This window comes from Ricinus communis, chromosome 5 (genome assembly GCF_019578655.1).
Source record: "Ricinus communis isolate WT05 ecotype wild-type chromosome 5, ASM1957865v1, whole genome shotgun sequence".
NCBI classification, from domain to species: Eukaryota; Viridiplantae; Streptophyta; class Magnoliopsida; order Malpighiales; family Euphorbiaceae; genus Ricinus; species Ricinus communis.
Window position 1 is genome coordinate 30,653,658 of NC_063260.1, and position 65,126 is coordinate 30,718,783.

The window sequence follows — 65,126 nt, forward strand, 5'->3', positions numbered from 1 at the left end:
GTGGTATTGGTTATCCATTTATCATTGATAAATATGGGCTGATTACATAGTATCTTTTAACTGGGTATTCACATGTATCAGGATGGGGCTATTTCATTTTTTTATTAAAGGGGTAATTATATTTCTAACTAGTCTCCTCTTCTCATAAGAACTTGTCTTTTATATGATACTTGTAATTCATTTCTGATTACACTTTTTAAAAAAAGAAAAAAAGAAAAAAGAAAAAACAACTTGTGCATGACACAAATAATTTATGCTTCTTGTTTGATTCAAAATTTAGCATCTTGCCCACTTGCTAGTTTCATGTAGAATCTTATATAAAAGTCATTATCTGCCAGCGCAAGCCAAAAAGAAAAAAGAAAAAAAAAACTTGAATTAGGGTAAAAGATAAAACAAAAACCCCACTCTTCAATACATTACTAGAGCTAACCTACTTCAATATTCAATACACAGTCGTAGTCAGTTGAAGAAGACCAAACAAGCAAATAGAGTTACCAGTCAAATTAATTAATCTCAAGCAAGATCAAGGAAGCTGCTCCTAAAGGGGAAATTTAAGAAATATGGTCCACTTCATAAATGAGCATAGTGTTAAGGTCTTCTACACGGGCCTCCTCTCCTATACCTTTGCTTAATTCTTTTCTGTATTGTCAATTTGAAGTATATATCAACAACCCATGTTGTATAATTTCTTGAATTCAGTTATTGGTCACATTTCCTCAAAAATCTAGTGATGAGCCAGAATTGGCCATTATTTTCATTTCCTTTTAGACGCCCTACATTTAGGTTTCATAAATCTAATCTAGTCACGGTTATCCCTCTAAACTCTACTCATTCAATTGCGCAATTGGATAATGAAAATGGGTGATTTGTAATTTAAATACTCTGATGATTATTCAGGCAATAGCTTATTCGTCAATAGATCATAGGAATAATATCGACATAATTATACTCCTTAGAATACGAGTAAGGTGCATTCAGTCACAGCATGTAACTGAATCTCAAGCCATGGTATATCTTGTTGCATGATGGGATTTGGGTTGGATATCAAAAAGGGTTTTCTTTTTTTCGAAAAAAGAAATTGAGATTTGGGTTCTTGAATTAGCAATCCTAGTTGCTAGAACCCAACCATCACTGACTCTACTGTTTGGGAATTTTGTGTACTATTAATTAAATAAGCTGTATGATTCGACTGAATGATACATATCTCAGCTGCTATAAGTAAACTGCTATGCTCAAAAACAAAATAATGGTCCTTACTCTAATACCTACATCTTAAGCATTAATAGAAGGTCAAAAATAAGAAAGCGAAAAAATGGTTTACAGTTATTGTCGTGCCAAAAACATTGAAACAAAGAATCCAATTCAGATATTGATTGGCTACATCAAGAAGTTAAAGCTATAAGTAAAATAAATATGAATAATGTTTAGCTTTTTGGGTTTTAATCCTTACATTGAACATCTAAGAAATAATATATTGGTTAAGAATAAACAAGAAAAAAAAGAGAAAAAAACGACCTTTAAGGTGGAGTTGTAGAAAAAACTAAGAAGTCATTGCTGTTGCTTGTTTTCCTCCGAAACAGGAAAAAAGCAAATTAATTCACACCACAAATGACTCATCTGTTTGAACATGCATGTAGCTCTTATCCTGCGAAGAAAGTGACACCCTTTTTAAATAAATATAAACCACAATTGTATATAATCCCATGGAACATTTAAATAATGACACCCATTTGCATGTTTTTTTATAACTTATAATACTCATATTTAAAAAGAAAAAAGAAGAAACTTCAAATCAATCATCATAAAACGGTCTGATTTAATTTATTTTTTTATATTGTTTAAAGGAAATAATGGAAGTCACAAATATTGTGTGCGTCCAACGGCTTTAAAATTAAAACTGAGAGTGTATTGGGGAAGAATTTCAAAATTAATTAGTTGAGATAGGCCAACTAGCTGAAGCTGCAAATTGAGACGTAATCCCATGTGTAGAAACAACAAAAAAAGCTTTCTTCGTTCTTATGCGTGATTGTGAAATGAAAAAGATCTCACGTGTTGTTGATTTTATTGGATTCAAAGGATCGATCCACTATCTTTAATTGGTGCATAATTATATAATTGTTACTTTTTTATAAGAAAGAAAGGAAAAGAAAAAACAAAACATGTCCAGGAAATTAAGAAAGACATGCACACACCGCAAAGCCATAAAATCAATTTCAAGTATGACAGCTGAGATCATGTGAAGGGTTAAGTCATCTTATTCGTGGTGCATTCTCCTCTTGGAATTGGAGGTTTGGACAACTATAAAATTATACATTCATCTGTCATCTTCTTTTCCAAGCTCTTGATTAGCTATATAGATAAGATATATTTAATATTTCTGACCAATATGACCACGTAACAATTTAAAAGGATCTGGACTTTCCCATTGAGGATCTCACAGAATATTACTGAAGACTTATTTGCTACTGTGTATCAATGGCTATTTATTAATTTTTTTTCAAATATAACTGTTGAAACATGAAGGTCAACCTTAATATTGGTTAGAAAACAAGTTAATTGAGGCACCTAGAAAATTGATTATCAACGTTTACCCGATTTTGAGTATATACAAATGTAGACAATATACTAGGAACTTCAATTGAATTATTTATAATGCAAGTAGTTATAATTGTTATAATATGTCATCAAATAAATAAATAAATAATTATGAATCATTCAGTCTGACTACAATTTGATTGAAGACGTGAGAAATAAAATTAAATAATATAGGTCAACCAGGAATATCAATAATGATTACTAAAGAAAACATCCATAAGGGTTGTTTTTATTTTCTCTGTATTCAAAAGAAGAAGGACAGAGAATGCTTGAATATTCAAAGGCTTAGTTGGGTGGGGGGGGGGGGGGGGGGTCCTTGTCCTGCGTCCTATAATCAGCCATGGTTTAGGCTAAGAAGAACGGGGACAGACTGACAGTCAACTCTTATCTTTTGCATGTATGTATATTTGTTATTGATTGACTTAGAAGGGTTCATATATAAATATACACATGGAGGTTTCTCTGGTATTAAAATTTATCAACAAACACGGTCTTGCCGTTGTAATTAACTAGTATGTCTTTCTACGTAGTTTCTAATGAATAAGAAAGAGAAGAAGGAAGGTAAATATCACCGCTATATATATATATCGATGGAAGCTTATCTTATCTGTGGTTTGACCCTGGCAGCATCAGCTTCATTAACTGTTATGATCTGTAAATAAATTCTTTTTCTTAGAGGGAAAGGGACGTTTCCAAAGTCTACAGACAATGGGGAAGTGGCCGCCAAGGAGTGGGGAAATGGGAGCCTCCAATGGCTGTGGATCAGTGTGGACAAAACCTCTCTCTCTCTCTATTAGATCTTTTAATGGCATTCATCACCATTTTTCTTGATATGGTCCGTATGGAGAAACCGGATTTTGAGTATGTTCATTAATTCCTTATAATATTAATAACCCACAAGTTTATCCATAACATTAAGATTTGCATTCACCGCCCCTTCATTGTGCATGGCAGCTGGAATGCTGCTTGCATTTATTGTAATTTCCATTGCCATCAATTCCTATTAATCTCTTTTCAAATTAATTAAATTAATTACCCATTTGGTTCCAAATCAAAAATAAAGATAAAAATAATTATATTTTATTATATATTATTTAACACTATATACAATAATCAAATTTATTTACTATCAGCACTAATATTAATACTGAATTTATAATTACTATATAATTACATATAAAAACTAGTATTTATATAAATGACAAGTGATCATTTCACTTATATAATTATTTGTAATTGATTTAATTTAATTTTTATAATAAATTTTGTTCATTCATTAAAAGAAAAGGAGGAATAAATAATTCTTATTTATAGATAATTAAATTATAGTTTCACGGTAGTCTTTAATAAATTTAATATTAGTAATAGAATTACTTATTTTTTTCTCAACTACTAAATGTATTAATAGATATTTTAATAAATATAATCTATTTATAATATTAGTTTTTATAATAAAATTATAAAATATATTTTAAAATTTTAAAATAATTAGATAAATTTATTAAAAAAATAGGTCGATAATTAGGCCATTTGTCATAGGATATTTATATAATTAGACTTTTAAAAAAATCTTAAAACTTGAATATAGTTTTTGAAATAATAATTTTTATTTCCTTAAATAAGAAGGACGCAAGCAAGAATTCCATAATTTTGAAAACGTGTACATAAATAAAAATCAATACGTAAGTATGACGACACGAAGTAAAAGCAAGTGGCAGTGATGAACTACAGTAGACGCGTTTTCAAAGTATAAAAAGGAGAAAACTACAGTAGACGCAGTGTACAATCAGCAAAAGCGTAATGTATGAATGTGGCGAATCAGACTTCGTGCATACACGTGTGAACAATGCCAAATGGTATCCCCAATTCAATTAACCAAATGGCGAGGGGGACCCATCCAATCTGTTTTAGGTAATCAAGGATAGCGCTACACTTTTTTGGGTGATCTAATGTGCGATTGGGATGCATTTTGGAAAAGAAAATACTTTTGTTTATGAAAAGAAAACAGAGTTATATCATTTCACAATATGTGGAGAAATGAAATGGATTTTACCAGCCAACCAATTTTCAAGGTCCAAACTAAAGATGATTTAGGTTAATTTGTTAGGTTGTTGCAAATTTTCAAGTAAGAAAGTACAATGCATATGACCCTTTTCACACGTATGTTAAACAGATGGGAGTTGTGGGTCTTTGGTTCTTTTGGACGAACATGCATTGCTACACTAGCCGAGTCTTGCTCTCGGTTTGAACACGGATTCCAGAGTGGCTCGGTTCGTTCACTTGACTAAAATGGTTCACTTCCCAATCATGACAACTGCACAGGAGTCGAATACTAAAAGAGAAAACCCAAATACGGTTACTTGGGTACCATAAGAATTATTGATTTGTATCAATAATTAATTGAATGGCATCATAAATTAGTTTTCAAAATGTACTCTTCTTTTTTGAAATTTCACCAAATATATTGAGATCAAGACACCTTTTTGAAGTTATAAAAAAAAAAAAAAACTTAAACATTGGTAATTGGTAAATGAGAGGTATATTATTGTTAGTGTTATTATTGACATTAAAAAAGAAAGTGGATAAAAGAATAAAAATGAAAAATGGGTATCTTTAAAAGATTATTTAAAAAAAATCCAAATAATTTCGATTTAGAATGTTTAAGCTAGTAATAGGGACCTTTTATTTTTTATTTTTTATTTTTTTTACTTGTAAGTGGGGCTTTATCAATAGAATATCATATATAATATTACATAACTGGAAGTTTTATATGTTCAAATGATTTATTTTTTTCAAAAGAAATAAAGAAAAAGGAAAAAAGGGGCCCAACAAATATGGAAGTGAAGTTAAATTGATTTTATTCTATCTAGAATATTACCCATTTTTTTGTTTGTTAATATCTCTTTTGCTTTTGAGTTGATTCACTTTCTTTTGCCTTGCTTTTTGTCAACAAGAAGGTTCCTTGAAATGTTTGTTCTTTGCTTTTGCTAAAGCAATAAAAATACCATATCCAAGTAGATAATAAAAGGGTAGTGTCAGTCATTTTATCATCTTCCACCTGTGCATTTCTTTCAGGAATTGAAAAGTTAAAAATTAAACCATTATTATGATTAGACTTCAAACTCCTAAAATGGAGAACATCTAAAAAATGAATAAATGAATTTGAGATATTGTTAAAGTATAAAAGTAACAAAATTACTAAATTGGTTTATAGTCATTTTATTTAAAAAGCTGGTCAGTAATACTTTTAAAAATCTGTGTATATGAAATTAGACCATTAAATTAAAAGCATTAATGTGTGCTGACATGTGAGCTGGAGACAAAATTTTAGGGCTCACATGTTGCAACAGAGAGTTAGGAAGACATGTTAAGAACTTGCTTCATGAGAATGTTTTCTTTTCTCCTATAACAGTTTTAATCTTCATCCATTTTTTCCTTTCTTCCATGGCGGAAAAGAAAAAAGAGAAGGAGGAATCAGTCATTTGCTCTCCTTGTAATTATCAAATCGATGGTAATTTAAAATTTAATTAAGGAAACTAAACATGTGATTTAATAGTAAGATCAAGGCGTGGGGTAAAACTAAAGAATAATAATTATGTTACTGTAAATTCCTAAACAGTCTTGATTTGGAATTAAGTGGCTCTAATTTCCTCGTTTGGTTCTTCAAACATGCTTTAATTATCAACCAGATAAGCCCGCGGTTTATTTAAGAAAAACAATATTATAAATAAGATTCTTTGCAAATGACCCATCTATTAGATTAGCGTACTAAATTTGCTACTTTATTCTTGGTTTTTCTCTCAAATTGCATCATTAAAAAGTGTCTTTCTTCATCTTCTTCTTCTTAAAATGAAAATAATGGAAATTACATTTTTATATTTTTACAGTTTAATGAATTATTACGTGTTGGATAATTATAAATTTAAGCTCTAAGTGAAAGTTGATATGGGTTTCATACAGCCATTATTCTGAAGTTGATAGGCGGGGCTGTTCATATGATTAAAATGGCTAATTTTAGGCATGGCGTGGATTAGAGAAACAAAATAGAGCATAAGACTTTCAATTGTCATATAAAAAATAAAAACTCTATTGTTTGTAGATTTTGCAATGGATGATGGGTAGGGATGCCTACGGTTTAGGCATTTCGGGTATCTGATTCGATCCATCTCCAATTTGATAAAACAAATTAATATAAATGTATGAATTAGAGTTGAATTTAAATTAATATTATCTCAATTATATTATAAAATTCAAAGTAAACACATCAAATGGACATCCGTGCTGTTAACTAATAAGAACTTTGTAATTATCGATATATACGCTAATAGAAGTTCTTAATTTACTTACACATGGCTTAATCGAATTTCTTAGTTTAATAAACTAAAATGGTTAGATGTGCAGAATTTAACTTAATCAATATTATTTTAGGTATTATAAATTTTGATTCCTAATCACAATTATGAAAATGGGAAATTAGCAAAAGTAGTATATATTAGAGAATCTAGTACGAGTATTAGACTAGTTAGTTTATTTAATCCAACAATTATATCATTTTAGCATGCCAAAATCCTAAAAACACAGTTTACCATTAATTTTTTATTTTGATTTTTATATTAGAGAATCTAATGTGTTGTTGCAAAATCAATGAGAACAATGACATATGAACTTCTGTCTCCTTGATATTGTCATAATATAGAGCACGACAAAAACTCACATTCTCGTAAAAAAGAAAAGGAAAATCTTATATATATATAAATTCGAACTTTTCAGTTAGGTAAAAAATGGTTAAATTATTCAAGGTTGTGACATTTTTTTTATAGTACAGATTTGGTTCAATATTTAAATCATAAGGGGAGAATTTTTACCCGTACCTCCGATTGTCTACACATAAGCAAATTACATGAATGGACCGTCAAATAAATATTTACTAAAAATTCGGAAGTTCTTGCAATCCAGCTCAAATAAATAAATAGGAATTAAAAAAAAAATAGAAAAATAGAAAAAAGCGAATTCAGTTGAGAGTCTATTTTCAGCGTTCATCGCCGTCCTGCTAGTTTAGGAAAAATTTGATACAGGGACATAAGAAGCTGTTTTGGAAACTATAATAACTATAAATTGAAGACAATAACGCCCCTCGCGTTTGACATCAACTACAAAATTGCCATTCTTAATGAAAAATGCATAAATAATGGTTTAATTCTCACTATTTATAAATAATAAAATAATTTCGATAAAAAAGGTGCATGCCAATGCCATTATCTTGGGATCACATGGTATAAAAACTTTTAATGTAAAGTGCTTGAAAATCACGTTATTTGGTATAACTAGAAGCATAGCATAGCAAGACTGGACGTTCCCACAACATTATCCAAACATCGATAAGGTTTTTATAAATTAGGTGAAAAGGCAAATTGTTGTCTACTCAGCCAGGATGAGTATTATCTAACGTGTAATTATACTCTTCTTCACAATTTCCTAATTAAGACAACTATTAATGTAATTCGGTATTAAATAAAAAAATTTCAAGTGAAATGGTGCTTAATTTTTCTTTCTAATTATGTTACAAACTATGAAAATTCTTGGAAATACATGTCCCCCACAGACACCACTTGATGAGTATTAAAACTTAGAATTTGTAGGACCATCTAACGGTTGATAGCTGAGGAGACTTTAGAACTAAGTGAATTTTACTCTAAAAATATGTTTTTTTTTTTAATATTACATATTAAATAAATTGATTTTACAATAAGATATTAATTATGACAGCTCAACTTTTCTTTTTCCTTTTCCCACATGATTATTGTTCAAGAAAATGAAAGATGAGAGAATTTCCCTCTATATATAGACGAGCCATGCTTCCCCAAAATCTCTATCTTATGTCTTCGTCTTCCTCTTCACTTTTAAAACTGCATTCTTTGTTTTCATTCTCTGTTTAAGCTTCTTGTTCTATTTCTGTTTCTCTGCAAGGAAGTGTACGTAGCATATAACTAAGAGCCAAAAAAGAAAAAAAAATGCCTGCAGTAGGAGGTATACCGCCCTCTGGTGGCAACAGGAAAGTGTACCCGGGAAACCTTACTCTTTATGTTACTGTAACATGTGTCGTTGCAGCCATGGGTGGCTTGATCTTTGGTTACGATATTGGGATTTCTGGTGATTTTCTACTCCTTACAGATCAAGTTTCATATTCTTTTCTCTTTTTGTTACATCATAGTGATACTGCAGTATATAGGTTATGAGTTCTCGAGTTAATAAAAAGAAAAAGGACTTTTCTTTTTCTTTTTTTCTTTTGCTCCTTTGATCTTTCTGTTCAATAATATTGAGTCAATAAGTGGTTTTTTTTTTCCCTTTTTTTCTGATAGGTGGAGTTACGTCCATGGATTCATTCTTGAAGAAGTTCTTTCCTTCAGTTTACCGGAAGAAGAAAGCGGATGAATCGTCAAACCAGTACTGTCAATATGATAGTCAGACACTGACTATGTTCACATCTTCACTGTACTTGGCTGCTTTAATTGCTTCTCTTGTAGCATCTACTATTACGAGAAAATTTGGTAGGAAACTCTCTATGCTTTTTGGCGGTGTACTCTTTTGTGCTGGAGCTATCATCAATGGTGCGGCTAAAGCAGTCTGGATGTTGATTCTTGGTAGAATTTTGCTTGGTTTTGGTATTGGGTTTGCCAATCAGGTATGTTATCCTGTCCTTATGGTTCTTTGTCGGCTGGTTTTTCTGCTTGTTATGTTTTTTATTTATTTGATTGGATCTAGAAATTGGTGTGTTTTGGGATTCTATTTCGGGGTTTCTTTAAGAAGTATTGTCTAGAAAGAAAAAGAAAAGATGCAAGTTTGTGTCTTTATTCCTTTTGTTTATGGGTTTTGCCTATTTAATGATTTTCTCTTTTTTTTTTTTTTTAAAAAAAAAAATCTGGTTTTAAAGAATTTAACTTCTCTTTTTTTTCCCTATATTCTGGAATTCAGCATTTTTACTCCAGATCTGTTCTGCGTATAGACCAGAGTGGGTCTTCTCACAAAATGACAAAAGATGAACTTTTGATACAAACTTGTTTCTGATCCAGATATTAGGCTTTTCTTACTTTATCCCTTTTGATTTTTCTGAACCCAGAAACATCAATGTGTTTGGTTACTGAGAAAAGCCAGGAAAAGGAAAAAAAAGATAGCTTTAGTAGTCAAAGTTATTTTTAAAATAATCTGAAATCAGACAAAAGCATAGGTTTGTTTTTCTGTTTTTTTTTTTCCAAAGTCTTGATTAGCCTTTTTTTTTCTCCTATGCGTGACGTCTCTGGGGCTATTTTTTCAGCAAAAGCTTACTTCTTGATGCTATAGGCATTGAATAAAAATTAATTTGCTTGGCAGAATCTTTTAATGTAAATTTATTGCGAAAGAAAACTACTTGCCTTTATGTTTTTTCTTGATTTGGTTTTTCTTGGATTAATTAAAAACAACAATTGATTTTAACCCAACAAACAGAAGCAACTGGACAAGAACATGTGGTCCCCCAAGAAAAGATTGCTTCATTTGATTCCAATTAGTTGGTGATTAGTAAATTTTAATTATCTAAATTTTATTTGTAATTACAGTCTGTGCCGCTCTACCTCTCTGAGATGGCTCCATACAAATACAGAGGAGCACTGAACATTGGTTTCCAGTTATCAATTACAATTGGTATCCTTGTAGCCAATGTATTGAATTACTTCTTTGCCAAGATTAAGGGTGGTTGGGGTTGGAGGCTGAGTCTTGGTGGTGCTATGGTCCCTGCCCTCATCATTACAGTTGGATCATTAGTCCTTCCAGATACACCAAACTCCATGATTGAACGGGGCCAGCACGAAGAAGCCAGAGCACATCTAAAGAGAGTTCGCGGTGTAGAAGATGTTGATGAGGAGTTTACTGACCTTGTTCATGCTAGTGAAGATTCAAAGAAAGTTGAACATCCTTGGAGGAATTTGTTACAGAGGAAATACAGGCCTCATCTCTCAATGGCCATTGCAATTCCGTTCTTTCAGCAACTCACCGGCATTAATGTGATCATGTTCTATGCTCCTGTTTTGTTCGATACTATTGGATTCGGTAGTGATGCTGCACTCATGTCTGCTGTGATCACTGGTCTTGTTAATGTTTTTGCAACAATGGTCTCAATTTATGGTGTTGATAAGTGGGGAAGGAGGTTCCTTTTCCTTGAGGGTGGAGTTCAAATGTTGATTTGCCAGGTATATACCGAGTTTCCCTAGAGTTAGCAATGCAGGCCGATAGGGCGAATGTTTTTTACTTGGTTCTAATTTCTTCCTTTTTTTCCTGTAATGTGCAGGCAATTGTTGCAGCCTGCATTGGTGCTAAGTTTGGAGTAGATGGAGCTCCCGGTGACTTGCCACAATGGTATGCAGTCGTTGTGGTGCTTTTCATTTGCATTTACGTATCTGGATTCGCCTGGTCTTGGGGTCCCCTGGGATGGCTGGTGCCAAGTGAAATCTTCCCACTGGAAATTCGGTCTGCTGCACAAAGTGTGAATGTTTCTGTCAACATGTTCTTTACATTTGTAGTAGCTCAAGTATTCCTGATAATGCTTTGTCATTTGAAGTTTGGGCTATTCATCTTCTTTGCATTCTTTGTGTTGATAATGTCCATCTTCGTGTACTACTTCTTGCCTGAGACAAAAGGCATCCCAATTGAAGAGATGGGCCAAGTATGGAAGCAACACTGGTACTGGTCAAGATATGTTGTGGATGAAGATTATCCTAATGGAGGGCTTGAAATGGGCAAGGAAGGCCGAATTCCAAAGAATGTGTAACTAAGCTTGGTGGATTTATTTTAGCTTATATTTTGAACCCTTTTCCCTTTTCTTCTTACCTTTTGGGATTAGCAGCAGTACATACTAATGATTTCAATATCAAAAATTATGTGGAAATTTTTATGCAATGAAATTTCAAAGTATAGTTGGGATTATGGAAGTGATTGTGTTATGTGAATTCCACATGGAAGCTAATGATTTTACTACAAGAAGTAAATATTATCAATTGAACTTTTATTGACTTTGGCTTCACTTTTGTCTTTTTATGTTCATGAATCCTGAAAAATACAGCATCTTATTTATGCAGTTTGATAATTGGCTCTAGTAATTCATCCATTACCTTTCCTAATTCCAACTCTTTTGTGGCTTATTCTCAGAGACATAATCATTGCCATTTTTCCATTAGTACTCCACTTGACAAAACAAAGTAGAAAACTTAACTTGTCTTAAATTTCTTCATTTCTTTTTTCTTTTTTCCCTTTCATTTACTTGAGAAGTAAAAATCATAAAGGTGAAACAAGAAATCCTCATTGAACAAGTAGTAATAAATGCATATAATCCTATGATGTGAATAGGGTTAATTACAAACTAATTAAAAAAGAGAGTGAAAGCAGTATACTCATGCTACATAGATTAGTGCTTTCTTTTGCAAGCTATGCACATATTTTAGCTAAGAAATTTGTCTTCTTCTTCTCTTTCTTAGTTTTAAGGAAATTGTCTTTATCAATTCCTTATTACATTATGAGAAAATTTGGGCATACTTTGTTTTCCATTTCTCAATTGCTTGTCAATGCCAAGAAAAAAGGGAAAAAGAAAGAAACAATTTGCCGCCCATTTCTTAAATAAAATGAATCCACATTCACACACGCAATGGATGGAATCACATTTTCTTCCTTACCGATGTATTAACTTTAATATTTTGATTTACGTGGTTAAACAGAAACAAGAAACCTTTTCTTTCCAATATGTTGAAACTATAGCTTAATTTAATAGTTAGAATATTTTAAATATATTCCATTATTTTTGTTTCTTTTTATCAAGATCGAACCTAAATTTATACTTTCATTACCACTTGAAAAGAAACTCTTACACTTTACTAACAACACCATTTAACAATAAAGTGATTAAATTAGACTGGCTAATCACACTGAAATCTAATTGTTGTTTTTTCTTTTTTGGTGTTGCTGCAATTGTTCTTGATAAAAATGATCTGCTCGATATAATTTTTAAGCTAATGTGGCTAATATTCTTTGACCAATTTATCAATTCAGATTAGTTTAATTAATAATTAAGTTAATTGGAACTGTTATATGATCAGCTTAAATAGTCATTTTAAAGTATATGATTTAGCAACATCAACTTAATTTTGATTAAGACAATGAATAGATAAATAGATCAAAATTATACCTAAATGATCAAATCAGACTATTTTTGTTAAAAAATAAATAAATAGACCAAACATCAACTTAATTTAGATTTTTGGGCATCATTAGCCAAATTAAATTTGATAATGCTATATTTGGTTAAAATCTATAAAGAAAGACATGAAAAAAAAAAAGGTAAAATGAGAATAATAAAACTAAAAAAATTATTTTGGTGTTAATAGAATGTATTGACTTACTAAAGTAGAATTTATTTAGAAATTCAATCCATTTTATTAAAATTTAGTTTAGCTTAACCAATTTCACATAAATTATGTAGAATTTTAAATTAATTTCCACTTAATTCAAAGCACATAAACTCTAAATTTATAAATGAATTTTTATGATTTTTTGAGTTCTAATCAAACACAACGTAAATAACAATCGTATCTATCTCTTATTACGAACGAGTATAAGAATATGAATCTAAATTTTTTAACAAGAATCTGAACCTAATTACTAGCAATGATTCTTATTCTCAAACTAAAAGGAAAAAAGAAAAGGAAAAAAGCACAATTGTAGCAAGAGTCACAGGGTGATATCAATGAGAAATGGATATAAGAAAGGTGGCATTTCACTGGAAAACCGAATACAGCTATCAAATGACCGGATCAAAGATCGCCAAAATTCAGAAAACCTGGAATACAAGTGGAGAATCAAGCTTCACATGCTTTTTCAGCAACAATCTTTTCTCTATCCACAATAATGACATTGGAGCATCTTGCGGTGACAATCTTTAAGGGTGAATATAATCAATGATAATCTTTTCCAAGAAAAAGGAAAGGGAAAAAGGGGGGATCTCTTGCAGTCAATTTGGTCACGGCCAAGCACTGAAACAAAAAGGAGAATCGCATGACTAATCTTTAATGGTTTTGGCTCACCTCTTGCCTTTATTATTATGTTATGGATATGTTTTCGGATAGGGTTGACATGGATAATTTTCTCTTATTGGGTTTCTTAAGAGATAAAATTGAAGCAACATTTCGGAGAACCATATGATATGCCATAGTAACTTTGTTTATGCTGTTGGTTTGCTTTTCTTCATGTGTTCCTCAAGTATGTTCGGCATTGGATGCCCCTCATAACCAACTACCTTTATTTTTATTTTTTATTTTTTTTTTACCCTCCTTTTGGTTTATTTATTTATTTATTTTTTCATTATAACAGGTAGAGAATAAAGTGTTGATCTTGTATAAATGGATTCCCACATGTTACTGTCCAATATATTTGTGTCATTCCATTGAATTTGGTAGATTTCCAAGCATACACTTTATAATATTTGCCATTTCTTAATTCAATTCTTGTAATTTTCAAAAAAGAAAAAAAAAAGGAAAAGAGAAGGAACTTTTGGCTTTAAAAATTAATTAATTTCAAAAGAGAGAACAAAATAATTATCTTCTGAGGAGCAAAGCCATCATCAGGGCAATCTTGGTTTTGATCCTGGTGCTTAATCCTAGCTCCAACAGAATTAGGGCCCAATTCCTTGTGAAGTACTTAAAAGAATGGGCCACGCATTGAGCCCTGTTGCAGCTTTTTCTTGATCGTTTCATATATATATTTCGAGTATAATTTTTAGAGCTACAAGTAATCCGACTAAAATTTAATAGGATATAATTATGGAATTTTTACAAAAGAGTTATATAAAATTTGATTGATTGGTCTGTTCTAAGTTCTTTTAATTAGTTTTATTCTTAAGTTAACCTATTTTTCTTTCATCTAACTATTTCATGCAAAAATTGAAGATATCTATTCTTTCTGTGCAGCAAACCCTCATCATGGATAGATAGAGCCGTCAAGAATGTCTAAATAGTGGCCTTTGCATGGAATCATATGCCATAGTAATTACTCATAGATTCCAAATTCTTTTGTTAACGTTACACATTGGATTTCAATTGCAAAATCAGAAAATGGAAAATTGTATTTATAAAATTGTTTGATATACATATATACACAGACGTATAAGTACGATAAGCATCATGAAGTGAATCAGCTCTGCATAATCTAATCTCTAGAATATGCCGCTTTTGAGGACAAACATAAATAATAAAATGCAACTAGCTCTGCGCCCAGCAATTGAAATACATCACTCTCTGAAAGGACTCCTCCGCCTGTTTTCTCTTGCTTTCTCCATCACCACCATCATTGCAGCTAAACAAGTGGGTTTTGTTACTGGCATCAGAACACTGATGGGTGGATTTCCATTTAGAACCATGATGATCTGGGTTAGCAGCCGTCATACTCCTAGCTGCTGCTGCCTTGCATACTCTACTTAGATAACTCATTTTTCTAACTTTTGCTTCTCAGTGCGGTATGTTCCTTTAGCTTGTTTCTTGGAGAATAGGGAATTAGGATCGTGCCTATAAATAGAGGACTAACTGGATAACACGAGCTAGTGGTTTTGGAAAAATACAGTGGAAAGAGTTCTAAAATCCACTAGTTGAGGAACCATGGTTTCTGGCTTTTCCATTGGCGAGATTTTGTATGCATTGATGACCAATGAATACTAATGACGTCCAAAAATGATTTATTGGCAATCTAACAAGAAAGACCCCAGACCTATCAATAACAGTAATGCTTAAGTCAGCTCAAGATGTAAACAGCATTGCTTAAGTCAGAGAAAGGTGCAAATTTGTTTTGTACTGTCTGTAGGTAAATGCAACAATCATTATCCTTAATCTTGTTTTAAATAAGCAAAAACTATGCTTATACATCTAAATCTTGCAATGTGGTGGAACAATTTATGCATATAATTATGGCATAGTTCAGAAAAGGCAGGCCTCCACAGGGACCACAGAAACGAGGAGACAAGCAGCAGCCAGAAAAAGCAAAGATTGCTTGGGAACAGCTCAGAGCTTATCAATGCAGTCGAGTTAAGAGCCAACAGGTTAATCTGCCATTCCCCTATCCTGTCCAGATTGTTAAACCAGGCTGACAATATTGATGTAATCATGGGCCAAGGAGCTTCTAAGTCTTTAGAGCCATTAATAGTTGGGTCGATAACATGAGAGTCAAATAAGCAATGAATTGTGCAGTACGGTCATTATAGTTCAGCTTTATAAGAGGCACACTGGCGTATTATAGGTTCAATAGAAGAAAGATTAGCATCACTCCATTGAAAGAAGAATGGAATATATCAACCAGCAAGGCGGACTTCAAATACTTAATTATCTATAAGACGCAAAATACATAATTTAATTTTTTTATTTATTTATGAGAACAATGGATCATGGACTATTTGTCAAGAAATCGTCACCCTCTTTTTTACGCGTCCTAAAAATAAAAAAATTAACTAATATAGAAAAAAGATTTAAATTCAAAACCTCTCATTTCCAGTTAAATATTTATTTTAATATATATCACATCTCTCTCTCTCTCTCTCTCTCTCTCTCTCTCTCTATATATATATATATATATATATATATATATATATATTTTTTTTTTTTTTGACATTTGTACTCATTTATACTATAAATAATTAAATACAAATAAACATTTTTTTTTAAAAAGAAAAGAAAAGAAAAAGAAATTAAAAAAAGTATCACGAACATTAAATTAATAATTTAGGGTGAAACTGCTCATTAAGTCGAACGAGATGTGACGTGCAATTGCTCCAAAGCTTATTCTCCAGAGTGATAATTGCATGGCATTAAGACCCAAAAAGACAGGTTTTATTTGGGAAACAGAGAAGGGAAAGAAAAAAAAATAATGAAAACAAAATGACAATTATCTACAGGAAAGGTTTTAGTAATTTTACTCAACTCAAATCACAGAAAATTCACCTCACATTTTCTTCTTCTCTTTTTTTTTTTTTTTTTTTTTTACACAAACATGTTGGAGTTTTCCTACACGATACTCTCTGAATATAACATCCTTCACCTTACATGAAAAGATTGGATGAATATACTGAATGGTGGAATTAATATAAAATTTTCTCCATAGAATTGGCACCTTGAAGACGATAAACTACTGCTCTATACAGAGTCTACTCCCTCAACCTGCTGTCGAGCAAGATATCTTTCCCTTCGCTCCTTCTATACACAAGAAATACGCAATCATAAACAAACCATATAACTGAAAAAAATAAAAATAAAAAAAGGATATAAAAGAAACTTGCATAGAATACCCAGATAATGACCCACCCATTCATCTATCACAAGTCCTTCCCCAATAATTCTTGGACCTGCATCTTCTGGAGGCTTTTTACGTGCCTCAACCGCGGCATCCGCATCAGCCAATTGGCGCTTCAGTTTCTCCAGAGCCTATACAAATTAGGATGCACATCCACATAAATGAATATTCTATTAGCACTATTAGCATCTAAGCATAAAAATCCATGGAAAAAGATGCATAGAAACACACAGCAGATAGACGGGATGCAAAAGTGCAGATGCTGACTTTTTATGATTAAGGCATATACTGGTACTTACAGGACTAGGACGCTCTGGATCTAGAAAAACAACTCGCAGTATTTGCTCCATTGCTATTTGATCCTTTTGCTCCTCAAACTACAAAGAAAAAGCATCCAATTGCGTGAGCCATATACAATGAGCTCAAATTTCAAAAAGAGAGAATATGTAGAATACAATAAAAAGAGCCCCTTTACAGTATAGTTACAGTTTTGATTAAAACAAAACTACAACATAGTTTCAGATGCACACTTGACAGGAAGTTATGTAATAATTGTGAAGGATTTCTGGAGTGTGAACCCAACAAAGGAAGCCAAGCAACTATAAAATGTAAAATTAAAAGAATACAATTATTACACAATCACAAAAACACTTCACATGCAAAAGAAGTTTAATATATAAGTATGCAATAATGGCATGTAGTCACAACTAAGCAACAACTTCACTCAAAGTATCAACTAAAAGAACTGTCTTACGCACCAGCTCAGGTACATAATCCATCATTCCATTGACCTTTAGACTCATGATTTTAAATTTAACCTTGCTCTTCTGCTCAACTGGTTTCTCATTGTTTTCTGGGTGCTCAACAAACTTGAATACTGCCATCCAAAGAAAACATTAAAAATTATTGGATAACAGAAAATTATCAGTCCAAACACAATAACATGAAAAAGAATATTATATCTCAATTACCAGTGGCTATGATACTTTCTCCAGGGGCAAGAATAGCCCCTGGAGGACGCATGAAACAGCTTTTTGGTGCAGTTGTTTGAAACTAAAGCAAGAAAAACAAGCAACTTATTAGAAGATTCAGTCATTTACTTAATGGATGATGAACTACAAATCAAATTAAAGAAAAGATTGAAACTGTTCTGCCATGATGCATGATAATGAAACAATTGCATCAAAGAGCAAGAACTGTTTAGCTCTAAGTTCCCAAAGAGTAGCATATGCAATCCAGAAAGCCTACATGTGTTGTCACCATGCAGAATAAAAATATCTAATCGTGAACAGCCTGCACCTTAAAAGCTACGTGGGACTTGCTAGTATTTTTTATTTTGATGGCACTCCTGACCTGCTTGCCGGGTTCATCTAGAAAAGAGATAAAGCAAACAAAACAGAGATTAATCATCATGTAACAATTAGAAGTTCCCTTGAGCAATTGGAAGTATAACAAATTAATATTAGAAAGAAGATAAGAAAAGATATAGTTACTAAAAGAAAATATATATGATGTATATCACTTACTTTTGTCCTAATGAATTCTTTTAATGGTATTCCTTGGTATCAATACCCCTTTGATACAACTCAGAAAGCCATCAGTCAAACCTAAAAGACCAACTCGGTCACAGCCTGCTACTCTTAGCAATGGGGTGGGGGTATTCATGCCTAGGGGCACCGAAGAAAAGACTAGTTTTTCATAACCAAATAGGTTATATGCATAAATTAGTGTTTCCATCACAAATTACTGTTTATAAAGCATATATTTAGAGGAACAACATATGCTTATCAAACTCTCAGATCTCTTTTTAAAATTTATTAGAATATCCCCATCAGAAACTTTGATGGAGTTGTTGAATCTGAAGAAATTAATCTCCCCAGACTTGATCTTAGTTCCAATAATGTCTTGGAGCCGCCAACATGAGTTGGTTTCATTGACATTTTTTTTAAATTTCAAACTTATATATGCTTAATACATCGTCATTGCAATTTACTCGCTAGAAAAAAAAGGACATAATGCCCAAAAAGAGAAAGCGCATCAGTGTGTCCTTTATCAACTGCTGTAAGTGATTAAATAACCTCACATTAAAATATATTAAAAAATAAAAACCTTACATTAGCAAGTTCAAACATGTAATCTTATTCACACTCCTCTTCCCCAAATTCTTAACAGAAATTTTAAACATGTAATTGAAATGAAATAATCAAGTAATCTAACTATTCAAGAAGTGGAAAATCCTCCAACAACAACAAATCAAGAAGGCATTGTTTGGAGCAAATCACGCGCAAGAGTTCAACTGAATCAAATTTATGCAAAATCATGCCATTCTTTGGCGTAACTTGATTTCTATTAGAATGCCTTGTTTTTCTTAAGTTGAAAAGAATAAAAAGACATATGCCTCTAAAGAGTTCATGCAGCAGAAATGACAAGCTCAAATTTTATTTTTTAAATTAGCAATAATCTTTAAGTAAATCAAAGTAATGGTACAAACAACTGCGGTAAATTTGATTTCAAAACGCAACAGTAATAAGCAGCAAATCCAGCCAAAAAATCCAACAAAATTGACTTAAAACAAATCAACAAAATAAAAGAGAAAAAGAGATCTCAATCGTATAAAAAATAGATCAGGCCACAAATAAACAAAAAAAATTATATAATTAAGCAAAACACCAAAGAACATACAAGGAAAGTAGAGCTTAGTAGCAGGATCAAGCTTAAGACGACGACGTGTTGGCAAAAGCGATCTAGCAACAGAAGAAACCGAATTCGAAGAAGCATGAAGATTGGATCCTTCAATTTGTGCGGTGTTGCTATGTTGGTGGGTTGACGATGATGATGATGTATAAGAAGAAGACGGCACCGTGTTACCGTTACTTCCTCTAAAAGGAAGCTTAAAGAATCCCCAGACTTTATTGTTATTGCTGTTACTATTACCATAACTATTATTGTTGTAGTCAGACGGTGACTTGTTGTTGCTGTGGTGGTCTGCTATAGCCATGGATTTTGTTACTTAATTTGCTTCAATTTTGTTTCTCAGAGCATGTAATGCGACGCCGTTTTTCTGGTATTTACGTTATTCAGGGAATGAAGAGAAAGAAGTTGTTGCAGTGATGAAAGTGGAAGGTCGGCTGTTGCCACAGAGAAAGAGAGAGAGAGAGTCGAATTGTCGAAGCTGAGAAAGAGAGAGACTGGGGACGGATTTTAAAGCGAGTATTTAATCGGGATTTGATTAGTCGTATTCGCGTCCGCGCCTTACACTAGTATTATTTTTTTTCCCTTTTTCCTCGTTATCCAGCTTAAAACGGCATCGTGTGCATGACTGACATTTTCCTTTTGAATTCTCATGTTTCTTTTTTGACCCTGTGATAAGGAGACTACGTCGCACTTGTGATCTGATATATAAAAAAACTCATTATTCATTAATATAAAATAATTATACATGTATTCATTATTTTAGGTTTAAATATAAAATTATATAAAAATATAATTTATAAAGTATTATATAATAAGAGAAATAAATAATATATATTAATAATTTTCTCTATACGGCAAGCTTAAAAGCATATTTAATAGTATTTTTTATTCTAAAAATAATAATTTTATAATAAATAATATTCTAAAAAATATTTAAATATAGAAAACATAATTCGATAAATTTTTTATATTTTATTATTTATCTTCCATTTATTTCTATAAATATTAATGGTTTTAGTTTTTTATTTCACTAATAAAAATAAAAATAATAATTATTAATTAAATCAAATACATAAAAACCTATAATATATTTATTAAATATAAGTAAAAAATAAAATTTGATTTTTATATGTAAAAAGTGAAATTAATTTTTATTTCATATTTAAAAAATAAATAATATATTAAAATGGCATTTTATATCATGACTCTTAAATAAAAAATTTGACATATAGAAAAATATATTGAATCTAATTTTATTTTTTATTTTATATTTAATAAATATATAATAATTTTTTTATATATTCAAATTAATTAATATTTATAATTGTTATTAAAATTTTTAAAATGTATAGAAATAAAATTATTAATATTTATAAAAACCAATTAAAATATAAAATTTACTTTTGTATATAAATATTTTTATTATAAAAATTATTGATATTTAAAATAAAAATGCTGTAACACGCTTAGTAGAATAAATACAAAAGGAAGACCGTGACTCGTGCAGTAGCAGTAGTTTCTTGTGTATGCTAAAAAGAGAGAATGGGCCAATGTTAAAGTCTTATTTGAGCCGTTGACGTGGGGTTGTTGACTTTAGGGGGCAAAAAGGTAGGGTGATAATTGTGGTTTTGGCTTATTATTTTATTTAAGTGGGATTAGTAGTGGGATTAGTTGATTATATTATTCAAATAAAGTATTGAGTGGTCCGACATTCAGCATTTTTTATCAATAATTTCCTGTATATTTTCTATTAAAATTGAAGATAATTAGTTTAATTTATTTTGAAATAAATATATTTCAATAATATTCATTTTTTTAACAAAGAAAAATATACAGAAAGAGAGAAATATAATTCTCAAAAAATAATAAATATTTTATAAGAATTAGTTTTTCGTCTTTTAAATTTAACCACATACAATGTTGCTTCAAAAAAATTTAGAAAAAAAGATAAATAAAGAAGTCTTAATATTTAATAGTTTCCATAAGAAACATAATTTAAAATTATAAGGAATACTCTTCCACGTGAAAGCAAAGAAAAATAAAACTGGTTGAGTTTTGTAATTTCTTTTGATAAAAAAAGAGATATTTAACTGTTTAGATGTTGGATTATGTACATTGGGATGCAATTGCTTTCTAGTTTCAAGTGTTCAACCGTGTTGGGTCTTCATTCAATCACGGCTAGGGTCAAGGCAATTTCAGGTCGTGGTAAGCAATGATGGATGAACAAATAGACTGTGTATGACATTCTGACTTTTTAGTCTAATTAAGGAATGCGTCAAAATAGAAAAACTTTTAAATAGTCTATTATATAACTTACAAGAAAGTCTACAGCACAAAATATTGCTGTAAATTTATACGCATGCTTTAGAAATCTCATTTGGATCATGAAGAAAAACCCTAATAAGAACGCCACGATTATGAAACAATCCAAAGAAAAAGTCAGAGATAAGGTTTGATTTTAATTAATAATTTATGACGAATGAATCAATGATCATTAGCAAGAAGGCTCTATAAAATATTCACGAACTCGAGCTTTTTAATTAGTTGATTGATGGCGGAAGTAAAAACATAATTAAATTGCAAAAAGAACTCAAAACTGTAACTCAGAATCGTCCCATTGAAGGACTGCAGAATCTATATTCTCTTCTCTCTTCAGCTTATCCTTGACGAACCAATCACATATCTTTCCAGCATTCAGCTCCTCAATTGCACATCCTTCTTCCTCAGAGATTACTCTCAAGAGGTTCAGCGATGATATCTGAACATACAGATACACATAATTCAATTTCATGTCGCGTTATTATATTTATTTGTAATTTTTGACATTTTCCGTACTTAGATTTTATTATTAACAGAGAAGGCCATACCGTTAACCGGCATAGGAAGCGCTCATGAGTGCTTAAACCAGATATCTCAACCAAACCAGCTTCTTCAAGACTCAAGAAACTTCGCCTTTCTGTCTTCTTTTTCTCTGGTTCTTGTGCACTGCATCCTCTCAGTGAAAGTTTTCTTCTGTGGAATACCTTCCTTGGAGTGGGCATTTGTTGTTTTACCATTTCTTTCGGGAGCTTTGAGGGGTTCAGGATAAATGTTGATTGACAGGTCTTACAAATTTCGAGCGAAATCATACTTTTTCCTTTCTTTTTTCGCAAGTTCTTGGCTAAGACGTTAACAGAAATGTGTAATGGAGCTACAGATTGTGTGCTTATCATTTTCGTTCAGGGACTTTTGTGTGGTGGAAATAGAAAATGGAATATGGATTATCCAAGAAAAATTTCCATGTAGGGCTTCTTCCCTGATTCGACCGTGTTGGGTTTAGAACATTAACAAGCCCACTCTTGGTCTGATCTACTAATAAAATCGGGCCCATATGTAATCTTCTCTCTCTCTCTCTCTCTCTCTCTCTGGAAAAGGGATAAGGAGTCTTTTAATTGCAGAACAGAAAACAAAATGGACGGTTTTGACTTCTTACACTACTTGATTATATCTATTAGCTCCCAAAATAAACGTAACAACAGGGATTATGTTTATGCTATATCTATACATAAATATTTACAGATATTATATACAAATTAAAGGGATTACAATTTATAATATATTCCTCCTAGTTATTATTCGAAAAACTAACAACTCAACTAATTAATTGAAAAGCTGCTGAATTTGCTTGTTCTTGATGATGATGAGTTTGTTAATTAGGACCCCAGCAGCTCAAGTACATGACCGTCCTGAGAGACTCCTCAGCTTTCTTAAGCTTGTCGTTCTTGGCTGCAGACTTACTTAAAGCATCAGAATCAACAGCAGTAGCACCAGAAAAACGTCTTGCCTGCTTTGAAGAAGCTGCAGACTCTGTCAAAGACTTTGATGCCTTATCTTTCATTCCCTGCAACGCTCGCATTCCTGCCTGGTACATCACCCTGCTCGCATACCTCAAGCTCATTTATAAAGAAGATAAATAAGTAATTGAAAAATATGTGGAGTAAGATATTAATTCTTGTTTGAGATGCGAAATTGAGAGTCAAATATATAGAGAAAGAGATGGGAACTATGGGCTATATGATCTGGTTCAGTTTGAGGGAGATTGACAAGAAAACTGGGTGCTATATTTCTGGGGGTAGGCGGCGCTTGCGACTTAATGAATTGAGGAGAAAAGAACAATTGGATAAGCCGATAAGGATGATTCTCTGCCTACGTAGGATTTACTTGGAAGAAGCTTCTGCACCTCTGGATTCTTCCAATTTTGATAGCCTTGTAATCGAAGAAATTGTTTGAAAAACACTACTTTCTACTTAAAGCCCGAATATCTATCTAATCTTGGTCCAAATGGTGTCGGCCCTGTCACGGCCCATTTTGGCAATCACCAGCTCACCACGTTTTCATCCTCAGTGATGAAGGAAGTGATGGTGAAAACTCAACGTTTAAAAAAGAGGCAATGACCTCCCGAACCAAATCCTTTCACTTGAAGGGAAGAGCAACTGCCAACAAGTCTCACCTAGTCTTTCCCTCCAATGGATCTTCTTCTCCACTCCGCTTCTCACCTCTCCACCGCCAGATACATTCACCGTCGTCATCTTCATCTTACTTCACTTACACCTCGACGTAAAGGATTCTTTCCTGTAAGGTCCACTCCACTCGACTCTTCTCCTTTTCATCAAAATTTCTCTCTCTCTCTACTTTTTTTACATTTCATATTTAAAAAAAAAAATCATTTCTGCTGCTGTATTTTCAGGTCGAGCCTTCCATTTCAAACTCACGAGGCAAAGTACCACAGAGAGCTGGAAGCTGCAATTAAAGTCGTGGAAAGAGCTTGTCGTCTTTGCGTTGACGTAAGCATTTTCTTTATTAACAGGGATTGCTTGTAATTCCTTTTTCTCTTTAAAATAAATTCAAGTGTTACGTGTGATGGTGAGATTTATTGGCAGGTGAAACGATCACTGTTTTCTAGTGAAGGAAGGATAGTTGAAAAGAATGACCAGACTCCAGTTACTATTGCTGATTTTGGAGTTCAGGCACTTGTCAGCTTAGGTTTTTTTTTTTTGTTGTATTGTTTATTTTTTAATCTTATGTTAATTTAAATTTCATTCTTGCTTGAAATTTTGCTGAATGTTAATGCATTTTCTGCTGCCGATGTTTAAAAAGTGCCAAATTGTGTATAAGGCATTGTTTGATTCTTTTGGACTAAATCATTTGATATCTTGCAAAATGAAGTCATTTGCTGCAAAATGCCTTATTTGATATCTAGAAACTGTGAGAATTGACTAAATAGAATTTAATTCAATGAAATTATGGCATTCTTAGTATAGCAGTGTTTGGAAAAAGATCATGTACAAGAGTTCAATTGAATTGAATTCTTGCAAAATCATGTCAGTTTTGGCATGATTTAATATCTTTCAAGATGCCTTACTTTCTTTTCCAGTTGAAAGAATTAAATTCTACCAACTGTGAGTAATGGACTTTCAAAACATAAAAATGACATCATAGAATTGGATTAAATTGAATAGAATTCTTGCTTCTTTTAGATTTATAAACAAGGGGCATGTGAATTTTTCAGGATGCCTTTGGATTGTTAATTTTCTTGCCATTTCTGGGACCAAAAGTTCTTGGTTTTTCTCTCTTTATTTTTTGGACAGAACTGGGTAAGGTGTTCCCTTCTATTCCCTTGGTGGCTGAAGAGGATTCAAGTTTCGTACGCTCAAATAATTTGGTGGATTCTGTTGTAAGTGTGGTTACTGATAAAGCCAACTCCAATGATAAACCATTGAAACATGCTGATGTCCTAGCAGCAATTGACAGAGGGGGGAAGAATCCTATTGTTTTTGGAACAAACCCAGCCACATATTGGGTAGGTAACTCTATTCAGCAAAATGTGTTTTGAAGCAATAATTTATTTTTATTTTTCAAATGCTATGTTATGTTCCTGGAATCTGGTTATTCAAATTACTTATGGCTCTTAGCAATATCCATACGAGCTTGTCCTATGTTTATTTATTTGTTTTTGAAAGGGATTTGTGATTATTATTATAGTTTCATCTTGCAGTTTGCAGTGCAGCGGGGTAGGTCAGTTTTAACATTATCAAGAAGCATTATTACTTGAGTTATATCTCTTCTATTATCATGGTCTATAAATTCAATGCAGGTACTAGATCCAATTGATGGCACTAAAGGTTTTGTTAAAGGAAATGAGGCCCTATATGTGGTGTGTTTTATTTTAATTTCTATTTCTAATCTCTTTGTTGTTTTTCCATTTGAGAAGTGTCCTTATGGATGAGATAAACAATTTGGTTCAAGTCACTAACTAGCTAGTTTCCAAGAAAAATTTTCCTGAAAGTATAATCCATCCGGCAGTTTCCCCACTGGCTAAGCAGTTGGTACTTGTGCTGATTTTCAGGTAGGTTTGGCTCTTGTGGTGGAAGGAGAGATTGTATTAGGTGTTATGGGCTGCCCCAACTGGACAGAGGATAATTCCTACAAATCCACTACTAAAATTGAAAATATGCTATCTGGACCTGGGACCCTTATGGTAGCTCATGTCGGGTGTGGAACATGGACAAAGGAATTACCAGATATGCTGGGTAGATCAACCAAAGTTCTTGATGGTTGGACCCGATGTATTGTTGATGGACATAACTTGGTGCCTGAAGCACGTTTTTGTATTTCAGACAGTCAAACATGGGAGTCTTTGCCACTTTCAGATTTATTTGATGCAACAAGTGAAGCTGATAGTGTTGGCGATAAAGAAATTCTCCTTTTGCCCACTTGCTGTGGAAGGTTGTGTCCTATCTATCGATATTTTAACTACATTATACTACATTGGCTGTGCCTTCTTGAATTCTGATTGCTACTGTAGGGTGATTTAGTGTTTGCTGTTTGTCAAAGTCTACAAATGATGCTAAACCAAATTAACAAAGTAAATTTATATGTATGAGCTTCTGAACTGCACTCCACTGGCGTTCACCTAAGTATTTGTCATGTTTTGGCACAAAACATGATCAAGGGACAAACAAGGCAACCTTGAATCAGTTAACCAAGATAAACTAACTGTGAAATGTCTCTAATTGGTGGAGGGTACTTGCATTTGAATGGTGGTGGGAATGGTGTATAACACCTTTCTCATTCTAAAATCCTTTGTTTAACAGTGATGAAGATGTAACCATTACCTAAACTCTGGATTAACAGGCTTCACTGAATTTACATGATATAGTTGTGATTTAATGCAGTTTATGCAAGTATCTAATGGTGGCTTCGGGTAGGGCATCGGTCTTCATACTTCGATCAACGACTCAGAGAACCATCAAGGTACAATATTGATTTTAAAGAAAAGAAAAAAAGGAAAAGTTGTTGTTATACTGACTCTTTTATAATTAATATACTTGGCGGGATAAAAATTGTAAATACTAAAGATATTAATTTATTAAGTTTATGAAAGATAAAAACTCTAAAATAGTATGAGACTATATATTCAAAGCAAGTCAGTATATAAAAATTAATAAACTACTACATAAAAAGAATTTATTATAAAAAGTATAAGCTGAATACTTGTTAAACAAGTGATTGCAAAGAAACTTATATATATATATATGATAACTTCTAATTGTTTGTGGTTGATAACTTCTAAAATTCCAATAATCATAAACATAACAAACATTAAAGGAATGATATATAGACATATAACATTTCTCTTCTAAATAAGGTATATCTTTCAAAATTTATTAGTTATTGAATAATAAGCTTTTAACCATTCAATGAGGAATGAAGTTCTTTGAAAAAATTTTAATTAAGAGGGTCGACTTTACTTAATTTTTAAAGTTAATAACTGTAGGCTTGGGATCATGCTGTTGGCATAATATGCGTACATGAAGCTGGGGGAAAGGTATGTGATCCTTCACCAGCCTCTTTCTTAATTCATTATTTGTGGCTGTTAACACATGTCAATTGATCTCCTGGATTGACATATTGATATTTTTGTCTGCTGATCAATTATAATTATAAATGTACTTGAAAGGGATAACAACAGAAAATAGTATATGTTCTTATTCCAATTTTCGAGAACATGAATATGCTGCTGGATGCATTTGAAGAATTATTGAAATCATTTCAGCTTCCTAGCAAGATAGCCTCCATTTTCTTCTGCAATTGGTTGGTATAATTATACTGGAAAGGATGAGTTTGCAGAATTACAGTACCACTTGGAGGCAATTAGAGGAAAGATCCCAGGGATCCCAGATGAGGGAACCCTAGGAGAGCCGCCGACTAGAGATCTTTGGCAAGTTGGCAGGCACTTATTTTATACATGATCTCTTACGCCATACTTGGGAATTTCAACATTTATCAATGTTTAGTGCTGCATATCTTCCTTACAGGAAGTTTTGGTCAGCAAATCCATGAAGAATTTTCTCTTATGAATGCCTAGGTGCGAAAGATGGTGCCTCTTTGAAATCAAATAATGTCACTTCGCCATCCTCCATGTATTGGGGAATCATGTTCTAGTTCCTTTCTGGCCCCCTCCTGGCATTTAGTATTGTTGTCTTAGCTGAAGACCTGATTCTGTAAAAATTTCATTTCTTAGCTTGGCAGTGTACATAAAATTTGTACGGTGTGAATGATTGTAGAACTTATACTAAAACTTGAGATATATTGTAATAACTTGTATCTTGTTCAATCTAATAATCTACTCCCTCTTCGGCAGGTAACTGACTGGAAAGGGAACCAGCTTGATTTTGCAGCAGATCAAGTAGAACGAAGGATTATATTCCCATCAGGTGGTGTTCTCGTAACTAATGGTAAATTACATAATCAGATAGTGGAGATGATTGCTTCAAGTTCAGCCGTTGGTTAACAGTAAATGATATCCAGTCTGGGTCAGTCTCTTCCTTGTGGTTAAAGAGAAAGATTTGACTGGGAGTTGTTTCAATCATTCTGCATTTTTCTTATTTTTGAAGCTGACATCAACTCAGCCTACAAATGTTTCTTTCGAAACAATTATGCAACACTATAATTCAGAGCTTTTATGCTGAAATATGGTAAAATGATCAAGCTGCCAATGGAAAATTGAGCACTTACAATTTCACATGGTATCATACGTATAAAGCTGTAACATTATGAAAGATGACCAGTAGTTAACTGTGCTCTATATTGGAGCTTTTTCCCTTTTAAAAGATTTTCAGATTCCATTAAATTTCAACCTCCTGCCACTTTCATGATGGTTATAATAAAAAAAGAATTAAGGACAAATTGAAGTCCATGTTTATAATAATAATTATGATCATAGTTAAGTCTTTCTTTACATACCAGCAAAATTGTTGTTCGAGTGCCGTGTGCCGATGATGTTTGTCTAATAAATGTATGCCTTCTTTGCGGTACCAATAAATGGGAACTGGAGCACGTGAAACCCTAACTAGGCTTTTAAATCAGTTCGAATGACCAATATGCTTGGAGCACGTCTGAAGCTCTCAATTCAGGGTTCTTACCAATAAATTATATCCTCCTCGCTCATCATCTTTTTGCCCTATTGTAATTTTTTAAAGCAACCAAATCTTGAGAAAGTTCTGGGCGTATCTCAAAAAGGCCAGGTGTCTTCTCTGTTTTATGTACCAGTAATATATGAATTCACAAATGGACTCCGTACTATTTTCTTTTCTCTAAAAAGTACATAGAGAAAGAAAATGTGCATTAATATAGTAACAATTGGATAGCCGTCTACACATGCCTTGGATCTCGTATCCAAGAATAGCCATAAACAAAATGAATTTTGTTTAAAGAATTGATCTTGCAGCAATAATACCAAACCCAATCTTCTACCATATTCGACAGGTGGAGCAATCAAACAGCTAACTTCATATATATATAAGTAAAAATAATGTTTTTTTTTCTTAAAGCTCATGCCTGCATTAAATAATTATTAGTTAATCTACCAAATTTCTGTACACAGACACACCCGCGAGTCAACGCCAAGACGTAAGGCTAGCTGCATTTCAGGTAACCCATTTACTAAGCAAACCCTAAAATTTGGACAAGTAATTACCATTTCAAGCACAAGATGTAAGCATTCTGCATTTCTCTACTATTTTTATGCTTTTGCTGATTTGGCTACATTTTTATTACTCGTATGTCTCAATGACAGCGAACAGGGGGACATTAAACCTAAGATTATGGTTATTATTTATTCATTTATAGAAAGGCTTATTAGAACCCATATCCAATAATACATTGATTCCCCTTTCTTGTTGCTTTTATAATCACCAATATTAATTTTAATGCAACAATAAAATAACAGCGTAGGCAAGAAAGCATCCAAGCAACCTAAGGAAGATGTAATTAATTATCTTTCTTATGGTAAAAAAAAATTAAAAAAATACTAACAATACTTTTTTTATATGCATTTTTAATAGGATTTGTGATTCTATTTCAGCATGTGTGATTTCAAGCTTTTAGTATTTGATGTCCATGTATAAATCAAGAACAGGGTTGTAGTCAGATGAGAGATTACATTATATGGAAGCCTGTGGATGGGTTGATCTAGAAGACCCAAATTCATGCTTCAAGAGTAATTAATGTCTTGAATGATGAGATGTAGGTTAGAAATTCCGCCTAACACACCACCGCATAAATGGTGCTTAACCAAACGGAATAATAATTAAGCATAGAGGATAATTAATTTTAAATAAATTGGCACAATGCAGTTGATTGAGCTGCTTTGGTTGGTTTAGCCGATGTAGACGCCAATCTATTCGTTTTCGTTTCAATTTAATCAACATTTCAATAGGAAACTTAATGAAGGCTGCTTGCGAATGAAGAAAGTGTGAAATGAATCATGCATTTGCTTGTGCTGGAATTCAGTAAAAGCCATTATTATTTACCTTTTTAACAGTTTATTTATCAGACAATTCTCTGGTCATACATTGATGCTAGATATTCTATTGAGAAAACTTCTTTTTTAAAAAAAAAAATAATTATATTATATTTCATGATAAATAAATAAATTTATTTTTTTATAAAATAAAAAATAGATGTCAAAAGTGAAATTTTGTTATTTTATGAGAGGACCAAATGCATTGGCGTGTTGAAAAATGAAAATGATCAAAAATTGCAGCTTTAAAGGTGGAAATGAAGGCGTAGGACCACTTAAAACATGGACATCTTTTTCTTCTTTTTCTCTTTTGGAACATTATATAATGAATCAAGTATTCATATCTTTTCAGCACCCAGAATTTCTCCTATTCCCTTTTAGACCTTCCACGCCCTTCCCTTACTTCATCTTATTGAAGAAAAGGAAACCTAATTGTACATCTCATATTCGATCTGCGTTCATATTGTTTTTGTTCTTTTACTACCAAAAAGTGTTCATTTGTCTTCTAGAGTCGTGTTTGCTTTGCTTTGAAAATTGCTAGCTAGTTATCAAATTCCTTTCTAGTGGCATGAAAAGAAATCGTGTCCACCTTCCTGTATTATAAAATGATTTCATTAGAGATATTTAAAAATATATGTCACGTCAAATAAATAGATGATCAATATATATTTATTCATTTTAAATAAGAAAGTGAATTGTAATTTGAGAACTATTATTAGAATGTAGAACTCAAACAAGTGCGTGTTCGAAAATTGCGAAGCTCGTTAGAGTAGCCTCTCTCCTAAGCATGTATAAACATTATTAATTATTCTCCCTGGTCTGCCTTTTTTTATATATATGTTTTGGCATAAGTTTTCTGGGTCTACTGCAAAATTAGAAACTTTAAATTTCAAAGAAGATGCAGTAATTGCTCACTCTATTAATGTGGCCATAGTCAATGAAAATGAGTTTCTTGACGTTTTCCCTGACAGCAATACATATATATCTTTACTAGTGGCTGGGAAAGAAAGGGTAGTAAGTTCATGGTTTGCGGCTATACAAAATTACAACTAAAACTGCACCCACATGCAAAGCGGAATATCACTCACCTTATGCCTCAACTGCATACCATAAGTCTCTGGAGCTAGAATTCAAAATTAAAGTTCTGAAATTATTTAACTTGAATTATTTACATTTATATGATGGGTTTGCTTTTCTTGATCTTGGAATCATTTGATGAATTTTCGTCACATGGAAAAATCAGAAAGCTAGTGGACTAATTAATAACTGGTACAAGTCATCATGCTGCTGCTGTATGCTACAGTGAATAGTCGTTTGTGTTCACACAAATAGAATAAAAAAGTTAATTTTTCTTTTGTTCCTGTGTTTTTATATTATGTTGACTAAGTTCTTCGAGTCCTAACCAATACACCTATTTCGTAAAAGCATCTATTTTCTGACAAGGGTTTGATTTTTATGATAATTACTCCCGATTGAAATTTGTTCAATCACACGAAAGTTGATACAATAATTGAGAAGCGAAATGCTTGAACCAGCAGTTCTACATTTTTAGAGAAGAAAAAGGGAGCAGGTATTCATTCATTTGAATGCAGGATTCGTTGATTTTTGTTCTTTTAAAAAAGAAAAGGAAAAGAAACTTTTCTCTGTGGAAGGTCCGTTTTCAACTTCTATATGATAATTATATATGTTTGTCTTAAAGAGTAAAACTTATTTTTTTATTTGATTATTAATTTCTGCCACGCTTTTATATAAAATATGATATATCATAATCTAGGCTAAAAACAAAAATAAATGTCAAACTATGTTGCTAAAATTGAAAAAATAAAACCTACATGATAGATTTGAAAACAAGAACAAAGTACAAAATTAATTTAGCAATTAAACTGCAACAATGCAAGCGCTTGCTTGTTATTTCTGTTATTTTGTTATATTTATGGTCCGGCCCAATTTTCTCATGTGCATTTTTTTGACGCGTATTTTTTGTTAAGAATAATTAATATTCATTAGTTTAAACGTTAAATGTTAATTATTTTTTAACTTTATTTTATTAAAAAAAATATTTGTACCATAATATAAATATTAGTAGTGTAATTTTAACTTGAAATTTATTTAATGTTAATATTATATAATGTCATTTTGAATCAATTAACAAATATGATATTCATTAATGATGTATTAATAAAATAATAGATATTGTTATTAATTAATGTAAAACCGATTAATAATTAATTGAAAAAAGAAAAACCTTATCTTGAAATTTATTGGAGGAGAAGCCTTTTTCAGCAGAGTCCGTATAATAAATGTTCCGGTATTACGGCAAACACCGAACTCTATAATTGATGAAAGTGAATTAAATGCTCGTTTCTCAGTCTACCCCTTATTTATTATTACATATGTAGCCCAGAAGTATTATTTTTTATTTAAAAAATGACCGAATTACCCTCGAGACGTGGCATATCGCTAGTACTGAGTAGCCCTTAAGAACGAATTATCAAGGGACAAAAAAGGGTAATTGAAATCTAAAAATAGAAATCTCCCATAAAAGCCATTTTCGTATAAGATGGAGCCATGCATGAAGATCAAGAAACCCTTGAACGAAGGTCACGTTAAATAGGCTTACGTGTCTGTTTGAGGTTGGTGACAGCTAATGTGAATCCAGAAAGTGAGGAGTGGCACTTATAGTTGGAAAGAAAACGATAGATAAAATTGAGTTCTCTAATTAAACTTTCTGCCCAAAAGAAATGATATTTTTCTTTATATATATATATATATATTAGTTTAATAGATAATTGTCAAAAACTATTCATAATTTTACATTTTATTATACTTTGAAATTATAAGTTTTATAGAAAGTTTAATAGAGATATTTAAAAAAATAATAATAAAATTTAGTAATTTTAGCTAAAAAAACTATTTTTTAAAATTTTTTGTGTAAATTATAAATATAATTAGTTTTTCCTTTTATGCATTTTATAAATCTTAGTGTTGATTATACACATTGAACAATTATTTCGTGACATAACCAATTCTTATTATAAAGGAAAATACTGTATTTTATGACATTAATGTGAATCATTTTAGTATTGGGTTTTTCTTCTTTCACGTGAGATGTTAAAATAATTATTTTTAATTGTAAAGTTAAAACAGGATCATAACTCAAAAATGATACATAAAATTGGACGACAATATTATATTAATTAATTTCAAATATTCATACATGTGAATTACGAGTAAAGAATTCATTTTGCATGATGTTTTATATTGTTAGAATTATTAGAGAGTCATAATTATATGACTTTCGAAACCTTTTATTTTTCTCCAGAGAGGAGGGACACGTCGCCAAAGGACGGCACCGAATCCTTTTGACTTCTATTTGGTTCTTACCCTTCTCTTTTCGCTATTTATACAAGTACGTATGGCATACGGACCCTACATCCATTTCTTTGTTAGAACTTGTAATCTTTTTTCTCTCTCTCTCTCTCCCCTTTTCTCAGACACACACCGCAGCAGCTCAAAAACACCCATTAGCTTGAACATGGGTAGAACACCGTGTTGTGACAAGAATGGGCTAAAGAAGGGGCCATGGACACCTGAAGAAGATCAGAAGCTAATTGATTATATACAGAAACATGGTTATGGCAACTGGAGAACACTTCCAAAGAATGCTGGTATGTTGTTATACATATACACTTTCTTTCTTTTGATTTTCTAGTGCGTATATGTATGGTTTAAGTATATTAATCTCTTATTGGACTTTGTTTTGATGGGTTTTTCTTGTTTCTTGGGATTATTTGGTTTAGGACTGCAAAGATGTGGAAAGAGTTGCCGTCTTCGTTGGACTAACTATTTGAGACCTGATATCAAGAGAGGACGATTTTCTTTTGAAGAGGAGGAGACAATAATTCAGCTGCACAGTATATTAGGAAACAAGTAAGGTTTTTCCACATTTTATATTATATCTTCTTTGATTAAAAAACTGTTAATTGATGTTTTGTCTAATAAGCTTTTGTTTTGGTTTGGTATTACAGATGGTCGGCCATAGCTGCCCGCTTGCCTGGAAGAACAGATAATGAAATCAAGAACTACTGGAATACACACATTAGAAAAAGGCTTCTCCGAATGGGAATTGATCCTGTAACTCACAGTCCTAGACTTGATCTTCTCGACCTATCTTCAATTCTTGGCTCTTCGCTCTATAACTCATCACAAATGAACATGTCAAGACTGCTCGGAGTGCAGCCTCTGGTTAACCCAGAACTTCTCCGGCTAGCCACATCTCTCATATCATCTCATCATCAACGTGAAAATGACCAAAGCTTTGTTTCTCATCAAAATGGTCAAGAAAATCATCTGTGCCATCTCCAAGTTCAAAACCAATATAATCATCCACTGGTGCAAGCTCAACCATTTCAAGAAATGCCCACTACTACTACTAGTACCCCATTTGTTTCCTTTTCTGACGAGACACAGCTTATGAACCCAAATGTAGAGCAGTACCCAGCACGTTTCGCCGACCAAAACTCTCAACTGAATCAAGAATGGCCAAACGACAATGGTTTTGCTACCTCAAGTTTAACAGAAGATTATATTGCTCTACAGAATTGTAACAACTACTTTGGGTCTCATGATCAAACGGCTATTATAGACCCATCATCTGACACCACAACATCAACTTTCATCTCTAATAACAGCAACCAAAATTTCAGTTTCGCCTCAGTTTTATCAACACCTTCTTCAAGTCCAACACCACTGAACTCAAATTCAACGTACATCAATGGCGGCAGCAGCACTGAAGATGAGAGGGAAAGTTATAGCAGCATTTTGAAATATGAAATCCCAGAGATTTTGGATGTCAGTAACTTCATGTAATTCAAAAAAAAAAAAAAATTGAAACTGATCGAATAGGTTTTCTCTTTTCTTTTTCTTTTTTTCTGATTTCTTTTATCTTTTCTGTCCATCCAAAATTTCTGGGACATGGATTTTGTGTAGTTAATACGCAATTAATTAATTTTTTTTATCTTTTTCCAGTTTCGTAATTATTGTATCGACAAGCCAAAGATCATCTCCTACTGTGTACTACGTACCCTTCTCTTTATTTTTTTTATGCAAGTTTAATTAATAGAAGCTAGTTTCCATCATTCATATGTCACTGTGTTTCCTTTTAGTATTACTGTTCTTATTATAATATTTTGTTCTGACATTATTGTACCTAGAACTTACTTCAAATAGACATATAAGCAAAATCAAATGATCTCATGCTCTCCAATCTCCCCATTTGAATAGAGAACAAGTGGATCATTATTTTTCCTTCGCTGTATTGAAATTAATTTATCCGTAAGAGGAAAGATAAGATCTATAAAGCGAACATAAAATCCAATGGACCAACGCAATATTAGTAAACTAAATCAATTTTCGTTAAACAATGAAAAGAGAAGGTGGGTGGGCAGCACACAATCATAACAAAGTAAGATTTTTATTTTTTTTTCCTGTTTCAGAGATCCCGACAGACGGTTAAACTCTGGCGACCTTTTCCGGCTACATTTATTGGAGCACGTGGGTTCAACACGTGTAGATGCCACCTGTAAGAGAACTGTCTTTTCACGTAGTAATAATTGCATGGGGATTTATGGTAATGAGAGACTTTGACAAAATCAAACAATTTTATAGAAAATACTAAAAAGCTTATACGTGTCTTTATTCTATGGGTAACTTAGGATTTCTCTTGTGGGTCTCTGTTTTTTTTTATTAGAAAAAAGAAAGGCTTTATTGAAAATAATGGCGTGGGTCTTGTGTGCTGTTTTTGTCTCTTTATTATCCTCTTAGCAGGAATGGCTTTCAGTGTCAAAGCAGAGACCTACTAGTAATTACGTCATCGTATTAGAGACACGTGGTGGTACCAACTTTAGAGAGATATAGGCCCCACATTCTCCTTTCGGGTTCTTGTTTTAGGGTAACTGGTTGACCCGGTGAGAGTAGGTTTTGTTGTCTTATCCGGTTTTCAACTTTGAGAGGGTGATTAATAATCGGCGATTATTTCACGTAGTTGTCTTCTTTTATTGGATCAGTGCAATTAATGATATGGTTTAGTAAAGTGAGATTGAGATATCTAAACCCTATAGATTGCATTAAATTTAATTATTTTAAACAATTAAAGTAAATGTGCACATAGTTAGAGTAGGTGAATTTTGATAAAAATAGATTTACAGAGTATATATATATATATATATATATATTTTTTTTTTTTTTCTTTTTAACTAGAGATTCCAGCCTGAGAGTTATTCGATAAAAATTAACTTATTTTTTCAATAATTTTCTCTCTATCAAATAATAGATTTTACCAATATTGGATAATATTTAAACTTTAAACCCTGTGATGGCAATAATTTCGTTATTAACACTAATAATTGGCAAAAAGGCAATAGGACCTACCAATAGGATCTTCTTTAATGTTTAAACCTTATCTAAATGGGAGAGATATGATTAAAAAGCACAGGAATATGTGTACATGAAAGTTTAAGCAATTAGATGTCATTCAAAAACAATCATTTAAATTTGTAGCTATTCATTAGTACCTGCTTCCAGTAGATGACAGGTTAGTGATCAAAGTGAGCCCATATATGCATAGCAAGAAAACAATTTATTGGTGGGGTTACAAATCTATACACAATATTGTCTTTAACTGATCGCGGCCACAAATTTGCAAGCATATGTTCTATATCGTTCTTCCGTGTTGAAGATGTTTTTCTCCACATGCCTCGAGTTCCCAATGAATTGGCTACCCTAAAATGCATATCCTGAGCAAGGAGGATTCTACTCTTCCAATATCATTTACGAAGAGTATCCAGTCAATTTGAGAGATGAATTGCGTACAAATATATATAAGCATGGAATGCACTTTGGAGACAATCCCAAATTAATCTTCCAATGCTACTGTGACAAAATCAAGTCAGCAATATAAGATTTCAAGTTTCTCACAAGGAAATGCAGTGGCTGATTTGCACTCAAGGGTTTCCATCTTTCTGAAAACACTTGGCGGTTCAATGCTCCAATTTTTTGTGCAGCGAGAGTGGTTTATGATAACATCAAGTTTAATGCTTTTGGGTTTGCGGCTCTACTGCTCCTTTTGTGTTTGCTAAAGGTGTACTAGTTAGAATGCCTTTTTTTTTTTCTTCTTCTTTTTCTTTTAAAAGTAGTGCAAAGATCCTCTCATGTTTTATATAATATGATAAATTATGCTAGTACAATCTTAATTATTAAATTCAAATTTAATGGTTAAGATTTTATTATTTAATAAATAATTACCCACTCTATAAAATTTAAGAATTATAATAACATAATATGTTTCAATAAAAAAAAGTAACAGAATCATAAAAAATTATAATACTTTCAAAAATTTGTATAGGCTTAATTTAATAGTAAATGCATAACTTAATCTAAGACCAATCATATGTATCCACATATTCAAATAATAAAAAAGAAAGAAATATGTGGCGTGTCTACATCGCCAATCCTGTAAATGAAAGCCAAGAACCATTAGGTATCAAAATTGTCAAAACATCGTAGGAAATGGACAAGTAAATCATCTACATGAAAGTCTTCTACTCGTACGATTCGAAGTTCCTCAGTCCAGTCACCGGCACACTGGTTCGAACACAATCCTCCCCATTCATGTAAGCCATACGTCATTTATACGTCGAGAAGGATAAATAAGGAAAAATTCGGCTCTAGGATATTGCATACGCAATTATAGGTAAATTGTCAAAAATTGAGTCATAAATGATCAAGATTTAGATCTCAACGTGTCAAGATAATACAGGATTTTAAAAGAAATACAGTTTTTTTTCAATAGTTTTGTGGGCATAAAGGTGTACGGAATTTTAAAATCTATATTGATAGTCAAACATATAAGAAAAGGTTAGCAGGAAAAGAATGTTTCTTTCTCGCCTTGCTGCTCATATCTTCAGTTTTCTTCTTCTTCTCTTTCTCCTTCTGTAATTTTCTTTTTCTGAACTTTTAAGGACATTATATACAAATTCACAAATAAAATCCTAATAGTGGAAAAAGAATCTATATAATAAATGAGATTTGATCCTCTAAAATAAACCTCATAGTTATCTCTTCTCTAAGCTTTAATTTATTCTTTTTCTCCTTAATCAGTGGTAACTGGCTGTTGCAGGGAGCGTCGAATATAGTATATATAATTATTCTTATTTATTTATTTCGAGTTTGGAGGAAAAATGATGAGATATGCTATTATGATATCAATATGGTACACGAATATACGTATTTGACTATGAGCCGACCTTAAGAATAACATATTTATTTCATTTTCTTGATCGACCGTCCAAAGAAAAAACTACTCAATTGTTTTTTGAATAAGTAAACTCCTTAAAGTGGGTTTATGTCTTCGCTTTTGGTATTCTTTTTCTTTCTTTTTTGCATGTTTTCTTTGTTTGTTTCTGCTTCTTTATTCTTTTCTTTTTATTTGTCCTTTTGAGATGTCGATCTCATTACAAGTTTCTATTTGTGGGGCTCTGGGGGCATTATCGACTCCAACTTGTCTTTCTTGAGGGAGTAATTCCTTCTTAAGATTGGGAAACTAAAGGTTTCATGGTTACAGCAATTTTATGGTCTATTTTTGTTGCTGTTGCAGAAGAAACCTATATTATAAAAAATCATGTTACACTGCTAGATAGTAACCTTAAAGAAAATGCTACACTGTGCCCTTAAATTTATGCATGTTTCAAGCTTGGGATAAACATGGTAGACTGCTAGACTTTGAGCTTGCATTTCTTTTGATGAAGATAAAAGTCAATTGTTTACTTCTTCTATTCAAGGGGACCCTACTAAATTAATGAGAGCCTTACAGATCTTCCTTATAAAAATCATTAGATTTATTTTAAGTGAAAACCCAAATTTGAGAATTTGCCCTTCTTTTTAACTATCAATAATTGATTTAATATTTGGGTGGATTGATATCTAAAGAAATTAATTTCTTTGAATGTATTCGGTTAAAGCGAAATATTTAGTCCTATTCAAGTAATTCTTCTAAATGGGTTTTCTTCTTAATTACTTATTGTATTTGCTTAAACATAATTTTCATGAGTTTGATAGGACTCGTAAGGTCTACCCCAAAAGTCTCTTGATTATAGATAAAGACAATCAGGGCCCGGGCTCTTGAAATTTGCACCATTACCTAATGAACAATAACAACCTTTAGTTTTACTAGTCTTATGAATTAACTCTGCACTTGGACCTAAGCTGCCCTTACTTGTCGTATGCATAAATTTTAATTATTATGTAAACTGTTTTAAGCAGCTAATTAAAATTAGTTAAATCATCATTTAGAAAATAAAACATTTGATGCCTACTTCAAATGGTAAAAGCACTTATTTCAAAGTTTAAGTTGTCTTTTTTATATTATAATAAAAGTAAAAGAAAAAAATAACTAGTTCATGTCTTATTGGACTTTTCATAAATCAAGAAATAAAATATTAGAGTATAAAATATTAAATTAATATTAGCCAAATGTTAGTAAAATTTTTAATTTATATAGTAAAATTACAACATTCACTAAGAAATTTTATATATCTCAAAATTTAAAATTAATAAATATATATTATTTTTATTAGTAATTTAATACATAAATAAAAAAAATATATATATATATATTTAAAATAATCACGCGTCCGATTCTACTCATTTAGGAAAGTCCAAAGAGCTTACTTAAACATTTGGTGGGAAGATAGAAATTATGATTCCTGAACGACATGACTCATTATCGAGATGCCACATATTTTGAGTTAAAGCTATCTTAGCATATAAGTGATGAAAAATCAAGTTTTTATCTTTTTTAATAAAATAAAGAGCTAACCCACACCTGTCCATTAGTTGGATTCTATGAATTATTGGTTCATTGTGTCATGTCAAGCTCCTTGTACTATCGGTTGACTTCTCTCACTAGGTACCTATGTTAATTATGAGGCGAGGGATGAGCTTTGCTTACTTTATAGCACCATTGATCCATTGAAGTTAATAATTTTTAAAAGAAATTTATTTTATTTAAAAAAAATACATAAAATTAAAATAAATATATCAGTGTTATAAAATATATGGAATTAGTTTAATAATAATACTAATTTTATTAGAATTTAGTTAGCTATAATCAATTTTTAAAAAATTTGATTATACAGAAATTTAAATTAATTTTTATTTTATTTAAAATATATAAATTTTAAATTTCAACCAAACACCATCTAAAAATTAATGGCTACACTAATCGTGATTTGATGAGTCATTATTTCTTCCTAATTTGAGTGTTTACTGAGAAATGTTATCCTTATGTTTAAATTATGAGTTCTACAAAATCACATATGTCAGTACAAATCCAAAGTGTATGAAATATCTTCTCTTTGGACGTAGCTTGAAGCCTAATTGTGTTTCTTCTAATCTACGCACGTATCTAACATTTTAAGCAACTTTAAGAAAGAGGCCCATTTCTGTTCTTTTCCCTATCCAACAATATCAACCAAAGCTGTCTGAGTTTGTAATTCCTAAACTAACTTCTTACCTTTTTCTTTTTTAAGTTTAAAAAATATATGTATTATTTTCTTTTTAAATAAGTTAGTTTATATCTTAAAATAAATCGAATAAAAAATAATTAAAAAATAAAAAATAAACGCAGTTTTTTTAACACCCAACTCTAAATTTAAAGATGCTCATTATGTTTGCTTCTGATAGCCTAACGAAAGAAATGAAACTTTTTAACTTCGATGCATAAAAAGTAAATTTTTTTATTAAAATCAATAAATCATGAAAAAAGACACTTTTAAAAATTTGAAATTTTACAATATTTCTTTATATCTAACAATTAGCATATTTCTATCTTATAATAAAATCAAAACAAGATTAATTGATGTTATATTTCTAGATAATAAAAAATCTATAAAAATTATATCAAATTAATAAGTGAATAATTTTAAATATTATAATATTAGATTGATAGGTCCAAATCATATATAGATATTTAGTGTATTTTAAAGTTTTAATGATATATTTTTATATTTAATATAATAAATAAATATGTTTTTAGCTCATTTAAGCTTAATTATCTAATTCAAGATAATATTAGCCAATAAAGGAAATTATGAAAAAAAATACTTAAAAAATGAACTTAATTGAACATGTTCGTGTCAAGACCCAAGATTAAGACGCATGCTGCTATTTGTAAAGTTTGGCAAAAAATTACAAGGTCAAGGAGCATATTAATCTTTTTGTATAATTATTATAATTTATATTAAGAGTTATTTATGAGATAATATTTGGTGGAGATAAAGATACTTATAATCTTATCTATTAGATGGACTTATATTTGGCATACTTATCTTTATGGAGACTTGCTTAGATGATAACTCTTTTCCATATATATTTCTGCAAACATAATTCTATAAGAGGAGGAGGAGAGTTTTTCTCCATCTGCTCTCTGTATTTGTTCACCATTATTTTCTTCATAGTTATTTCATAAACATTTTAGTTTAGTTTTTATTACTTTTTCTATATTGAAAGTGCTTTTCAATAAGTGGAGAGTGAGGACTAATCATCTTCTTACTTGAAGAAATTATGGATCTGGAATGAGCTTTTAGTTTATTGTTTCATATTTTTTTTTATTTAATATCATATGATTATTGGGTTAAATATGTTAGGCTAGTTTTCATAAGTATTTAGTTTAGTCTTTTTACTATTATATGAATCATGTTATTTATTTATTTAATGAATGATTTTTTTACCTTCATATCTTTATTAGTTTCAGTTATTATTGTTAGTTAACCATCATATTAATTTAGCAATAGTAGTTATTCTAAACATATTTAGGTTGAATATATTAGATAAACCAACTTTGTTTCAGTTTATGTAGATACAATAAACTTTGCTTTAGTTGCGTCATTAGTTTGAATGACTAAAGAAAAATGCATATTACGCTTAAAGTAAAATAAAGGGATAACTAAATAAATGGCTAGACCAAATATTGTATTTAGCATATAGTTTTTATGCATCACGTTATTGTATATTTACTTTATAATTTATTTAATTTATTTTTATTTTCTTAAAAATATTAATTTAGAGTGTTTATATTTACTTTTATTATTTTATGTTGATAATTAATTTTTATAATAAATGACTTTTTAATTTATAGAGCGATCGACCTCATAGAGCCCTTACTATAAGAATAATTCGTGTATTTACGTCTAATAATTTAGACACGTAATAGATAAATTTAAATCTAAAGTTAAGTAATTTCATTTTAACCAATTCAATTTCATTTTCTAAACCTACAAAATTAAGGGAACAACTTTTGAAATGTTACCATCAGTCCTAATATTTATAATATGCAAGATCGATATTACATCATAAAAGTATTAAATTTATATTATCTTGTTTACATTCAAGTCCAAAAGAAAGACATTTCCGTCAAATCGAATGCATGAGAGGACCATCGTGAGAAGTAACTAAAAAGCAATACCGCCGGCGGCAGGTGAAATCGACTGACACGCCGTAGACCAACACGTGTTACTTGGATATCCTAATACACATCGACGTGTCAGCACAGAAATAGCTTATGCAACGTGTCACCAAATTCTTACATAGTCCCAAACATTCCAAGAAAAAGAAAAAAACAAATGCTTAATGCCTTAAAAGTCACAATTCTTTTTTCAAAGCTCGTGTGATAACTAGAAATAATATACAGAGTCCTTGAAAGAAGAAAAAAAAAAAAAACACGGAAGCAAAAGGGTGCAGTTCGATCGATTTCTAACGAAGCATGGCTCGGTCTCTTGAGCCACTGGTAGTGGGGAAAGTGATCGGAGAAGTTCTTGATATGTATAATCCGGTGGCTGAGTTTACTGTACATTATGGGTCTAAACAAATTGCCAATGGCTGTGAGATTAAGCCCTCTGCTGCCGTACAAATGCCTCGTGCGCAGATTCTTGGTTCTCGACTCACTCCGAGTCTCTATACCCTGGTATTTTTTATGCATGCATGTTAATCTTGAGTGAAGATCGTTTTCTTTTTCTTCTATATATTAATTTTCTTTCTGTGATTGAAATTGTGCATATATATTTACCTTATTAGGTTATGGTTGATCCTGATGCTCCAAGTCCTAGTGATCCAAAATGGCGAGAGTGGCTCCATTGGTATTAATTAACTTTCCCTTCAGTCGTTCGTTTATCCAGAATTAATTACTAATGGAATTATGAACTACGTACATATAAACGTATGAAATTGTGCAGGATTGCTGTAGATATTCCAGAAGGATCCGATGCTACCAAAGGTCTTCCTCTTGGCATTTTTTTTTTCAAGGATTTAGGTTGTAGCCTTGCAATCCTGAAGATTACTCTTGTTAGTTTGATAAACTTAATGGATTATGTTATATGTATATATAGGACATCAGCTGGTGCCATACATGGGGCCTCAGCCTCCTACAGGCATTCACCGGTATGTGTTCGCTGTATTTAAGCAGGGAGAGGCATTGAATGGAAGGACTAAAGCTCCAGAAGGTCGTGGAAACTTTAGCACCCGTCAATTTGCCGCACAGAACGGATTGGGGCTCCCAGTTGCTGCTGTGTATTTCAACTCTCAGAAAGAGCCGGCAGTTAAAAAACGTTGAAATTCTGTTGTAGTGGAAGAAATATCTTTGATGTCGTTTCTTGACACGTGGACTGGAACAGCGATGTGATGTGCCTTCTGAATTTCTAATATGTGCTTGTATTTGCATTGCTAGTGTTTTCTTTTTTCCTTCTCTTCTGGTATATAAATTAAAAGTGGGCTTGGAGTTATGTATCATTTGGATATAATGGGGCTTTATAGTGTGTGGGTTGTTTGTTATCCAATCCATTACTTCTTGCGTGCGCATCGCGAATTCAAATGCCTTCTCATTTTGCGCAGAAACATGTACGGTACGTGGATAAAAGAAATTGTGTGGATAAAATTAAAAATAAATATTGGTAGAATAAGAGTTGAAATAAACATTGATACGATGTTTATAGATTTGAGTTGATCAAGTACTTCATGAATAATAATTTTGGATATGGATTTGTTTTTAATCGAACAAGGGGATATCATACGATAACATATTGTGAAAGATGATGTTGTAATAATGGTAGGGCTTACGTGTAGGAAATTGTGAAAGGCAATTGAGTCTATGCCTTATCACATCATTGTTCAATAATATATAATTAAAAATTCTGTATATAATTATCTATTGAATAATAGATCAAACATGTTACTATATAATTAAAATTTCTAAGTGTTTAATATTTACTATTTTTTTCTTTTATTATAAATTTACTTTAAAAATATTCAACCAATTTTTATCAATTTATAGTCCGTAATTCCTAAGTGTTTAACATTCAGTGCTAAAATTATATTAGATAAATTACTCTGATAATTTTTTTTATTAACCATTTTTTAGCTTACAAGATAAATAATTATTTAAATATTACTTATTACTATTCAAAAACTTAAAATGTGCATAAATCTTTATAAAAAAAATATAAACATAAATATCTTCAATAAAATTTACTAAATTACTTATCATATATGAATTTAAACAAATCATTCTTTTTACTAATTGTCAAAATTTTAAATAATTTATTTTTATATTTAATTTCAAGATATAAGACTAGTCTAACATAAATATAAGTTAGAAAAAGCAAGAGAGTATATTATTTATTTTATTAAATTTGAAGTTTTTAGATAATTTGATTTAATGTTATTAATTTAAGTCTTATTTAAATTAATATTTACTAATAATTTGTGATTAAAGATTAATAATTAATGAATAATATAATTTATTTTCAAAATATAGTTTTTATTATATTTTAACTTATTAAATTCTAAAATATAATTCAAATTTAAACTTAATGCATTTTTACATATTTATATTTGCATATGAGCAATATATTCTTAATTTTTTATAAAAAATTTATATGCCTATAATAATTATATTAATATTTTATATTAATTTATTATTATTTTAAAAGCATATTGAAATCTTTTTTATTGGCTAAGATTTGAAAAAATAAATCTAAAGGTTAGAATCAAATACTAAATAGTGACCCTATTTGAAATATCTAATGGGAGTGTACAAGCAAATTTAAAAATTTGGCATGCGAAATATGTAATGCAAGGGAAGTACCATTTAGGTTAAAGTGCCATCTGGGTTGGTGGTTGGGTGATTATGGTATTAAACTGGGAGGTATCCTAACATCATCTATGCAACCTTCCAGTGACCATGAATATATATAGCTTTTAACCCAATTAAAAGGGTGAAAATTTAAATCCATTGGTTCCCCAGAAAGAGTTATAATATGTTTTCAATTAATTTTCTGTTTTATAATATTGTGACCTCAACTTATTTTTGGGTTCATCCTATACACACACACACACACACACACACACACACAAAACACAAATGGAATACTCTATGATTGATGCCAAATAGAAGTTGTTTATTTTTATAAATAGAAAAATTATTTCTATTTAATACATTACTCTCCCAAGAATAATGTATATTTTTAATCAATTAACAAAATAATTATAAATTGGGGATGTAAACTTGTGAGTTGTGTATAAATGAGAAAGGAGACGTGGATACATAAAGCACCGATGAAATACAAGCATACCGTTAAAGCCCACGACACCCAAGCACCGGCAAACTTATTGTCGGCCCAACTGGAGGCCCATCTGTTTCCCCTCAAACAAGACGAGTGCGTCTATCGGATTCTTGTGCCGTTAAAGCGCTAGCCACCTTTTAGGTCTTATTACCAAAGAGGAAACAGAACTCCACGCTGTATCCCCTTCCCAAATCCATAAGAACGACGATTTCATAGCTCGTAAACAGCATCAGAACGCGAAAGCTTGATAAAGAAAAAATTAATAAATAAAAATTGAAAAATCCATGAGAAAATGCTTGCAGAAGCTTCAACAACAAACTTTACATCGTCCATTGTTATTATTCACCACGTGCGGACTTTAGCAACATCCACCAATTTTCGCGGTTTTCGATCGCCATGTCCAGGTTTTTCATCTCTTTTTAAGAAAATCGTTTTTTTTTCTTTTCTTAAAGCTGTGTATTTCCTGGTTTCTTGGGGGACGGGTAAGGTTAGGGGATTTCTTCTTCTTTTTCTTTTTTCTTTTTTAATTTAAAAGTTTGAGCTAACTTTTTTTGATCCCGTTGTTTATGATAAATTTCTAGCCCTAAATTTACGTCAATTTCCAAGGATTGAGCTCGTTCTTTAGGGAAAATATCTCTAATTTGCATCTTTATTTTGCTAATTGTTGACCCGGTCTTGTTATTGAAAGGGTATTAAATTTGGTAATATTTTTGCTTGCAGATTTTTGATGTTTGGAAATATAAAGAAAGTTGGAAGATTAATTATTTTGAACCAAAGACATATAACGAAATGCGGGACATTGGATAAGACAGTCGGTTTACATTTGCCTCTATACAGATACTATGATGGTGCACGTTATTGGTTTTCTAGTAAAGGCGGATATTCATCTTTTGGAAGCTATGGTGTTAAGGAACATTTTTGCAGAAAAAGTTATGTTTCTTCTAGGAATTATACTGTCTTCGCAGCTAGTAATGTGGTAACACGCCATGCCCAACATGCCTTTAAAAGGCTTTGTAGAAAAGGTTCTGTCAGTCACCGTTCTTTCCCTCATATAAGTAGGATTGCTCAAGCTGTCAGCTTGGCTTTGACGCGCTCTCATCTATTAGTTCCTGGCATTTTTGCGATATCATATGGACAGGTGGCATGGGCAGAGAGAACATTCTCGGAAATGGATTTTTATCCATTACAGAATTCGTTATATATGCGTGCTCAAGATGGGCATGCTTATGTGACATCTTTAGTGCTTGCTATTGTTGAATGTTTTATTTTGCTAGTGAGAGCTCTGTATTTGGCAATTCTGTTCTCCCCTAGCTTGATAATGGCTCCATTTGTGGACTGTTGTGGACCACAATTCAGGAAAAGGTGGCTTCAGGTTGTTCATCGTACTCTTGAAAAGGCAGGTCCAGCATTTATAAAATGGGGTCAATGGGCAGCTACACGGCCAGATCTCTTCCCTAGAGATCTGTGCACAAAGCTTTCAGAGCTACACACTAAAGCTCCTGAACATAGCTTTGATTACACAAGGAAAACTATTGAAAGAGCATTCGGTCGCAAGCTTCCTGAGATTTTTGAACGTTTTGAAGAGGTGCCTGTTGCGTCTGGAAGTATTGCTCAAGTGCATCGAGCCTCTTTGAGATTTAGATATCCGGGTCAAAAGCAGGTGAAGCCTATGGTTGTTGCTGTAAAAGTCAGGCATCCTGGTGTTGGTGAATCAATTAGGAGAGACTTTGAGATAATCAACATGGTAGCTAAATTATCAAACTTCATTCCAACTTTGAATTGGTTGAGGCTAGATGAGAGTGTGCAGCAGTTTGCAGTTTTCATGATGTCTCAAGTTGACCTTGCAAGGGAAGCTGCTCATTTAAGCCGCTTTATTTATAATTTCCGGAGATGGAAGGATGTTTCTTTTCCAAAGCCTGTATATCCACTAGTGCATCCTGCTGTTTTAGTGGAAACTTATGAGCAAGGGGAAAGTGTCTCACACTTTGTTGATGAACTTGAGGGACATGATCGGATTAAAAGTGCTCTTGCTCACATTGGGACTCATGCACTTCTGAAAATGCTTTTGGTAACAAATTCTTACAATTCTTTCATGTTGAGAATATAATTTTGTATCAGTTATTTCTGCAGTTAGAGAAAAGCACATTTTTTTTGTTTCAGGTGGACAACTTTATTCATGCAGACATGCATCCGGGAAACATTCTTGTTCGAATGTCTCAAAACAAGTCTTCTCGAAAAGGGATCTTTAAATCAAAGCCCCATGTTGTTTTCCTTGATGTAGGCATGACTGCTGAACTTTCCAGAAGTGATCGCGTAAATTTACTTGAATTTTTTAAATCTGTTGCCCGACGAGATGGCCGAACTGCAGCAGAATGTGCGCTAAGATTATCAAAGCAACAAAACTGCCCAAATCCTAAAGCTTTTATTGAGGTTAGCGATCTGAAACATGGATGTTTATATTGTTGTTGGTTTTACAAGTGTGCTGAGCTACCTTCTCTATTAGGATGGTCAAACTTTCTGCTAGTTCTACTTGGTGGTGACAATTGACAAATTGGAAAATGAATTGTTCTCTTAGGTGGTAAGATACTGGAAAGGGCTATGTTGGGATCTTAGGCTTGAAATTATTGGTGCTCTTGGTAATTGAAATGTGTGGTATATATATACATATATTTAATGAAGTTAAGTTTTTTTTTTTTTTTAAATATAGGCGCAATTAATGTTTTTCTACTTTTGGGTTTTAAATGGATTTACTATGGTCTCATAACAGGGTCATGAGCATTAGAAATAAATTCTCCTTTTGGAGTTTGTTTATAACAAGTTATTCAGTGCATAGTTTCTTGCGCTTCAATCTCTGATGTCTTATTATAACAGGAAGTGGAAGAGGCATTCACTTTTTGGGGTACTCCAGAAGGTGATCTAATTCATCCTGCTGAGTGCATGCAAGAGTTACTGGAGAAAGTCAGGCGTCATAAAGTTAATATTGATGGCAATGTTTGCACTGTGATGGTGACAACTTTAGTTCTTGAGGTAATTTAATTCTTCTGATTAACATATTTTTTCTTGTACATGTAGGATACAGCTTTTTGAACTGGTCTTGAACCATAGCTCCTGTAACTGTGTGTATTTACTGGGCATTTCCTTTAACACTGTGTACCTACTGGCTAGCAAAGGATGACAGACTTGTAGTGGGAGGGATGTATCCCTTGAGTTGCCCTTTTGCATGTTACATATTTGGTAGTCAAATTGATCTGGGTAGAGGAAAAATCTTTGGATGAAAAATTTTAGTTTAGAGGTTATCTTTTAATATAAATTAAAATCAGTTAGGTGTTGGCCTAAAATAGTTTTAATATTAGCTTTAGTGAGCGAGTAATTAAAGGATATGTGGCTGTAGTTATTCTTAACTTCTATTATGTTTCATTTTATGTGACTGGGATCTTTGCTTATGGTGGTAATACTAATTCTGTAGGGTTGGCAGCGGAAGCTGGATCCTGCATACAATGTAATGCAAACATTACAAACTCTGCTTCTCCGAGCAGACTGGGCAAAGTCTCTTTCCTACACAATTGATGGACTGATGGCACCATGAGAAGGTTACCCTTTGTGCTGTTCCTGTTAAACAATTTTGGCAGTGCTAAGACTCAAAATTATACCAGTTCTAAGAAATAACAGAAGAGTTTTGTCCTCTTTGAACTGTTGAGCGCTTTTGTTCTCTTCTTCAAAATTTTGTCCCTGTATTTATTAATTCTTGTTGATTACCATATAGGATTGCTTTTTTTTAGCCTGTCAACTTGCAACGAAAAATGCGATAATGAAGAAATGTATTCATAAATTTTTCTACTTTTTTCTTTTTGTTTTTCTTTTCTTTTCTTTTCTTTTATCATTTCCAGTTGACATTAGCAAAAACCAAAGAGTAAAAGTTCTTTTTTTCCTTGTATTCCTTTTACTTTTATATAATAACATGTGAATGCCAAGAACTGGCGCTGGCGTGAGGGGAAGTCAGTTGGCTGGTAGGAGTGGTCTTAATGACTATTTAAAAGCGCTCTGTTTTCCGTAGATAAACAGTTTCAATTCTTGGGTTTAATATTGTATTTAAATAGAGAAGGGGAGCAAAATTAGATGGTTGCTTACTTGAGCATTGAGGGAAGATTTTTGCAATGCAGGCTGCATTGATAAGTTGGCTGTTTCAAAAGATGTTGCTAATATTTCAATATTGCGTGGCGGCTAGTTGTATCGTGTTTAATTATTTCACATTATATGGTTCACTGGATTTTTAATGTTTGACAGTGCGTTATTGCTACATGGGTGCCTGGTTTCCTAATGTTGGGACCAGTTATTGGTAGACATTTTGGAGTTTCATTAGCTTCTGGAAATCAGTTCATACATTCAGTTAATGGCAAAAACTGGCATAGGACATTGAGAGCAAATCATTTTTCTAGGGTGCCCAGCTGTTGGAGTAGACAACTTGACAAAAGCCTTTTCTTATAGAATCAAATGAAATAAAATATAAACAAATGATGATCTATCATATCATACCTTATTATATACAACCAATTGATTAATCATAATTACATACGCCAGTTGTTGCAAGAGAATGAATGCTAATCTATATCTCCAGAGGTTATCTGTCAAAATTTCTGCATGCTATACATGCGCAAAAGATCAGTACTAGTAGCACAAAATGGTAATAGAGAAAACGGCGTTCAGCAGACCCATTGGAATACCAACTTTCATGGTCGCTCATTTAGTTCACCATTGATCCTGCAAGGACATTAAGTATGAATAACTTCATTATATGTGATCCTTAAAGTCAGTTTAAGTGATACAACTGAACTGCAGTATTACATTCTTAAAACATCAATATAACAAGAAAGAGGAGAAATTAAATTATACGTTAACATACAACAGAACTCTAAAATTAGATTAAAAGGTGAATTGAAATATCATGCTTCAAACATTAGATAAGGGTAGTCATTGCATGCTTTAGTCAAAGCATAAAAAGGCAGCTACAGCCTACTCAAACTGGCTTTTGAGAAACTCCAATGAGAATGCCCCCAGATAGCAAGAATTTTCATTTCTATGAAAGTTTTAGGCCAGAAAAAAGTCAGACAATGGCTGTTAGCTTCTCAGCATTGTTATGATTTTAAAGGTTATTTGTACTACTGGTATATAATGACACATAGTGTGCTATTGCAGCTCAGTACTAATCAATATTCCTGAGCCTTATTAGATAGACTCTGGCCCAGTTTCTTGTTTGATTTATTATTTTATCTCTTTTTTATTGTTATTATTATCTTCAAATGGTCGAGGAAGACACACATTCACATTCACAAACAGCACATGTATGCGACTTGAATCAAGTGCCAATAGCTGAGGTCCTTTGTAAAATATTTATAGATGATCTAGATGTTTTTGTGATTGCAATCCATCCTAAAAAGTTTGATGTAATTCCACCAGAAAGAGATGTTCATTGTATTAGATCCCAGTATTCCTCAAACATCACAGCAAACACTGATTCTTATCAATCTCAGAACACGTACACACATTAGGTTTTAGATTTTCGACATTATTCTATTCTATCTTACCAATGGTATAGGTGCATATAAACAAGAGTTGTGTTATCAATAAAATCGTCAAGGAATAAAACTCTCAAATCATTTGCTAAGCAAGAGACTGTAGAGATCTCGGTGAAGAAAGAATAAGGAGTGTATTTCAACAGTGGCACTTACTCTGCACATGTGAGTTCACGGATTTCTTTGACAGCTCTGCTAATACTGTAGAGGGCCATTTTCTTCACCTGTTTTTGAAATAAAAGCAGGATGTTATGTGTCGCATGGCAAGCATGAAGAACAGGCATATGTGCAACTTACCTCTAGACTATCCATTTTGGCTTTGTGGTTCTCTGGAAGCAGACGGAGTTCATCAACTAACTGGATGCATTCAGTGACGTTTTCAGGCGAGACGAAGTCCAAAACCACATTAACACATGACTGCAGTATATATAACACATTAGATGATAAAGATTACGAAACATAAAAATTGATTACATAGCTAGAACTCAAGGCAGGCAGTTTTTCTCAAGTGGAGTTTCCTGGCAGGCAGTTTTTCTTAGGTGGATATTCCTTTCTCTCTGTTCTGGATTTCATGCAAATGCAGGTTGATTAAAAGGTTCAAAATACAATTTCTATAAACAGCTATAAAATCAATCAGAAAGTCTCAAATACACTTGCAATACAATAGTGGCAGTGATATATCAGCAGTATTATTAAATTCCTAATAGTTGAATCTATGCAAATGATAGCACTTCATGGGAAAAAACAACTAAACAAGCTTTCTAAAATGTCATTTTTCATAGTTCGCTTGTAATACCTTAAGATTTCGAATTTGGTACGGGCATCCAGCAGGAATGATGACAGCTTCTCCAACATGTTGCTCAAAAGTCCAGGGTTCAATTTCTGGAAGGAATGGCAGGTTGGAAAATGAAGAAAAGCTTCACACTAAGTAGATAAAAGATGAACAAATAGAAGTGATACTTACTGAACTCCTCCTTAAGCCTCAATTTATGAGTTGTATCAAGAAAGAAGTTTTGATCGAGTATGTGATGACCCACCTGTAAAAGGCACAATTAGATCCCATTCACTCGGATGACATGCTAATAAAGTCTAAAATCTAGTGAGAACTTACAGGCTTCCGAAAGCCATGTGTTTGAATGAACTCATTAGAGTGCCTTCTTAGATATTCAATAAGTTTTGGAACATCCTGTCTGCGAAAGACATCCCACTGAGCACCACAAGACTCTACAGTTTTTCTCTTTCCACAATGATGGGAACTTTCTGCAAGCTTCCCACAAAACTTATGATTTTCTGACGTTCTAAAGTTCTTAACAGGGCCAAAGAAAAATTTTGAAACCTCAGTATCAGTGTCAGTATCGGAATCAGAATCACTATCATATTCCCTATCAAGGAACAAATCTCTATTTTTGAATCGTGAGGCATGTGCTTCATGACTGGCAGCAGAGAACCAGGATACCCTAGCAACTTTCTTGTGTAGGTGCATTTCTTCTGTGATCATATCATGCAGTCCCACGTCTTCAATATTTTGAACATCTACTGGTGCCGCTCCACTTACTTCATTTTGTTCCTTATGTTTTTTCATTAACTTTCTTATATAATTAAGTTGTTCTGTGGATACAGGGATGTCAGCAGTATGTGCCAAAATATTGACCTGAAATCAAAAAGAGATAAACTAAATCACAAAGACCAGTAATGTTTCTCTCCACCAAACAAAAAGTGCCAATGATATGGGCAAATGCATGAGGTGGTGACCTTAATTCCAAGTAAAGGCTTGAATGAGCAATCTAGGTGTTGTGATCTTGTAAAAATTGGCATTACTTTTCAGACTATTCATGAGCAAACATTTTAGATTCTCCTAGAAAAAATGATCCATGACCAGAATATTTGCAAGCATCTTACTATTTGAATATTGTATTTCTTTACCTAATTCACATTATATGTGCCATACATTCTGATGAAAAAAATTAAACACAAGTGCACTGGATCCAAAGTTTTGGAGCAAAAACTGATATCGGCATAGAAAAACAGAATCAAACTTACCACATCATAAGAATTATATCGTAATTTTGTCACAGAATCCGCCTGTACAAGATTCTCACCACTACCATATGAGATATAGACGCATGGACCAAGGTCAGGCTTCATGATTTCCTGTGGCAACTCCGCAGCAATGTTTAGAACACCAGATATGGGATCCATGTATTCTGGGAGTGGTAGAGCATGAAGAATTTCAGCATAATGAGCTGGAAAATGTTCTTGAAACAAATGAGAAGAAAGCCAGCCCTTCAATTTTAGTCTTTCATGCCACATGTTAGCATGTGTTGGACCCTTAAAAGACCCCATAAACAATTGCTTGATACCAATTTCAACCTGCCATATCAAATGAAATGTCTTAATTGATTGAAGTTTACTTGAAATTTAATGATGCCATGAACCAAAATGCCCTTGTATCAGACAAAAAAAAAATCAAGAGAGGAGGAAAATAAGAAAAATGAAGTGATAAAAAGGACAGATAAAACAATTTTGGCACTGAAGGAGACATCCGAGAGATGCAATATTAGCTCAGATTTCCTAATAAGTACCAATAGGATTTTATTGAGAAAAAAAACAAATTGAAAAAAATGTGAACCCTATGTTACTATAAAGGAATAGAAGATGTAGGCAAACATTTGTAACTTGAAAAACAAATACTTGGTAGATTCTATTTTTACATGCTTTTTCAAGTGATCAGCTCCAAGCAGATTTAACATTTTCCGTATTATGGAAAGCTGACAAAAGGCAAATAATTTGTGAAGTTGCTGAAGCAATTAGGAAACCAGCCAGATTTCATAGAGGAAATAAAACCAGCCAGATTTCATGGAGAAGTATAGATGCTTAAGAGAAAATGGTATTCTGCATTATTCAGCACCCTCCATAACCGATTCAATGCAAGCAGCTGCATTCGTTCAGGCATTAATGGGCATTAAATTCTAGCAAGAGTAAATTCAAACCACAGTTAGTGTTTGCATTTTTACTTCGACAAGATAATGCATCCAGAGTTGATAACGGCAATGTCTTATGGAAATGAATACATGTTTATACAGTGAACTCCTGAACTCACAAGTCCAATATTACAGTCTGCAGAACCAATAAGTCACAACATGATGAACAGCTTGAAAGTGAAATAGAGGGTGCCATCATTGATATCTTCTAAAAGCTAACATGTAAACAAGAAAAATGCACTATAACATGGAATTTTATTAAGAAACACGCTAACCTCAAACCAGTCCAAGCAATCAGCAACTTGCTCGTTCTCAGATTTGGCAGCATTATTCTTAAGGTAAGTACAGAACATGACTATTGGATCCCAACTCAAATCAGATGTACCCTGAAGGACATTACGAACTATTACAGGTTGGCCTTTGCCCCAGTGCTTCTGAAAATGTTCAAGGTTATCACTATGGATGTCCACAACAGTAGGATAGTACAAAAAGTTATCATTAGATTCTTCTCTTGTAGCTGCTTCTTGCAACTGCAGAGACTCATTAACTTCACAATCCATCCCAATGCATAATGAGCAGCGAGAAAAAACATCCACAGTTTCTGGCAACTCATAACAACCTATTATTTCCTCTGCACTTATCTCCAATTCTTTAGTCCAACTTGAGGGGAAAATACAACATAAATCAAGAAGACTTTTGCCACAACCACCAAACTCTGTGGGAGGACAAGGTATACCACCATTACCATCAGGTGCTTTCAAACTGAGCAATGACATAGAAAAATCAGAATATTTAATGCCATTATTCTGTTTATAGGTGCACACTGATTTCATTTCTGAAAATTGTTTTCCAGATAAACAAGCTTTCTTTCTATTCGGGCACTTGCATAAAAGGCCTTTAACACTCCTGAGCAGGCTCCCTTGATAAATATCCTGACAACAACTTAAGCAAAGGTTGTAGGAACAGCTTGGACAGCTTCTATGGAAATCCATAATGGAAGTCTTGCAATTATCGCTGCTCCAGGAGTCAAATCATGCAGCAGAAGGAAATGAAAGAAAATTAAATTTAACCCAAATTATATCAAGTACATCATAGCTTTTCAGCAGCACATAACATACCAACACCACCGCTTATTGCATCCAACTTCAGCCTGCTGGATTTGAAGATCAGAAGGTTTCTGGCCTGTTACAGACTGAATAACATCAGAAGAATGATCCTCTGTGGGTTGGCAGTGAAAGTTAATTCCAAAAGATCAATAGGCAGAACCATCACGACTACCTCTTATCTTTGCTTCTATTTCCAGCTCAATGCTCTGATCTTGATTTATTTCTTTCAGTACAGGAAGAAGCATACAGATCAAATAATGAAAATGTAAAACTTTGTTGACTTTACTCTTGTCCTTGGAGAAGCCCTGAACAGATCTTTTCCCATAAGTTCAAACATCATAATTGAACACAGAAATGCAATTGGATTAGTTCATATTTAGTGAAATCAGAAATCAGACCTTACATTCAATGTTCCTACATTGAATTGCAGAGCAGGCCTTACAGCTACATGTCCCACGACAAACTGAACATGCTATCTTAACTTCTTCTTGCATATTAAAATACCTAAAATTTCATTATCAATAATACTAATCAGAATATATATCAATCAAATGCTTTAAGATGACCATTATTTATAGTTGCTAGTTTGAGCGCAAGTCGGAGCTATATATGGAAGACAATCATCAATATGGCTTACTGGTAAGCAAATGCCCTCCAAAACCATAATTGGGTGGAAAATCAGCCAAATATGTTTTAGATTTTAAAGGTTCATGTTGATGTAGATTTTAACTGGTTGAATTCTCATGCATAGGCTAACATTAGCTTCTTCGTTCGTATTTGTTGAATCATTGAATTACATTCAGCAATCAACTCTAAGTCCTAAACATGTCAAATAGTGTTACCTCTTTCAGTACCATTCTGATCGAATTCTTCAGAACTAATAAAAACAAGATAATGAGGTACTAGAGAATTGAAAAGGCAATATAAACGAATTGGTAGTGAACGAACATACTGGTCTTTGATGCAGTCCATGCAAAAGAATTGTTTTCTACAACTGGAACACCTAATTAAAGTCTTCAATCCGCTTCTCCGACAGAAATGGCATTTTTTCCTCTTTCCCTTCCTCAATCTCACCATATCCTTCTTGAAAGGCACAACCTTTGAATTATATCAAAACAAAAAGGAATAAACACTATTAACCAAAACTCAAGACAAAAAGAAAAAAGTGAAAAACTTTTTTAAATGGGTGGTGCTTAAAACAACCTGCAATGTACCAATTGGCATTGGTTCAATGTTTTTAGACCTAAAACACCTTCTAGTAAAAGCACTGGAATCAGCAGCAGCTCCTCCAATTTTAATATCACAAGGAGTGGTGGAACAAGAAGCAGCATTACTTAAATTATGCTTAGCAGGAGATATTGCCATTAATCCATTAGGCAAATCTCTCATCAACTCTCCTTCTTCACTATTACTACTACTATCAACATCAATATTATCATTATCACTATTAATTTCCTCTACAGCAACAACCTTCTTGTTCTTGTTCTTGATCTTTTTCTTTTTCTTTTTCTTTCTTTTCTCTACTTCTCTTTTCAAAACCATTCTAATTAACTCCAATTGCAAATTCCCTCTTGATTCACCACCCCCAGTAATCGATTTCTTTCTCTTCTTCAATTTCCCCAATTTCACCAGTCTCGAAAATCTTTCCTCTTTTTGTGCCCTAATTTCAAGATTATCAGAAATTGAATCTGCATTTGCCTTCAGCTTCTTGTTGTACTTCCTTTGCAACTTCAATGACTCTGGTACCTTTCTCTTGTACTGTCTATGTCTCCCTTGAAGATGGTGAATTTCGCAGAGTTTCTTGTCGTCCATTACTCTTCTATTGCAACGCCATTGTCGGCCGTCGGTCCGCTTACAGCGTAGATGCTCAGGCAGTGGCTCATTATTTGCCTCCATTTTTCAAGGTAAAAAAAATTGAACTTTTTTCCGGTAAAATCCGAAACTTTCTCGGGAAAGGGACAGAAATATGTTATGGTAGGGAGCCACAGAAAGAAAATAGCGAACGGAGAGAGTGAAGTGAGGGTTTTAGAAAGGGCATTTATGGTACTAGGGAGTGAAGTGAAGTGAAATGGATGGCCAAAAGGTGTAATTTCGGGGGAAAAGGGAAGTCCAAATTGGTCTCGAAATCTTCAATGTAGTCACTCTTGTTACTAGATTTTTTAAGAGATTGCTACGATTCTGGACTCTCTGTTTATCTAAGGAATCTATTGGAAAATGCAATTTTTATTTTTTCGCTTTGATTTTTATTTTTATTTTTAGTTAAACCAACAAATCTGCAGTATGCAGCCATTATAATCATATCACATTCTTTCCTTATTTCACTTTTTATTTTTATAAATTACAGTATTTATTTATTTTTCTTGGTTAGTTCCTTGGTTTTCTGATTAATCTGTATGTGAGAATTGGAAGCTGTTAAAGTTATCAGGAATTCAGAATTTGCAGAATGCAATTTATGGCAGCTTTTATTTGCTGTGATTTCTGCAGGTTTACCATTTCTTTCTGCTACTGATAAAAGGGTTCATTTTTGTTGCTGTGTTGTGTTTTGTGAGTTTTGGTTAAGGTTGCTTATCTTATTTTGAGACCTTAATCCATTCCAAAACTTTGGTCTTGGTTATTTAGATATTGACAGAATTAACAAGTTACGGATCTGCAATTCTTTTTCTTAATTCTTTATATTTTCTTAATATCTCTTTACAATATCAATGAAGGATAATGATTGAGTGCCCCTTGTACACTGCTGTGTTCTATTGATCCAACAGTTGGCTTGGATGAGCACAGTGAAAGGCGCCTATAAATGAAAATCCTACCTGCATAAACTAGCCTTAGTTTAGTTTCTATTAACATTGCAGTGTCCAACTGGTAAAATTCTGGTTTTCAAGAGAATTATGGCTTTTATTAGTACCCATATAAAATGAAATGCCTGTCATTAAGAAAATTAATATTAGGAGGGAGGGGATCACATGAAAATTGGTAAAATATTATACCAGATTTGTGAACACTTATCCAATTCTCGAGAACCTAAATTTAACATATTATTGGACTTGTCTAGCATCAGGTGCACCTTTTGACTGTTCTCTCTGGCTTCAATGCTTTCATTTGAGTCCCTTCTTTTCTTTTCCATAAGTTGATTTTACTTAATTTAGTCTGTTTTGATCAATATATTCCACTTTGCAGCCTTTTAACTCCTTCCCGGAAATAAAACAGTTTAAAAAGCTCTAAACTTGCATGAAAATTGTTTTAAACATGCTTGCATAAGCTCAAAAATATAAAAAATTCTTGCTCATTAACTAGTAGGACAGTTTGATTAAAAGGTCACAATCTAAAATATACAATTTGCAATCCAAATTAAAAGGTAGATCAATGAGTTACACAAATAGCAAATGATCTACAAAATCAAGGAAACAGACAACCAAGAATATCCCTCCTGCCTTTTGCAACCTTTTTTAACTTCTCCCGTTGTTGTAAGTATGCTTACATGACAGCAAAATAATCACAAAGTGTGCAATAAACACCGACAGGAAAACTTGCTTCAGTAATGCAAGAGATATGCGAGCTTATAGTGGCAAATCAGGATATTCTTTTTCTCTTCTTGTACCTCAGGCTTTAGTTCGCCTTCTTATTCAGGATGTAGCTCATTCTCTTCAAGTAATGAAAAAAGCATTATCTGTTTCAGGAAGAGAAAAAGAAAAAAGAGAGATAGAATAAAATGAAAATGAAATTATTAAGTTTGAAACAAATGTACCCCTTTTTGCTTTTTATTTTTCCTGGTAAATCAGGTCAATATTCGTCATTATCATTGACATGTTAACAAGTCATCGTCTAAAATTTGCAATTTGCAATTTCCAATCTGAAGTAAAAATAGATTAATGAGTAAAAAAGAGCACATGCTCTACAGACTACAATCAAGGAAGCAGACAAGCAACGAACAGAAACCAAGAAAAATCCCTCCAGCTCCCTTTGTCATAAAGACGACAAATAAAGCAAGTGTATCCTGAAATCCATTTTGACAATTTACCTTGTCCAAAATAAAGCAAGTGTATTAAGAAGGAAAAGTAATTGTTAATGTTAAAGAAAAAGAATAAATTGAAAAGAAAGAAAAAAAAGAAAAAAAAGAACTGTATTCTGATAACCATTTTGACAATTTACCTTGTCCAAACAACTTCTTGCGGTTTCCGTTCCAGAAAAGTGAAAAACATGATTGAATGCAGCGCTGGTGAAATCATCCAAAACCATCTATTCCCAAAAAGGTTTACTTCTTTTTTTAAAGAAGGGATATTGGTAATGAATTAACCAACAGAAATATGTCATGTAGGGGAATTCATCAACGCTGCACTCAATGATGTTTCTCCTGTCTGGTATTAAGCTTCCAAATGCTCACTTCAATTACAGCATATGAAAGCCTTGATATATAGCACTAAATTGTACTACAGCAACTCTTTGTAATTGTACTACCATATTAATATTACTGGTACACCATAATTCTCATTGCCTTGGCTGCTACGTGGAATACTCAATTTGCATTTCACAAGATGCGCTTTTTGTACTTCTTAGTTGTACTTGAATCTTGTACTGCATTTCCTAACTTGAATCTCTCCATCTCTGCATTTATTGGATTCTTTTTTTCTTCGGGGACCTTCATTTTAAAAATGCTTAGGTCTTATTTTATAGCATTCAAACACACTAATTTAATTAGAAATAGAATGTCATACTAAAAGCTACCTTTAGGGACAAGTAAGGCATATTACGGAAAGTTCCTGTCATCCTTGTAAAGTCATACATGGCCAAGACGGAAGAATTGTTGGCATTGTGTGCAAAATAGGCTAATCTGCTACTTGAAGGTGATGGCTTCCCTTTATATTATTAGATTAGCTTCCCATGGCATGTGATTATAGCGTGCAGTGTTGATCAACTGGACAATTAATTACCATTTTTATCAGACAATATTTTAAGAATATTATGCGCATCTGATGGAAAAATATATGCCAAAAGTTTTATATATTAACAAGTTTAATTAATTGGTATTGCCTGTCCAAATGATTTTCATTCGTATGTATTAGATTAGAGTCTAGAGATGAGGAAAAATTAGTACTTGTCAACAATTTGTCACTTGCATTTCATTTGCATTGTCTAGTGAATTTGGGTATCTTACAAAAGGATTAGAAAACCTACTGCTACAGAAAAAGAATCAATAATTGCATGCATATTTTGCTTTTTATCTTTTTCGGAAAACGATCTTACCCTCTGCATCTTCATGCACAATAGGCAAAACATCATCAGGAGGAATGTGCCACCAAATCTTAGGCTTCTGTAGTTGATGCCCAATTTGAGCCAATTTATCAGCAGCTCTGTTACCTTCCCTATAAACATGACTCACAATGCAATTGTCAAGCTCCGGTATGATCAAATTAATATCGCTAACATGCCTTTGCATTTGTGCACATCTAACCTTTCTCCTTTTCACTATAATTTCCAGCAATGTTTTAGCATCTCCTTCAAGCCATACATTGCTCCATCCATTTTCTAACACCAACTCGAGACCCCTTCTAAGAGCAGCCAATTCTGCAATTGTGCTAGTGCTTCTGCCTATGGATTCAGCGTAACCGAGTAGGAATTCTGCCTTGTGATTCCTGAAGACACCTCCAATGCTGCCTTTGCCTTCTCTGCCTTTGCATGAGCCGTCAAAGTTTAACTTAGTCCAGCCTACTTGAGGTTTCTCCCATGCTACAGGAATAGGATCCCTGTGCCAATTCTTGATCAATATACGAACTGGGTTTTGCACTACTCTTTGGCACCTAAAAGTGTTAGTAAACGGTAACATTCTATATGAATATTATATTTTCTCAGAACTATTCAGAAGGTAACTGTTCATTTATGAAATTCATGAACATTTTGTTGGAAAAGATGACTTGCAACTTCTTGTTCATTTTAATTTACAATTACAATAATTTGCTACTAGAAAGCTATTCACATAGATGAGAGAAAAAAGGTAGAATGTACAGAAGAGGGAATCAGAAAAACTGTTTCAGCAAAATGTATAATGCAACATAATTGATGAAAATTGAAACTGTGGAGAACAAAGTTATAGAAGAATTAAACAAGCATCTAAACAAATTACAAAATGGGAGATGTTGAAGTGTGATGGATTAAAAAACCAGCCTTTTTTTATGGACATACGAAATAATTACTTCCTTTATGAATGAAGTTGGAGTAGAGGGAAATCTAAATGGAAAGAATATTCAGAGTTTAACAACGACAAGGCAAGAATGGACAGAGAGATTTCTTCAAACATCATAAATCTTCTGTTAATAGAAAAGGGTTGAGTGCTGGACTGCTATTTGTAAATATAAAAGAAGGGTTGCATGAGAAGCAAAGAGTGATTCCATGTTAACCATTGATACACAAATAGCATTTATCCATTGACAAAAAACAAAATATCAAAATATGGCTATATTTGTCCAACTTCTGGCAGTTGTTCTGCGCTTAATTTGGGAAGTCCATGAGATGAGGTTCAATGTATAACTATTCTAGAATTGATAAATGGCACCACAAACACCAATTCTATTACCTTCTCAGCGGTTGTTATTGAGAAAAAGAAAGGCAACAGACCATAAGATGTATAGAAATGAAAGTAAGTACGAAATGAAGTTCCAGAATCTGACAAGTAAAGAACTGGCAAATCAGAAAAGAACTGCCAATTCTAAAGAAAAAAAAAAGATCCAAAACAACAAGAAAAATGTATTTTCCATGAAGAAGTTGTTGTGCCCGCAAGTGCATTGCTATTGCTGGCCAATTTGATGATCTACTCTGGTCGCATACCACTTATAGTAACAAGGCCAAGACTGATGCTATTCTCCTTATAGGGTATCTCACGGGTGATCTTCCCCAGTTCCATATTATACGTAAATTGCTTGTTGTTGTAAAGGAATACCAACTCATCAAATTTAGCAAAATCTAAAAAAATCTCATCTGTGTCCTTCCAGTAATCATTATCTTGCAGGAATGTCAATGGGAGAACAATTTTCGTTTCACTCCATTTTCCTTTCTTGTAGTCCTCCAACACCATAATATTGAGTACCTCCTTCACTATCTCATACGCTGCCAAGCATCCTTTCCAACATAAATCCTTAGCCTGCTGAGGATTCAAGAACCCTTTTGGCAAAACGGTTCTATAGAATTTCTCAGTTTCCAAATCAAGAGAATAAACATAGTAATAGAAATTTGAACCATCTTCATTTAATTTGACATAATTGACCACTCTCCAACTCGGTTGCAATACTGATTCAGAAACTGTCCTGCCACGTTCCCATGAATAGGGCAGGTCTAATATTCTCCAAACACAATCCTTTTCAATAGACAAAACTGCACATGCTTCAATATCAGAACCAAAGGCATCATAGAACATAACTAGTTTGAACTCCTTAGCGTGATTGTTCCAACATAATATCTCATCAAACACATCTCCAGGTGGACGAGGCAGATCAAGTACTCGGCGAGTTATTGGGTTCCTGATTTGAAATTTGCCATTGAGATCACTTTGTTCCAGGATCAGTCCGCAAAGTACATCTAATACTTCGTTTTCAGGGCAAAAAGAAACTTCAACAAGGGGAGACCTACTCAAATGCCTGAAAAGGAAATAGCGGTCTTCGATTAAAGAATACCAGTTCTTGCACACAGACTTACAGATTGCCAAAGATTTCACAGGCAACCAAGTAAGTATCTCAAAGTAAATATCATTAGGAAGACGGCATGTTAGTTGTTGTTGATTTGAAGATGGAATTAATTTGTAACCTTGGAAATTCACAGCACCATGTAGCCAATTATGATAGAGTTCAATTTCTTGTTCCTCTTGAAAAGATTGTCGAAGATACAATATGGGAATGCTTTCTGTTGAAAGATTGCCCAAACCAAGAACACGGTCACCGATCTTTGCAAAGAGAGAGATGGTTTTGATTGCTTTCTTCTTCTTCTTATTCTTCTTCTTCTTCTTCTTATTCTTCTTCTTCTTCTTGCTCTTTGATTCGCCTAGTGATGCTCTAGAAAGCATCAAGACTGTGTCTTTGTCAATCGTTACCCCTTCGGATTTTCTTGATCTTACTTTCACTTTCCAGAACTCCAAGGCAGACGTTCTTGATTCTTGAATCAAGAAATTGGAAAGATTGAGCAGTCTATTACTAATCTTCTTTTTCCTGAAATCCATATTACTGTTCTTGAATTTGAAAGATGGGAATGGCGGTGAGTACTCGTTTAAACGCTGACCATATATATATATAAGACACGGGGACTGTAAAATGGGCCAGTCGCAGTTGTAATTAGGCAGTTGGCCCAAACAATGAGCAATTTGCTATGTTATATTTTTTCAATCCAAAAATATGAAAAGGGCTTTTCCTTGCAAAACGAAAACGGAATACTTCTGTATCCAAGTAAAGACCTGCTTGAAATTGAAATTGTTTGTCGTTGTATTCTTCTTCTTTTTTTTCTTTTTTTTCTTTTTGCCCCTTTTGTCGGGAGCGCCCTCCACTATAAAGTTTTAATTGATTTTCCATCTGAACTAAAATTAATGATAGTAATATGTGCCAAAGATGATATAAATATTAGTAACCAAGATAATAAATGGTGGCTAAAACATAAATGGGCATTGCTGTCTAGTGATATATTTACAATGAATTCTAAACACTGTATGTAAAAAATAAATGGAAAGGCTTATTCCTTAATCCATTTGCTCCTATCCTCTCACATAACTTGAGTAGGATATCATAATTCCTTTTCCTTGCAATACAAAATTGACCCCACATGACATCAGTTTTCTCTCCTCAGAATGCATCTTTTTTACCTATTAGCCACAGCCAATCAAGAGCAACACCAGCAAATATGCCGCCTAACAGGAATACCACAAGAATATTACCCAAAGCATTTTGCTCAGGTCCCTACAAAACACACAATAATAGATATTTTCATGAGTACTCATATGAAAGATCTTAGCTGATTTGTATGTTATGCACAGCACATATGTGAACCAACCTTGTAGCCTTTAGGTGCCACTGTCATGACACAGACAGTGAGATAGCCATTTGTTATTCCCAAAAAAGAAGTGAGCATGATCATCCATCCCTGATCAGCATATTTTGCAGTGAAGTAGAATGCAGGAATAAGCAGGTAACGTGCAAGAATTGCAATCGTGAGACCCTTTCTGGATTCCAGCTTAATGCACTTCACTAGGGGTACGTATCTTCCTATCAAATCCCAAAAATTGTACATTGCAACTAGCACGACAGCATACCTGGAAAGGCCAACAATTTTTCAGATTATGGCACATATTA

General features: G+C 32.7%; 9 protein-coding genes and 1 long non-coding RNA gene across 14 annotated transcripts in view; 5 read left to right on the forward strand and 5 right to left on the reverse strand.

Annotated features, from left to right (window-relative positions):
• Window positions 1-8,521: 8,521 nt before the first annotated feature.
• LOC8275367 (sugar carrier protein C) lies at window positions 8,522-11,517 on the forward strand. Its single transcript, NM_001323743.1, is given in 4 exon segments — window positions 8,522-8,745; window positions 8,955-9,277; window positions 10,188-10,817; window positions 10,916-11,517. Coding segments are annotated over 4 exon segments (1,572 nt in total). The 5' UTR covers window positions 8,522-8,606; the 3' UTR covers window positions 11,396-11,517.
• Window positions 11,518-16,544: 5,027 nt separating this feature from the next.
• LOC8275369 (vesicle-associated protein 4-2) lies at window positions 16,545-20,168 on the reverse strand. The gene is made up of 7 exons (XM_002524646.4): window positions 19,627-20,168; window positions 18,244-18,314; window positions 17,916-17,997; window positions 17,703-17,821; window positions 17,244-17,321; window positions 16,956-17,075; window positions 16,545-16,847 (listed from the first exon to the last, which is right to left on the reverse strand). The coding sequence occupies exons 1-7, from the start codon at window positions 19,940-19,942 to the stop codon at window positions 16,788-16,790; spliced, it is 846 nt and encodes a 281-aa protein (XP_002524692.2). The 5' UTR covers window positions 19,943-20,168; the 3' UTR covers window positions 16,545-16,787.
• Window positions 20,169-22,154: 1,986 nt separating this feature from the next.
• On the reverse strand, window positions 22,155-23,260 carry LOC8275370. The gene is made up of 2 exons (XM_002524647.4): window positions 22,506-23,260; window positions 22,155-22,396 (listed from the first exon to the last, which is right to left on the reverse strand). The coding sequence occupies exons 1-2, from the start codon at window positions 22,848-22,850 to the stop codon at window positions 22,229-22,231; spliced, it is 513 nt and encodes a 170-aa protein (XP_002524693.2). The 5' UTR covers window positions 22,851-23,260; the 3' UTR covers window positions 22,155-22,228.
• A 100-nt stretch (window positions 23,261-23,360) lies between these two features.
• LOC8275373 (putative PAP-specific phosphatase, mitochondrial) lies at window positions 23,361-28,702 on the forward strand. Of its 4 annotated transcripts, none has more exons than XM_048374130.1 (11): window positions 23,361-24,256; window positions 24,365-24,461; window positions 24,558-24,660; window positions 25,266-25,351; window positions 25,419-25,477; window positions 25,673-25,688; window positions 25,772-25,831; window positions 26,024-26,403; window positions 26,853-26,931; window positions 27,455-27,505; window positions 28,322-28,702. In XM_048374130.1, exons 1-11 carry the CDS (start codon window positions 24,144-24,146, stop codon window positions 28,469-28,471), a joined length of 1,194 nt encoding a protein of 397 aa, XP_048230087.1. In that variant the 5' UTR covers window positions 23,361-24,143; the 3' UTR covers window positions 28,472-28,702. The 4 variants fall into 4 exon arrangements, with proteins under 4 accessions (XP_048230087.1, XP_048230086.1, XP_002524696.1 ...); XM_048374129.1 differs by having other exon boundaries at window positions 25,429-25,477; window positions 25,660-25,688; XM_002524650.4 differs by lacking the exon at window positions 25,673-25,688 and having other exon boundaries at window positions 25,266-25,477.
• A 5,215-nt stretch (window positions 28,703-33,917) lies between these two features.
• Window positions 33,918-35,619, forward strand: LOC8275374 (transcription factor MYB102). The gene is made up of 3 exons (XM_015722673.3): window positions 33,918-34,149; window positions 34,282-34,411; window positions 34,510-35,619. The coding sequence occupies exons 1-3, from the start codon at window positions 34,017-34,019 to the stop codon at window positions 35,348-35,350; spliced, it is 1,104 nt and encodes a 367-aa protein (XP_015578159.1). The 5' UTR covers window positions 33,918-34,016; the 3' UTR covers window positions 35,351-35,619.
• A 7,572-nt stretch (window positions 35,620-43,191) lies between these two features.
• On the forward strand, window positions 43,192-44,320 carry LOC8275375 (protein MOTHER of FT and TFL1). Its single transcript, XM_048373516.1, has 4 exons — window positions 43,192-43,499; window positions 43,610-43,671; window positions 43,768-43,808; window positions 43,921-44,320. The coding sequence occupies exons 1-4, from the start codon at window positions 43,299-43,301 to the stop codon at window positions 44,142-44,144; spliced, it is 528 nt and encodes a 175-aa protein (XP_048229473.1). The 5' UTR covers window positions 43,192-43,298; the 3' UTR covers window positions 44,145-44,320.
• A 1,859-nt stretch (window positions 44,321-46,179) lies between these two features.
• Window positions 46,180-49,989, forward strand: LOC8275376 (probable serine/threonine-protein kinase abkC). Its single transcript, XM_015722700.3, has 5 exons — window positions 46,180-46,556; window positions 46,873-48,220; window positions 48,313-48,582; window positions 49,024-49,179; window positions 49,619-49,989. The coding sequence occupies exons 1-5, from the start codon at window positions 46,549-46,551 to the stop codon at window positions 49,736-49,738; spliced, it is 1,902 nt and encodes a 633-aa protein (XP_015578186.2). The 5' UTR covers window positions 46,180-46,548; the 3' UTR covers window positions 49,739-49,989.
• Window positions 49,990-50,656: 667 nt separating this feature from the next.
• On the reverse strand, window positions 50,657-58,285 carry LOC8275377 (lysine-specific demethylase JMJ25). Its single transcript, XM_002524654.4, has 13 exons — window positions 57,013-58,285; window positions 56,762-56,907; window positions 56,208-56,313; window positions 55,982-56,114; window positions 55,822-55,885; window positions 54,979-55,717; window positions 53,763-54,092; window positions 52,834-53,373; window positions 52,687-52,759; window positions 52,519-52,604; window positions 52,020-52,139; window positions 51,879-51,946; window positions 50,657-50,910 (listed from the first exon to the last, which is right to left on the reverse strand). Exons 1-13 carry the CDS (start codon window positions 57,703-57,705, stop codon window positions 50,880-50,882), a joined length of 3,129 nt encoding a protein of 1,042 aa, XP_002524700.2. The 5' UTR covers window positions 57,706-58,285; the 3' UTR covers window positions 50,657-50,879.
• A 776-nt stretch (window positions 58,286-59,061) lies between these two features.
• On the reverse strand, window positions 59,062-60,438 carry LOC112535684. Its single transcript, XR_007216122.1, has 2 exons — window positions 59,956-60,438; window positions 59,062-59,824 (listed from the first exon to the last, which is right to left on the reverse strand). It is a non-coding gene; the product is annotated as an uncharacterized LOC112535684 (long non-coding RNA).
• Window positions 60,439-64,420: 3,982 nt separating this feature from the next.
• The window catches only part of LOC8275381 (equilibrative nucleotide transporter 3), a 2,990-nt gene continuing 2,284 nt past the window's right edge, over window positions 64,421-65,126 (reverse strand). For both annotated transcript variants that reach the window (XM_048374973.1, XM_002524658.4), the window contains exons 9-10: window positions 64,828-65,086; window positions 64,421-64,733 (exon numbers count right to left, since the gene is read on the reverse strand). In XM_048374973.1, the coding sequence (XP_048230930.1) occupies window positions 64,620-64,733; window positions 64,828-65,086 (373 nt within the window). In that variant the 3' untranslated portion in view covers window positions 64,421-64,619. The remainder of the gene's footprint in view (window positions 64,734-64,827; window positions 65,087-65,126) is intronic.

Coding starts and splice junctions, on each gene's coding strand:
- LOC8275373 (XM_002524650.4), top strand. CDS start 24,144: ATGGATCTTCTTCTCCACTCCGCTTCTCACCTCTCCACCGCCAGATAC. Junction 25,832..26,023: donor GAAATGAGGCCCTATATGTG/GTGTGTTTTATT, acceptor GCTGATTTTCAG/GTAGGTTTGGCTCTTGTGGT. Junction 26,404..26,852: donor TTGCCCACTTGCTGTGGAAG/GTTGTGTCCTAT, acceptor GATTTAATGCAG/TTTATGCAAGTATCTAATGG.
- LOC8275374 (XM_015722673.3), top strand. CDS start 34,017: ATGGGTAGAACACCGTGTTGTGACAAGAATGGGCTAAAGAAGGGGCCA. Junction 34,150..34,281: donor AACACTTCCAAAGAATGCTG/GTATGTTGTTAT, acceptor TATTTGGTTTAG/GACTGCAAAGATGTGGAAAG. Junction 34,412..34,509: donor CACAGTATATTAGGAAACAA/GTAAGGTTTTTC, acceptor TTGGTATTACAG/ATGGTCGGCCATAGCTGCCC.
- LOC8275375 (XM_048373516.1), top strand. CDS start 43,299: ATGGCTCGGTCTCTTGAGCCACTGGTAGTGGGGAAAGTGATCGGAGAA. Junction 43,500..43,609: donor CTCCGAGTCTCTATACCCTG/GTATTTTTTATG, acceptor TTACCTTATTAG/GTTATGGTTGATCCTGATGC. Junction 43,809..43,920: donor AGGATCCGATGCTACCAAAG/GTCTTCCTCTTG, acceptor ATGTATATATAG/GACATCAGCTGGTGCCATAC.
- LOC8275376 (XM_015722700.3), top strand. Junction 48,221..48,312: donor CACTTCTGAAAATGCTTTTG/GTAACAAATTCT, acceptor TTTTTGTTTCAG/GTGGACAACTTTATTCATGC. Junction 49,180..49,618: donor TGACAACTTTAGTTCTTGAG/GTAATTTAATTC, acceptor CTAATTCTGTAG/GGTTGGCAGCGGAAGCTGGA.
- LOC8275377 (XM_002524654.4), bottom strand. CDS start 57,705: ATGGAGGCAAATAATGAGCCACTGCCTGAGCATCTACGCTGTAAGCGG. Junction 55,718..55,821: donor TGCAATAAGCGGTGGTGTTG/GTATGTTATGTG, acceptor CTCCTGGAGCAG/CGATAATTGCAAGACTTCCA. Junction 50,911..51,878: donor CGTGAACTCACATGTGCAGA/GTAAGTGCCACT, acceptor ATGTCCTTGCAG/GATCAATGGTGAACTAAATG.
- LOC8275370 (XM_002524647.4), bottom strand. CDS start 22,850: ATGATAAGCACACAATCTGTAGCTCCATTACACATTTCTGTTAACGTC. Junction 22,397..22,505: donor GCTTCCTATGCCGGTTAACG/GTATGGCCTTCT, acceptor CTGTATGTTCAG/ATATCATCGCTGAACCTCTT.
- LOC8275369 (XM_002524646.4), bottom strand. CDS start 19,942: ATGGCTATAGCAGACCACCACAGCAACAACAAGTCACCGTCTGACTAC. Junction 17,322..17,702: donor TGGATTATGTACCTGAGCTG/GTGCGTAAGACA, acceptor TTTTCTTTGTAG/TTTGAGGAGCAAAAGGATCA. Junction 17,076..17,243: donor ATCCAGAGCGTCCTAGTCCT/GTAAGTACCAGT, acceptor TAATTTGTATAG/GCTCTGGAGAAACTGAAGCG.